Source organism: Cnephaeus nilssonii (assembly GCF_951640355.1).
Source record: "Cnephaeus nilssonii genome assembly, chromosome: 4".
Classification (NCBI taxonomy): Eukaryota; Metazoa; Chordata; class Mammalia; order Chiroptera; family Vespertilionidae; genus Cnephaeus; species Cnephaeus nilssonii.
The window spans coordinates 21,732,163-21,793,110 of NC_137075.1; the positions used below are offsets into that span (position 1 = coordinate 21,732,163).

At 45.2% G+C, this 60,948-nt stretch overlaps 1 protein-coding gene and 1 pseudogene across 2 annotated transcripts; both read right to left on the reverse strand.

Annotated features, from left to right (window-relative positions):
- Positions 1-28,248: 28,248 nt before the first annotated feature.
- PSMA6 (proteasome 20S subunit alpha 6) lies at positions 28,249-57,634 on the reverse strand. Its single transcript, XM_079767531.1, has 7 exons — positions 57,464-57,634; positions 36,525-36,619; positions 36,183-36,264; positions 35,406-35,561; positions 32,326-32,504; positions 30,255-30,349; positions 28,249-28,495 (listed from the first exon to the last, which is right to left on the reverse strand). The coding sequence occupies exons 1-7, from the start codon at positions 57,537-57,539 to the stop codon at positions 28,438-28,440; spliced, it is 741 nt and encodes a 246-aa protein (XP_079623657.1). The 5' UTR covers positions 57,540-57,634; the 3' UTR covers positions 28,249-28,437.
- Positions 43,591-43,869, reverse strand: LOC307097534 (selenoprotein K-like; annotated as a pseudogene). The gene has a single exon. The product of its transcript is annotated as a selenoprotein K-like (transcript).
- Positions 57,635-60,948: the final 3,314 nt, after the last annotated feature.

The window sequence follows — 60,948 nt, forward strand, 5'->3', positions numbered from 1 at the left end:
CTCGTCCATCCTTCCCAGCCCCACCCAGAGCCCCTGCAGTGCCCCTTCCTGGAGGAGAAACGGTCTGGAACACGTCAGCAGAGCCTGCGAGTGGAAGGCTGTGGGCTTGCGTCACAGCTTCCAGGCCGGCTGTGACTCAGCCGCTGTCCTTGCAGGCTGAGGCTGTCCGCGTGGAGAGCACTGATTCCCAGCACAGACGCGGCCTCCGGGCCGGGGCCAGCAGCAGAAGTGCTTACTGTGTGTGCCTTCCTCCCACTGCTCCTTTGTCCTCCCCCCACACACACACCACCCCCTTACCTCCTTTGCTGTTGTAAAAATAAAGCATACACTTGGCAACCTGTTTGGGGCCCCTCCCTGCAGCAGTTTCTGTAATAAAACTTTGCTTTCACTAAAAAATAATAATAATAAATAAATAAATAAAATACTGAACTGTTCTAACACTACAGAATTATCCTGTGAGAGTATATAGATATAGATTTGACTAACCTCTGTGCCTTTTTAAAATATCTATGCATAACCATGCATATGTTTACATGTGAATTCCTTTTAAAAAATATAAATGGCAGACTATACACAGTGCTTTGCACCTTGCTTTCCTTTTAAATTAACAATGTAGCTCCAAGCTCTTTCCATATCAGCACACACAGACCTAACTCATTCTGAATGGCCACATGGTATTCCAGTGATGTGTGTGTGTGTGTGTGTGTGTGTGTGTGTGTGTGTGTGTGTGTGTATTTATTCAGTCCCCTATTCATAGACATTTGGTTTTGGGGGGATGGATTTTTTTTGGGGGGGATGGAGGTTGTATCTACAAATAATGCTACTGTGAATATCTTTGAACAAATACCCTTGTGGACATGTGGGGATAGACCTGCAGGGTAAATTTCTAGAACTGGAATTGCAGGGTCAAAGGAAAAGTGTACTTTAATTTTGATAGATATTTCCAACTTGCTCTCGAGAGAGGCTGTGCCAATTCGCCCTCCCATCTACAGTCATGAGGAAGGCTGTTCCCTGCCCCCTCGCTCACCAGCCAAAGGCTTGTTAAACTTAGAAATCTTGCCCATCTGATTGGTGGAAAATGGTGTCTTATTGTATCTTAATTTTCATTTCTCTAATTATGGTTGAGGAATATGTCTCAAATGTTAAGAAGTTATTTGTAGCCCTGGCCGGTTTGGCTCAGTGGATAGAGCATCAGCCTGCAGACTGAAGGGTCCCAGGTTCAATTCCGGTCAAGGGCATGTACCTTGGTTGCGGGCACATCCCCAGTAGGGGGTGTGCAGGAGGCAGCTGATCGATGTTTCTCTCTCATCGATGTTTCTAACTCTATCCCTCTCCCTTCCTCTCGGTAAAAAATCAATAAAATATATTTTTAAAAAAGAAGTTATTTGTATTTCTTTTTATGTGAACTGCCTGTTTATATTTTTTATGAATTATCCTAATGGTTGTCAGTCTTTACCTTATTGATTTATAAGAGTTCTTTATATATGAAGAATATTAGTACTTTTTGCCATGTATGGTGTAATAATTTCCCCTGTTTACTGTTTGTATTTTGTTTGTAGTTTCCTTTTCATGTATATATTATAGATTCTGGGTTTTCTGCCTTACAGCAGATTAGCATTTCAATACACGCATTTTGATGTGCAAGAATTGGTTTTTGTGCCTTATCCTCATTTTACATTGTGGTCTCCATTCCCCTGAGGTGGCAGGCATTTCATTTTGTCAACTCAAAGGTGGGCTGGTCCTCTCATCCCCCCACAGTTCCTGGAATGGTCCTGAGTCCAGGTGGGCTCGCTCCGTACCTGGGAGGAGGGCGGAGCTCATTCGCTCCTCCAGGCCAGCTCCTCTGGCGCCCACAATGGAATGCCGTCTGCTCCCTCCCGGCCCACAAGCCTTGGCAGCTGCTCTGTCCTCGGTGGCCTGCACTCCTGAGCACTCAGGACTCTGCCCACCACCCACAGCGATGCAGAGCCCATCTGCCTCACACCCACACAGCTGCTTCTAATCTAGGCCAATGGTCGGCACATTGCGGCTCGCGAGCCACATGCAGCTCTTTGGCCCCTTGAGTGTGGCTCTCCCACAAAATACCACGTGCGGGCGCGCACGTACAGTGCGATTGAAACTTCGTGGCCCATGCGCAGAAGTCGGTTTTCGGCTCTCAAAAGAAATTTCAATCGTTGCACTGTTGATATTTGGCTCTGTGGACTAATGAGTTTGCCGACCACTGCCCTAGGCCTTCGCTGGGTTCTTTGACTCGCCCCAGGAAACCGGGAAGGGCCCCTTCTCAGGGCCCCGCCAGTCTACATACAGCTTACAACCCGCCCCTTCCCCCCAACTCTGTCCTCTTCCCAAGCCAGGGAGAGCGGGGGAAGCCTCAGGACGCCTCATCAAGCAGCTCCGCAAACCCATGCCTGTGCCCTGCAGGCTGCTCAGGAGGAGGAGTCCTGGAACTCAGAGGTCAGGAAGACTTTCTATACTTTTTCTCTTTCTGTCATCACATCCCTGAAGGCCAGAGATTGTGCGTGTGTGTGTGGGGGGGGGGGCCACCGAGACCAAAGCTCCCCAGGAGGAACGCAGGTGGGTCCCAAAGCTCTCAGCCACGCCCTCGCTGCTCCAGCCTGTTCTCTCTGAGACCCTCATCTGGAACCACGTGAGGTGCTGCGGTTTGTGTGCTTGCTGGTGGCCCTCCCTGGACGTTCTTAGTGAGTGGGGCCTGGCCCATCTTGCTGCCCTCGGTGGCATCTTCCCTGGGGCCTGGCACATCTGGGCACTCAGTTGGGGGGTGGGGGAGGGCGGTGTTGAAGCACCTGCTGGTTTTAACCAGCCAGGCTGTCCTTGACCTTGGTGCTCTCCAAGACGCTGGGGAAGGTGGGGCATCAGTGAGGGGGACCTAGGGTGTCCCCCCGATGGCCTCCCAGGCCTCTGCTTTCTCCTGGAGATGTCCTTGGAGGAAGGTCTTCTCCCGAGAGCACCGTCTGTGCGTGCGGCCTCCAGCCCTGTGGGGCTTGTGCTTCTTCAGGCCCGGGGGCTGGACAGTGTGCCACGGCCTCAGACCGCGGCTCCCAGGAAGGGCAGCTACAGGGAGGTGCCAGGCACCCATCTTCATTAGAACACAGCTGATTCCATCCCCCACAGCGTTTCCATCCCATCCCACCACATCCCTGCTTCCCTCTTTACTTTGTCTGCAGCCGAATCGAAGCTCCACCTCTAAGCCTTTTGGACGTGAAGAACAAGGTCCTTCTCCGCGTGCCACGTTTCCTGGAAGTGGGGATGGCAGTATCATCCAGGTCCCCGCACCCCGAGAGGGCTCTCCCTGCTCAGGACCCCTCCCTGCCCCTGTTTCTCTTTCCCGCAGGGCCAGCTCTCAGGGCAGCGCGGGAACACTGTTGGCTGCTCTCCAGCCTTTCGCCCCCTCCGGCATCTCTGTGAGCTCAGCCTGCAAGCTAACCTAGTTTTGCTGGGCCCGTTACCCCACATCTGTGCTAGTTTCCCCCAGGGCCTTGCTGCCTCTAGTTTTTCTGTTAATTAATCCTCTCCTCAATAACACCATCCATTAAAAAAAAATAATAATAACACCATCCACCAGCAGGCTTGGGGGGTGGGGTAGGTGTACAGGCCAAACGCATTCGGGGAATGTAGGCATTCGTAGAGATTTGGAGTCAGGAGGAGGGTCCTGCCCACCTCTGACACGGACGTCTGAGCCCCTTTCTTTATCAGTAACGTGACGAAAGGGAACAGCACAGTATTGCCTCATGGGGGTGTGAGGGCTCCACGGGCATCATGTGCGTATTTATAAAACAGGTGGTCTCTATTATTAGGGGCGTGTCCCTCAGCCCAGCCTGCACCCTCTCCAATCTGGTATCGGGCCTAAACTAGCAGTCGGACATCTCTGTCGCAATCCGGGACCGCTGGTTCCTAACCGCTCACCTGCCTGCCTGCTTGATCGCCCCTAACCACTCTGCCTGCCAGCCTGCTTGCCCCCAACTACCCCCCCACCAGCCTTCTTGCCCCCAACTGCCCCCTTGCCGGCCTGATCACCCCCAACTGCCCTCCCCTCCTGGCCTGATTGCCCCTAACTGCCTCTGCCTCAGCCCCGCCACCATGGCTTTGTCTGAAAGGACGTCCAGAAGGTCTCCTGGTCTAATTAGCAGATTACCCTTTTATTAGTATAGATCAGTGGTTGGCAAACTTCGGCTTGCAAGCCACATGCGGCTCTTTGGCCCCTTGAGTTTTTAGCAAAGGCCAGCTTAGGAGTACCCTAATTAAGTTAATAACAATGTACCTACCTATAGAGTTTAAGTTTAAAAAATTTGGCTCTCAAAAGAAATTTCAATCGTTGTACTGTTGATATTTGGCTCTGTTGACTAATGAGTTTGCCGACCTCATTAGTTTCAGGTATAGATTATCTGAAAAGCACTTTTCATTGTAATTGATCCTGCTCCATGTAGCATAAATCTTGAGTCATATATTTTTTTTTTTTTTTTTAGAGAAGATGGGGGTTTTCTCTATCATGTTCTTTGTCTTTTTTTCTGCATTTCCTTTTTTAATGAGAAGGTGGAGACGGTGATGGCAGTGGTAGAGAGGAAAACAGTGTAGGGTGTGGATGGAAGATAAATAGGCTCTCAGTGGCCTCACCTTTCGTAGTAGGTGCCAGCAAATTCGGCTGGGACGGAATGAGATTTGGAAATCTCCTGCCAAGCCTTCACCTCTGCAGACCCGAGCAGGCCCCCGCCCCTGCAGGTGCCGTGTGGACACTCCCCAGGAGCTCGGGTTAGGAAAACAGCCCCACCCAGGGACACCTCAGAGCCCTCTCCGGTTAGTGTGCCACTGTGGTTTGTCACGTCTGAACATCGGCCGCCAGGGAGGCTGCTGGGCCCAGCAGACAGGGCCCACGGAGACGTGTGCTGGGGTCGCGGCAGAGCCAGGGCAAAGGGCAGGTGGTCTCCCGAGAGGGGCCGGCAAGTCTGAAGCCAGCCTGGAAGGCCCTCGAGTGGTGGCGGGGATCGGTTTCCCTGTAGGGAGGCCACAAGCCTGGAGAGGAAACAGGTCAGAAGGGAGCCACCGCACATATTGTCCCATCCGTGGGGGAAGGCTGAGTATGTAGGAGTAGCCATACAGAGGGAGGCTGAGCAGAAGGAGGGGAAATTGCATTACGTAGTGATGTGAAATGGTATCCAAGATGTATTAAGTGAAAAAAGCAAGATGCAGACAGTGTAAAAAAGAAGCTACCATTGGTGTTTTTATTTATATGTATTTGCTTGAATATGCATAAAATGTCTCTGGAAGAATTTATAAAATAATAATAATGATGATGATGATGATGAAAACAAACAAACAAAACCTTTCAGGGAGCTGGGGAAGATGAGACAGGTTTGGTGAGGATGGTTGCCCAGCAATGTACTTAATACCACAGCTGGTCACTTGAAAATGATTTAAATCAGCCGTTTTCAGCCTTTTCGTCTCATGGCACACATAAACTAATTACTAACATTCTGCTAAATAATATCATTTTTGCCAATACGACACATTTTTATTTATTCCCACCAGACAGCTGTTGCCGTTTTTTATTTGGCAATCGAAGGGAAACGAGGTCAGTGCCCTGACTAAATAGTCAGGTATTGCATGTTTTAAAAATTCTTGAGGCACACCAGTTGAAAATCGCTGATTTAAATGGTTACATTTTATATCATGTGTATTTAACCACAACAAAAAACCAAAAACACGTCATTAGTTGCCTCTGGGGAGAATTGGGTGTTCAAAATAAAAGAGGAAGGGAGACTTTCACTGTACATCCTTTTGTGCCCATTGAAACCTTTTTAAAAAGTAAGAAACCTCAAAGGTAAAGGAAGCTGCAACTGGGAAGGCCCAAGGACAGACTAGGCCAGTGGTCGGCAAACTCATTAGTCAACAGAGCCAAGTATCAACAGATTGAAATTTCTTTGGAGAGCCAAATTTTTTAAACTTAAACTTCTTCTAACGCCACTTCTTCAAAATAGACTCGCCCAGGCCGTGGTATTTTGTGGAAGAGCCACACTCAAGGGGCCAAGGAGCCGCATGTGGCTCGCGAGCCGCGGTTTGCCGACCACGGGACTAAGGCTTGCTGGATGGGTGGCCGATAAGCAGTGCCATGTGGTGGCGGCTCATTTACAAGGATGTGAAGGGCAAGGAGACAGGGCATGGAGCCACCCCCTGGGGCCAATGACTCCCAACTGCCTCCTAGAGATCCCGAGGCCCTGCAGGCTGTGACCTTCCCTCCAGGGCACAGCCAGCTGGTGACCTTGCAGGGAGGAGGGCAGGGGAATTAATACAGACTCCTACCTCTTCCCGCCCTCTGATCTCTCTTGGGCTTCCCATTGGCCAACACGGAAAGGCAGCCCGAGGGCAAGGGCTTCAGTCCAGCAGATCTAGCAGGGTGGGCCTCCTCCAGACACAGGCAGGGTGGGAAAGGGTGGGGAGAGGCTCTGGAGAGAGAGGGATGATCTCTGAGACACTGGCCGCTTGCAAACCTCTAACCTTTTGCACTCGGGTGTCGAGTGTGATGGTTATTGAATGTATCAATAATTTGAAATATAAAAAAATCCATATAAATAAGTTTGTATGAAAAGAAACTCCAGTTTTTTATTCTACTGCCGCGCTTTGTAAAATCTGGGGCATTTAAAAAATTAAATTCCGAGTAGAATAAAGGAATCGAGAAAAAAGCAAGCGAGTGCAAAGGGCTAAGTGTCAGCACTGAGCTGGGCCTGCTGTGTCCATTGCATGAAGCCCTCACCACCCCTGCCGGCGGGGTGGAATCACAGGCCCTCACTGGGAGGGGGTCGGGGGAGGGACAAAGAGACCCGTGTGGAGAGGCGCTGGGGATGAGGCTGGGAGGGCAGTTTGGGCTACATGGGAGAGGCTCTGACAGGAGCTGCAACCTGGGCTTTCAGGGGGACTGAGCTCACCGAGGAATGAGGAGAGGTTAGAGAAAGGATGGTGCCAGGGTCACCCCTTGGGGGGTCCAAGTGTAGCATCGTTGGGAGGGGCAGGGGAGGAAGGCAGGAAGCCGGAGCGGTGGTAAAGAGGACGGACAGGATCTGGTGGACGCCTGAGTGGAAGGGGCTGGGGATAAGCCCCCACGTTGGAAGCACCAGGGAAGTCGGGCTGTGGGGAGAAGCCTTCTCTCTCGGAGTTGAGCGTATGCCACCAGACTCCCAAGGGTGAGGGGGTGTTGAGATTCATTCTAAGGTCAGGACCCCTGTCTGAGGCTGGGCATCGACCCAGGGCCTGGAATGGGGGGCACCAAGGCCACAGTATGATTGTGCCCCCTGATTCTATCTGCAGGGTGAGGTTCTGTCCCCTCGGAGTGGCTGAGGGGAGACGTGGGTCCCTCCTCAAAGTCCTCGAGACTCCAGTCAAGCAGGCAGACCCTGGTCAGAACGTTCATGGACACATGTGTGTGCACCTGTCCCTCAGGTATTTCCAGAATCCACAGTGGGTAACTCAGCCACCTGAGCCCGTCCTGCTGTGCTGAATTGTGAGAGGCTGAGGCAGCACTAGGAAGGTCCTAGATCATCTCGCCCTCGCCCTCCTCCCTCCTGCCTTGAAGGTCAAAGTTCAAACTGAACTGGACATTAGGGAGAAGACGCTCCATAAAGGAGGGGGCCGCCCTCCCATGGTGGAAAGAGGCCGAGGGGCCACGGACCAGGAGCTGCTGATTCTTGTCGGCAAGGCCAGCCCTGGACAGATATCTCTTTCAGCAGCAATGTAGACCGAGTGGCCAGCAGCGCCCCCGGGATGACAGGGGTGATTTACGAAGCCTGTGAGCTCTGCTCCGCACCATCTCGGTGAGAGAAGGGCAGGGAGAGTCCCCCGCCGGAAGCAGCCTCAAGGAGCTCTGAAATCAAGATAGCCATTTTCATATGAACTTCCCAAGTGATCAAATGACCCTCTCTGCCTGTTCCTCACAGAGAGGACAGGGCCAGCTCACAGGCTCAAAGATGTGTTGGCATTTCATTCATTCAATACATATTCATGGAGCACCTGTTATTCACCATGCACTGTGTGGGGGAAATAATAGTGAGCAAAACAGAAAAGGCCTCGGTCCTATGGAGCTTACATTCTAGTAGTAGAAGATACGTGATAAACAAATAAGGCCCAGCCAGCAGGGCTCGGTGGTTGAGCGTCGACCTATGAACCAGGAGGTCACAGTTCGATTCCTGGTCAGGGCACAGGCCTGGGTTGTGAGCTCCGGAGTGGCTTAGGTGGGGCGTGCAGGAAGCAGCCGGTCGATGAGTCTCTCTCATCATTGATGTTTCTATCTCTCTCTCCCTCTCCATCCCTCTCTGAAATCAATAAAAATATATATTTTTTAAACCCACAAAACCAAAACACAAAAGTGTAGGATTACTTATTTATTTATTGCAGCAGAAAACCAACAGCCTGGGGAGGAGGAAAGGAGATAAAAAAAATAATTTAATTTAATAAAAATAAAATTTATGAGAGCAGAAAGTTACATTTCCAAAGTACCAAACCTGCAACTGGCTCACTGAGCAGAGCCTAGGGATCCAGGAGCAGAGAGAGTGCTGCTGCTGGGCAGGGCTCTCCCTCCCTCCCCCCTCGCACAGCACGTCTCTCATTTATCCTGGAAAGCAGCATTCTGCTTACAATCACCAGAGTAAGAGATGCAGGTCCCTGGGAGGGAGTCTGATGAAAGGGTATCTAGGCCCTAGCTGGCTGGGCTCAGTGGATTGAGCGTTGGCCTGCAGACTGTAGGGTCCTGGATTTGATTCTGGTTAAGTGCACGATCCCAGCCCAGGCCCGGCACGTGCAGGCGGCAACCAATCGATGTCTCTCTCACATCAATGTTTCTCTCTTCCCCTCTCTTCCACTCTCTCTAAAAGTCAATGGGAAAATATCCTTGGGTGAGGATTAACACAAAGACAAAACAAAAACTTAATACAAGATTATTCAAAGTACGAATGGACTAAAAAGAAATGTTTTAGAGTGAGATATCTTTGTTTTTTATGTCTTTATTTTATGTTGAAAAGCTGCCATTCAAAACCTGATTAATTTGAGATAGAAGAGCCTTTTGTCTTTATCCTTTTCATATATAGTTAATGTAAACCAAACGAGAGTTTTCTTGTGTTCGCTAGAACAACTGTGTAAATCATATAGGATTCCTTTGGTATCTGCTGCCTATGTACTTCGTTATTGTATTCAACTTTCCTGATAACTACCGCACAATTACTTTCACAAATGAAATATTATAACAAAGTTGTTTGGATTTTAAAAGTGACTTACTATATAGCTGGGGATTTGTTTTTAATGAAAAATAAATTTAAAAATGTTAAATGTGAAAAAAGATGTGGTACATATAGACAATGGAATATTATTCAGCAATAAAAAAGAATAAAACATTTTTTTAAAAGAATGAAATCTTGCCATTTGTAGCAACATGGATGGATCTAGAGGCTATTATGCTAAGTGAAATAAGTCAGGTCAGAGAAAGACAAGTACTGTGTGATTTCAGTCACATGTGGAATCTTAAGAAAACAAAACAAATGAATAAACCAAACAAAATAGAAACGGACCCACAGATGTAGAGAACAAGCCGATGATTGCCAAATAGAGGGGGTGGAGAGATGGGAATGAAAAGGAAAATAAAATTTAAAAAAGAGCAGTGAGCCCCAGAAAGGGAGGTCCCCAGCTTACAAATCCCTCAGAAAGGAGGAGGTCAGCCTGGGTGGTTGGCGCCCCGGCTGTGTGAGAAAGAAAACCCAGTTGGTACCAAGATGGACCTCACGGCGCCCCCAGCTGCCCCTGAAGTGGGACGGGTGCGCTCCTGTCCCCTTCTGCATAGTCCCCGAGGGGACCAGCTTCGGGCCATCGTCCCTCCAAGGAGGGGAGGGTCCTTGGGCCATGTGAGCAGATGTGCATGTGGGGCCTTTGGGAATTAGGGGTCATTGCCAGGGAGTGACAGTTTGTTGCTGGAGGTTTAGGCCTCAGAGTAATCCCGGTTCTGCCCATCTTCCTGCGTTCCAGCAGAGCCTGGACTCCCTCCTCAGGCGAGGGAGCCCGGGACCAGCGGCCAGTGGGCAGGAGCGGCATGGGGGCCAGCGGAGGCCTGGAGACATGCATGGGCCAGGGAGGCCCTGGAAGTCCTGGGCAGCAGGTTCCTCAAAAGCAAAACCACTTGAAACATCACTGGGGTCAGCTAAGGCCTCTGACAGCCCAGGAGGCTTCTGTTGTGGAAATCCCCCACTGGCCAGCGAGGGCGGCTGCCAGTGGGAGCTGCATCTCCCCCTCCCCCACCCCTGCAGGGGGGCCTGGAAGGGCTGAGGCAAGGGGTGAGGAGGTAACTTTGGGGAGACGGCCACTCCAAGGCCGGGCTCCGGCCTCCCCACCTTGGCTTTGTTCCCCTCTTCTGTTCTCAGCTCCTGCTTTTCCCTGAGTGGAGGAGGCTGGGAGGCTCGACTGCCCAGAGGCGCTGCCGATGAGCCGCAGGAGCAGGGGCTTGGCGAGCACCGTGTCGCCACTGTGGGAGGGCGGGCCTCATTACCCTCAGCTGGCCGCGGGCGGCCCGGGAGTTTCCCAGCTCGCCTCCTCCTTTGTGGTAAACACTGTGGGGACAGAGGGCAGGGCGGAGCCAGGCCTTGAAGGGGAGCCAGGCTGGGCAGCCCAGCCAATCTCTGGCTCCAACTAGGAACTTGACTTAGAATCCTTGGATGTGGGGCAGGTCCGGCCCCTTGCGTCCAGGGTCCAGGGCCCAGGGTCCAAGGTCCTACCAAGGGGGAAGTGGCCCAAGGCTTGTCCAGCTGGGATGGGGCAGAACCAGAATGAGATGGAATGCTCGGGGAAGACCCAGAGAAGCAGCCTGCTGGAGAATGTCTGTGTATGCCTTTCCTTTTCCTACAAAACTTGGGGACTTTCCTGAGGTCAGAGCTGCTGTGCACAGCCGTGCAGGTGCGGACTGAGGTGTGAGTGGGGGCTAGCCTGGCTCGTGTTGGGCTGTGTCCATCTAGACGATGGGTCACCTTTTCCCAAGCCACACGAAGGCCCTGCTCAGGCCGACGACGGGTGCCCACCGGGTGGGGTCAGAGGGCATTGCTGCTGAGAAATGAGGCCTGTGCATTGGAGCGGCGGCTGGCCGGGGCTCTTCCCCAGCGGATGGGACGACGCTCTCAGGCTGCACATCTGACCTGGCACATCTGGGTTTCAGGCTCGCAGCCCTCAGGCGACCGGTTTGCAGAGTCGTAGCCCGAGGCCCGGACTCCTTCCCTCCTCCCCAGGCTGCTGGCTTCCCCGTCCTTTCCCGCCTGGGGACTAACTTCTGCCACACCAATCAGATGTCATCCCGAGCGGCTTGAGTCGCACGGAATCAGGATGCAGCAGGGGCCGGTGGACGCTGAGGGCAGGCGTCGGAAGGTCCCTGCATTTGGTCTGGGAAACAGAGACTGCGGAGGTCAATGTTCCTCCTGTCAGATGAGGACCAGTGATGCCATGTCATACGTATCCTTACAGATCGCACAAGGCTGTTTAGACTTACAGAAACCGATCTCAAACCCTGTTCGCTCAGTCAGTACACATCTCTTCAACACTCCGCGGCGCTCACCAGCACCGTCTCTGAATCCTCAGCAGGGAAGCAGGCGCAGTCCCCACGCACGTCCTCGTGGGCAGACGGAGCAAAGCCCACGAACACAAGCGGAACCATGGGGAGCAGCCAGAATAGAGTGATGGACCCACTCCAAGCCTGGAGGTGAGACTGAGCTGGTCTGGCTTCACTTCTGGAGTAAGAAAAACTCGCCCAAACCACTGTCGGTGGAGGAACAATCCTTGAACTCGGTCCAGACCACAGGACCAAATGGAGAACTACTTCCCTGCACACCTCCTCGGAGGGCGGCTGCTCACCGAGGTGTGAGGGACGTGACCACGGATGTGAGGGCCCGGCCACCTCTGAGGAGGGAGCGTCCTCTGACAGGTGTCAGGAAGGGAGGGCTCATGGAAAGGGTGAGGGCGTTGAGATCCGTCCTGAAAGATGAATCCAAATGTTTGCAGGCTGGCCAGCGGAGGTCTGCCCAGCTCAGAGGTGCAGAGGAGGGGCGTGCTCTGCAATGGGGTGCAGCGGGCACCCCGAGGAGAGAAGCCTTCCGTGGCACCTCCCGCTCTGCCTCCTCCGTGGCGCCCAGGCCGCCACGGGATTTCCCCGTGCTGTCAGCCTGGCGGGTGTCCCACGGGGCCAGGTCCAGGCAGGGCTGAGGAAGGACGGCCTGGAGTGGGCCCGGGAGGACAGGCTGCCGCTTCCCCCAGGCCGGGCCGTGCCTTCCTCGGCGAAGAACACAGGACGCGGAGAGTGCTGCTCCTGCTGACCGCCGGCCGTCCACACAGACGTCCGGGAGTCGGGCAGCTGGCGGGGGAAGAGGAAACAGCTCTTTGTAGAGTTGCCTCCCCGTCTGGGTCTGATCTGAGCTTGCAGGGCAATGGTTCTCAAAAACGTGAGGGCAGCCCTGGCCGGTGTGGCTCAGTGGATAGAGCGTCGGCCTGCAGACTGAATGGTCCGGGATTCGATTCCGGTCAAGGGCATGTGCCTTGGTTGCGGGCACATCCCCAGTGGGGGGCGTGCAGGAGGCAGCTGGTTGATGTTTCTCTCTCATTGATGTTTCTGGCTCCCTCTCCCTTCCTCTCTGAAAAAAATCAATAAAATATATTAAACACACACACACACACACACACACACACACAAAACGTGAGGGCACAGGAGCACCTGGGGGCGGTGAGCCTGTTAGCATGGAGACGCCTTGTCCTTTCTCTCCTCTGGGATCAGGACGTGTAGGGTGAAACCCAGGCGACTCGTACAGGCGGCCGGGGGTCCCGAGCTCTGCACATGTGGCCTCTGGGGGACAGGAGCCCCAGGGAGGCAGGGGCTGGGCTCACCCCCGGACTGGAGACCCAGGAATTCCCTTTAGGCCACCTCTGCCCCACCGCTGCCTTAAGGTCTCGCTGGCACCCCACCGCTCCCCCTGTGCTCCAACAGACAAACAAGGGCTACGCTAGAGTCTTGAGAGCCGCCCCCCCCCCCCTCAGTAAAGGTTTTACACCAGAAAAACAGCCTGAACAAATCCAACGTGAGGATTTGTGTAGCCTCAGGTCTGGGAATCCGAGGCCGAAAGGCACTTTGCCCGCATGGGAGTCCTTGACGTCTCAGCACTCACACCTGATGCTGACGTCGTCGGTGGACAAAAAGGAACATCCCAGAAGAAAGGCTTGAAACCACCAGGCAACAGAGAGAGTTCACAGCTGCTAAGAACCCGAGGCATCAGGTCATACCTTCTCTGCCGACTCCCCCAGCTGTTGGGCTACAGACACATCTGCCGGGCGAGCACCCTGACGGGTGAGGAAGGTCAGAAGCAGGCGCAGAGCCCACAGGGGGCCTCGGGGAGGTCACGGACAGTGCCTCCCCCGCTCCCTCTCTCCAGGCCCAGAGGCCAGCCGAGCAGGGGTCCGAGCAGGGACGCTTGTCCGTGGGCAGGGGGAACGCACTGCACAAGCTTTCAGTTCTCCATCAAGATGTATACTCACCTGTAGCTTGCTGTCTCCTTGATGCTGAACTGCAGCCCGGGAATGGGGTGGGGGTGCCCATCTGTGGGGCTGCCCCAAGGCCCTCACTGAACAGCATGAGGCGTGTGTTAGGACTGACCAAACTGCACCAGTATTTCAACATCCTTTGCGGGAGTGTTACCAAACTGAAGGGATTTGCCACCTGGGGTGCTCTATTAAAAAAAGAAGGTGTTGCCGAGACCGGTTTGGCTCAGTGGATAGAGCATCGGCCTGCGGACTCAAGGGTCCCAGGTTCGATTCCGGTCAAGGGCATGTACCTTGGTTGCGGGCACATCCCCAGTGGGGGGTGTGCAAGAGGCAGCTGATCGGTGTTTCTCTCTCATCGATGTTTCTAACTCTCTATCCCTCTCTCTTCCTCTCTGTAAAAAATCAATAAAATATATTTTTTTAAAAAAGAAGGTGCTCAGTGGTTGAGCGTCTACCTATGAACCTATGGTTCCGGGTCAGGGCACATGCTGAGGGGGAATGTGCAGGAGGCAGCCGATCAATGATTCTCTCATCACCGATGTTTCTCTCCCTCTCCCTTCCTCTCTGAAATCAATAAAAATATAGTTAAAAACAAACAAACAAAAAAACCCGAGAGGTGGTTGTCGGCGCAAGTAAAGGAGACAGGGGATTCCTATCCAAAGCTCTGCCTCCCAGAAGGGAGTCTGAGCTATTGCTTAGCTATTCGGTCAGTTACACATGGGTTGCAGTTGGCTACACTTGCTGGGTTGGGCTCCTGTCAAGCTCATTCTGTTTACAGCTGTTTTGCAAAATACTGTGCTACATGTAATATTTAGCAGGAATAGCATTTAGTAAGAATGGCCCAGACCTTGAGACCCTGGTCCTATCTAACAGGAGGAGATTTTGCCCTCATAATCCCCACCCCACCCCCGCCCTTTCCAGCCCGGTCCCAGCTCTGGCCCGTGGCCTTTCACCCCGCAAGAGCTGCCATGGGTGAGGGGAGGCAGGTCCCCAGGTTCAGCCCAGAGCCCTCACCCCCTCCTGGCTTCTGGCTGATGAAATCAGAGCTGGCCAGCTGAACAGACTTAGTCGAATGATACCATCCAACATGAGGCAAATTCTGCTCTGAAATCACAAGGCAAAGTTACCTTAGCTGGCTTCCCATTAGGACTGAGACCCTCATTTGGAGGGCTCAGTGTGGAAACGGGAAACCTTCGCCTGCTCTGTTATTCGTACCTGTCACTGCTGGTTCCCACCAGGCATTCCCAGGCCATTCCAGAAAGCTGAGCTGGATTCAAACACCTGTGTCTTCGAGGGGCCTCAGAGAGTCTCTGGGCTCCCTTTTATAGGTGCAAGGACGCTATGAGACCTGGAGTTTGGAGGCGAGTGAGAATATGGGTGGACGGTGCCAGGTTTCACAAGGCAAGAGCCGCGTGTTGGGGTCACAGCAGCCCTTTAAACCCGGAAAGACTCCATGGCCACTGAACTCCAAACAGAACTGGCTTTGAATCACCACCTCCCACCTGTGTGACCTTGGACACGTCACTAACCTCTCTGAGCCTCAGAACCCATCTGTCAACTGGCATGAAAACAATTACCTTATAGGATTGCTTTGAGCGTCAACGGAGGCACTGTTCACTGTTCATTTTTAAGTACCAATCGGAGGGCCTGGTACCTAGTGGGTGGTCCTGCGTGTCCCTGCCACCTCTCCTTCCTTAGGAGCGAGAGCACCTGGGATTCCATTCCTTTACTGAGCAATCATGGCCCCATCATGGAGGCAGCAGCAGCAAGAAATGAGGAGAGCTGGGGGCGAGTAGCATTCTCATCAGACCCTCAGCCCAGGGACCACAGGCCATGGTGAGGAGAGCTGCAGGGAGCACACAGCTGAGAGGGTCTGGGCATCAATCCATTCTGCCAGGTAACTGTTTATGCAGCCCCCCCCCCCCCCGCCCAACCCCCATTCTCCTCTGGAAATGGCAGTCCTTGGGCCGGCAGACGGGTCACCCCTACCTCCTGCCCCAGGCCACTGGAGGGACAGGGAGGAGCCCAGCAGGGCGCAGCCACCTGGGTGCTGCTGTTGATCTCTCTCTGGTCACAGGCTCCTTATCCCAGGTCTCAGGTCACTGTGACAGGGGGCATGTGCCAGGCTTGGGCCCTCAACAGCCAAACAGCCAGGACGTATTTGCTGTCCTCTGTTGTGTCCCTGCATTTGTCACTACTCAGCTCCGTGGGGCTTAAAGGTGTTTGTCCTCTAAGGCGGGCGGCTGGAGGGGGCACTGCCTGCCCTCTCTCTCTCCCCGTCTCCAGGACACAGACTGCTGTTGCCTGGGCAGCCCCAGGAGCACATTTGCATTATTTCATGGCAACAGGCAAATTTCCTGGAGGGGTTTTTTTGGAAGAGCTGGGAGCCACCCAGAGGGAAAGGCAAGGAAACAGGAGAGCGGGAGGCCAGGAGGAAACAGGCCTGGGCAGCGGCAGCAGATGCAGGCAGCGGGAGCTCGGCCTTGGCCTGAGGCTCTGGCCTGAGGGTTACCTGCGGCCCTGAATCCCTCCTCCACCCTTCCCAGCTGCAGAGGGGGAGGCCAGGCCCCCAGCAGGCCCCGCATGGCCTCCACCACCCCTGGTGTCCTGCGGGAAAACTTGCCCAACCCAGGCCTGTGTCACTGGCAGGTGATGAGCTAAGGAGGAGCCAGCCAGGCTGTAGAGCAAGACGGAAAATCCCCACGGCGCTCCTGCACCCGAGGCTGCACCCGGGGTGGGCGCGCGGGTCCTCTGCTCCATTCAGGCCCTGACTGCACTGGGGAAGGGCCGGCCTGGGCTTGTGGGCAGACACTGGGGAGGCCACAGCAACGGAACAACTTCAAGGGGCGGCGAATGATAGCCTGGCCTTTGACCTTTCTCTTTGTTTTTGCAACTTGGGAACTGGCCTGACTATGGGCTTAGTGGGTGTGTTGGGTGGGGATGGGAGGCCATTAGGAAATGAGAGCAGACAGACCTGCTCTGCATTTGATGAAGGTCCAACAATGCTTCCAAATAGGCTGAGAATATAAAGAAAGGGTGTGTGTGTGTGGCGGGGGGGGGGGGGGGGGGGCATATTGGTTTAAAAATTAAGCAGCATTCCTCAAGCATACCAGGGATTTTAAGTCACTTTTTAAGCTCAGGTGCAGACATTCTAAGGTCCAACCAATGCTGAGCTGGGCCTGGGCCCTCGAGGAGGGGTGCCCGCCGGGCCCTGCTGTGTGCGGGCCGGTCACGGTCAGAGCCCCCAGCAGGCCGACATGCGCGATGCAGTGCAAGGCGATGGGCACGCTCCTAACCAGTTCTTCCCAGTTTCTCCCAGGAAGCCAGGCCAGCACGGTTGCTCCAAGGCCCTGGAAATGCAGGGGTTTTCCAGTCAGCCGGCCTCCAGAACAGAGGCCCGGGGGGTTCCCGGTGCCGGGGAGGTGAGAGGGCCCAGGTGTCAGGAGGAGTGTCCTCTGGACACTTGGCTGGGAGCCCAGCCGCTGGGTGCCAAGGCCAGGAAGGTGTCCCCACCCCTGTGGGGCCTCGCCAGAGGGCGGAAGGAAGGAAGTCATGCAAGACAGGATTTCCCCATCCAAGGCCTGCCACCTCCCGCCCCAGTCACCTGATAAGCAAGCTCCTTTATTAGCTGACCTGTCTGTTCTATGGGGCAAAAGCCACTGGGAGGTTGCAAAATTCCCCCCATACAAATAGACTTCAAGAGGCCACTCTTTCAACAAGGGCCTGAAGGGAAGGTGGAAGAGCCCCGGGCATGAGAGGGGTTGTCTCACTTCAGGGACCCCTGGCTTGGCCCAGAGGCACCCGGAGGAGCTTGGCAGCACAGAAGTTTCCCATCTCTCCTGTCTCTCTTCTGCCTCCCAGGGCCCCTCCACCTCCACCCCTCCCTCCCTGCTCACCTTGACTCACACACTCCCTGGGAGAGGCGCCCTGGGAGGCGAGGGTGGGGGGGGGGGGAGCCCCTGGGAAGGCAGGGCCAGGGCCTCCCGTTCTGTGCTGGGGTCCAGCTGAACCAGGACCACCAGCCTCTTGAGGTCTCTGCAGGTCCTGGGAGCAGAGGGGAGGGGGGACCGATCTGAGCCCAGGAGACTGTTTTGGTTCATGGGAGGGCTGGAAGCCGCTTGCTTCCTGATGCCATGGTGTGTGTGCTCCTCCAGGAATTGCCCTAAAGGCCAGGGACCCCCACTGGGAAAAGCTGAGGCCTGTGTGTGTCATGTGTCATGAGGAAGTGAGTGACAGAAGGCCCAGGAAGGAACCTTTTCACCAGAAAAAAAGTGGGAAGTTGGCTCCCTGGCTTGTGCCGCTTACACAGGGCCACAGGGACTCGGCCCTGCGTGTGCATGTGTGTGTGTGTGTGCGTGTGTGTGTGTGTGTGTGTGTGTGTGTGTGTGTCGGGGGGGTGCTTTTTAACTGCAGGCTGGCTTCTGCCTTGCTGACCCCACTGCTTTGGTGAAAATATTCTCAGGAAATCATATTTTGGGAGGTCAAGATGCTTCAGAAACTTGAAAGCATTCAAGAGCCATTCTAGAACGCTACACCGACAGAGAGTGGATACTGTTCTTTTCAGCAGTTAAACGCATTGTGTCGTTTAATTCTCATAGCATCCCTTTGAGATGGATCTTATGATTAAACCATTCTACACAGAGAAAACGGAGGCTGTAAGAACCCAGTGAGCCTCTGCGGGAGAGCCGACGTCCTTAGCAGAGTCCAGCAGATGGAAGGCTGGGCAGGCAAGCGCCCCTCCCCCCACCTCCCTAGTCAGGGCCTCTGTCCCTGGGGTCTCCCGGAGGCCCCGTGTGAGCGGGAGCAAAGGCAGGGCTGGGGCTGTGGTGCTGGGTGTGCAGGCGTCAGGAGCCGTTGGCCGTGCCCTTTTCAGAGGGATCCCCCCCACACCCGGTTTGGCTGTGTGGTCTGATGTCCAGGTACCTGGACAGGGTTCATGTGACCATTTATCCCCCTCCACGGAGAGCCCCTCCCTCCAAAGCTCCTCCCACTTTGAAAAAGGGAGGCCTGGGACTGGGGTTTTCAGAACTGTGAAATCAGCTGTGAGCACCTGCAGCCCGCCCTGCTTTAGCAGAAACTGCATAATACCCTGTTTTACAACGATGTTTTGTTTTTTAGGAACACAGAGGGGGGGAAAGAAAAAACCCAGACGGGATCTTCACACAGCTGTGGCCGGGCAGGAGTGCGCCATGTGTATTCCGGGTTGGCGTTGCAGAGGCATCTTCTCACCAACGGGCAGGCTGCTGCTGGTCCCTGGGGCGTCTCCAATGGAGCCATCAGGAAGGAGGCCTGCAGGTTGGTTTTGCACCAGATGCCTTCATGCCAGTCTGCTCCTACGAAGGGGCGCGCCCCCACCCTGCTGGACACAGACAGGATGTGAAGATGCCACAGACACCTCGGTGACCGTGCACTTGGAGGAGACACTCTGCAGGAGCTGCCAGGGCCAACTGTTCAGTCCCTGGAGGGAACTAGCCCGTGTGGCCTTGTTCCTCACTGTCTCACGGCCAAGGGCTGCACCTACAGGAGGGGCTCAAAGGTATTTGCTGATCCATCACAAGAACTAGGAGACCGTCTCCTACAGTGAGAGGACCTCGTGCAATAGCGTGGCCCCTGCACCTCCCTCCCTGGGTCCCTCTTGAAGCGCATCTTCTCAGGTGGCCGCGGGACACAGACACAGAGCAGCCGAGGCCTCTTCCAGGTCCCCCTGCCACGGTGAATCTCGGCAGCCATTCTATTAGGATCCGTGAGCTACTTGGTTGGAGAAGGTGCTTTTGTCCTGGGTTGTGTCCACCACCACTTAAGAAATGCCAGCATGGCCACCTTCACAGAAGCGGTTTTTGCCTTCCCTCCTGGTGAGACCGTATGAAGCTCCCTGAAACCTGTACCCGGCAGGCCCCTGGAGGCTGCCCAGGTAAGGTGGCCACAGCTGACTGACGCAGGCAGACGTGGTCCTGACGGTAGTTATCAACTCGGCAGCTAGATGCAGCTGATAACCAAGTTGCTACTCTCGGCCTCTCTCCCTGGAAAACCCCGGCTGGGCCAGGCACTTGGAGGCTGTTAGCTGGGGCTCCCCCCAATTCATCCCTATTCTGCCCAGGGAAACCAGGTCTTTCCTGTTCTGCTTCTTCTCATCGTCATTCCAGTCCCCAGTGGAGGTTCAATCCCTGCTACTCTTGGTAAAACCTACTCCGTGGGGTTAACTCCGCGGTTCACGTCCCCTCCTGCAATAAGGTCAGACGTTGCTTTCTGTGCGAAGGATGCCTCTAATCAGACAGTCTTCTTGTGGTAACTGCTCAGAAAGGTCACCCATCTCTTCAGCAAGTTTCGGCATCTTGTGCAAAACCAACCTCCAGGCCTCCTTCCTGATGGCTCCATTGGAGAGACCCCCGGGACCGTCTGGGACCACTGCATGTTCCCTTCTCCTAATGGATGGTTCCCTGGATTCCTTTCCCAGCCCTCTGCCTCTGGGAGAGCCCCTCACGGGGAGGCGTCTGCAGAAAGCCCTGGGGATCTGCCTTGAGCCCTTGCAAGGGGAACCCCAAGAAGAGGTTGCTACAAGCTGGGCTGCTGGGCAAGGTTAATTACTGTTAGACATTTGCATTTTTTTGTCCCCTTGACTGGCTTTAGGAGTCAAGGATGAGGTCAGCAGAGCACAGATGACATGAACTTAATGCACAGGGGTCACTTGCTGAAAACTTGCTCGACTCCTCAGCACAACGGGCCGCCTCCCACTGACCAAAAGAGGAGTAGAGGTGGGATGAGCTACACTTGTCTATGGTCATGCCACCTGCAGTTAGTTACTTCTTACACGGGTTCCTAACCGGCAGCCAACACCAGACCTGACGGGGACTGCACTCAAAGCCCACGTGCCCGCGGCAGCACCCTGGGAGCCTCTCATTTGACAGCCCACGTCTGGGGCCAGGCTTGCATACTTCAAAAAAGTTCCCTCGTGGTTCTGGTGTGAAACCCTGGCTACGAACTGCTAGTCTAGCCCGTTTCAGTTTAAAAGTCTACACTGCTCACCTTCGTGAGATGTGGGCACAGAAAGCGGTATTGCAGAGGATTTCAAACCACACTGAACTCAGTGATTTCCTTGTTGCGTAGAGGGGTCAGGAGGCAAAGGTGCTTTTTGTTACGCAGGGAGTTCTTTTTGAGTCAGAAGCAAGCACCAGGACCTGATGGTGTGCTTTCATGTGAAACTAAGGGGAGGCAGGGTCCTAGGGCGAAAGGTGAGGCTGCTCAAACCTGAAGTCAGGGCGAGATTGCACGCCAGGGAACGTTGGCCGGATGATGGCTTTGGCCCAGGAATTGTGAAGGCACTTAATGCATGTGCGGAGTTTGGGCTTTTCTAGGGAAAACAAATGCCTCACACAGGGGTTGAACAAGGGGCCTCGGCCAGAAGGTGACCAGCTGAGCAAGCCTCCTCTCCAGGTAATGCTACAGAGGGAAGTGGGAACACCCCAAAACTGGGTAAGAATATCCAAACCTTCACGTTGTTTTTTTTTTTTTTTTTAAATATTGTTATTGATTTCAGAGAGATAGGGACAGGGAGAGATAGAAACATCAATGATGAGAGAGAATCTTTGTTTAGCTGCCTCTTGCATGCCCCCTACTGGGGATTGAGCCCGCAACCTGGGCATGTGCCCTTGACTGGAATTGAACCCGGTCGGCGCTCTATCCACTGAACCAAACCGGCTACTTCACTTCGGTATTTTATTGGGAAAATCTGGGCCTATTTGTTCATAAAAAGACTGAAATTTTAATCAGATTTTTTAAAATATATGCTTTTCATTATAGGTTTTTAGAATTCAGAGTTTAATTTTGGTCTGATTCTGTAAGTCAATACCTGATGTGTTAAAAAAATGTGGAAAATACATTAAAATATAAGAAATGAGAAAAATTATTAATAACCAGTGTGAACATTTTGGCTTATCTCTTGAGAATTTCCTCATGCATTTGAAAAATAAACTTTTAGTGAACTAATATTGATACACTATTAGGAACTAAAGCCAACAGTTTGTAATAAGGGTTCACCATTTGTGTTGTACATTTCTATGGGTTTTGAGAAATGCACAGTGTCATGCTCCTCTCCCCTGTTCCACACTCCTGGCAACCACCAGTCAGTTTTACTGTCTCTAGAGTTTTGACTTTTTCCAGAAGGCTTTATAATGGGAATCAAACTGTATGTAACTTTTCCAGATTGGCTTCTTTCACTTACAATATACATTTTTCTCTATTGTTTAGAAGTTTTATAGTTTCGTATTTTACATTATGATCTCTTTTGAGTTACTTTTTCTGATAGGTGATTTGTTTTTGCATGTGAACATCTAGTTTCAAAGATGAACCATTTCAAAGACTGTTCTTTCTCCATTGAATTGATGTTGCTCCTGTTTTTCTTTTTCTTTTATTTTTTTTATCCTCACCCGAGGATATTCTCTCCATTGATTTTTAGAGAGAGTGGAAGGGAGAGAGACAGAGAAAAACACCGATGTGAGAGAGACACATCAATTGATTGCTTCCCACACGCCCCTGACCAGTGTCCTGCAACCTTCCTATAAACACTTATTAGTTCAAAGTTGATTATATATAGGTGGGTCTACTTCTAGGATCTCTATTCTTTTCTATTAATCTATTCTTTCATTAATACGACACTGTCTTGCCCAGCCGGTGTGGTTCAGGGATTGAGTGTTGACCTATGAACCAGGTGGTCACGGTTCGATTCCCAGTCAGGACACATGCCTGGGTTGCAGGCTTGATCCCAATAGGGAGCATGCAGGAGGCAACCCATCAAAGATTCTTTCTCATCATTGATGTTTCTCTCTCTCTCTCTCTCTCTCTCTCTTTCTCTCTCTCTCCTTTCCTTTCTGAACACAATCCTCTCTAATAAAATGGTAATATGCAAATTAACCATCACTCCACTACATAAGCCATGCCCACCAGCCAAGCCACGCCCACCAGCCAATCAGGGCGAGTATGCAAATTAACCCCAATCCAAGATGGCTACAGCCACAGAGAGCAAGGTTTCCCAGGTAACAGAGGAAGCCAAGCTTTCCATAGCCGTTGCAGGCCTAAGCCTCCACTCAAGCTACAAAGTTTCAATTATAGAAGGTAAACAAATTCAAACAAATGGCGCAGAATGGAGCTTGAGAGAGCAGGCCAGGGTTGCCGGCGGCAACAGGAGAAGCAAAGCTTTCCGCACACCCTGGCCGGGCTCACCCGCTTAAGGCTACAAAGTTTCAATTGTAGAAGGTGAATTAACTGCCACAGAAATGGCTGCCGCCCCAGAAATGGCTGCTGCCCAGGCTACAAAGTTTCAATTGTAGAAGGAAAATAAATTCCAGATACCAGGGCCTCCCCTTGGGTTGCCAGGGGGCGTGGCCGGCCTGCAAACCACCACAGGCCCCTCGCTCAGGCCACCCCACACCCCAAGGGAACCCCCACCCTTATCTGTGACACCCTTCGGGGCAAACCAGCTGGCCCCCACCGGTGCACCAGGCCTCTATCCTATCTAATAAAAGAGTAATATACAGATTGATCATCACTGCAACACACAATATAGCTGCCCCCATGTGGTCAAAGATCCTGCCCCCATGTGGACACAAGATGGACACTACAAGATGGCCAGCAGGAGAGGGCAGTTGGGAGGCACCCGGCCTGCAAGGGAGGGCAGTTGTGAGGGACCAGGCCTGCAAGGGAGGGCAGTTGAGAGGGACCAGGCTTGCAAGGGAGGGCAGTTGGAGGTGATCAACCCTGCAGGAGAGGGCAGTTAGGGGTGACCAGGCTGGCAGAGGAGGGAAGTTGGGGGCAAACAGGCTGGCAGGGGAGCAGTTAAGCATCAACCAGGCTGGCAGCGGAGTGGTTAGGGGGTGATCAGGCTGGCAGGCAGAAGCGGTTAGGGGCAATCAGGAAGGCAGGCAGGCAAGCAGTTGGGAGCCAGCAGTCCTGGATTGTGAAAGGGATGTCCGACTGCCCATTTAGGCCCGATCCTGGTGGGATCGGGCCTAAACGGGCAGTCGGACATCCCTCCAGGAGTCCCAGATTGGAGAGGGTACAGGCTGGGCTGAGGGACAACCCCCCGCCGTGCACGAATTTCGTGCACCGGGCTTCTAGTAAAATTATATTTTAAAAAATACCATACTGGCTTGACTAATGTAGTTTGTAGCATGGTCTTAAAGTTAGGTAGTAACTTTGTTCTTCAGTAGTGTGTTGGCTGTTCTGGGTCTTTTGCCTTTCCATATAAACTTTAGAAACAGTTTTTTCAATGGCTGCAAAATTACTTGCTGGAATTTTAATTGAGAGTGTGCAAAATTTATAGATTTTGAAAAATTGACATCTTGACAATATTGACTCTTCCTATCCATAAACATGGGCTATCTATTTATTTGGATCTTTGGTTTCTTCCATCCGAGTTTAATAGTTTTCCTCTTTAGCTTTAGTACACATTTTGGTTCTAATGTAAGTGATGTGTTTTTAATTTTAAATTGCAATCGTTCATTGATGTTATGTAGAAAAGCAATTGACTTTTGAGTATTAACCTGTGTCCTGCACCTTCCTACAAACACTTACTAGTTCAGGGGTTATTTTCTCCATGCATTGTTTACATTGTTGAAATTATAGACTTTGTAAACAATCTTATTTTTTTTTCTGAATTATGTCGTAAGCATTTTAAAATGTCATTTTAAATTATTTTAAAACATTTTTAATGGCAGCAAAATATTTTGAGCTATAATCAGTTAACACATTAATTAACACATCCGCCTTTAACTTATTCATGCACATTCCTTATTCAAAAGAGAATATAAAGAAAAAAAATAAAACGTGCTCATAATTCTGCCTTATACAACCAAAATAATTTCCACTAGAAATAACCACTGTTCACATTACATTGTTTTCTTCTACTGTTTCCTGCCAGTGGTGCTCCTTTCGTGCATAACAGACTTTTTTGAATATCTGATGAAAGCTACGTGGGGGTCTCTCCCAGGAAATTAAGACATGCACTAAATTTTGCAGTTTCAGTTTTCTATGGCCCATTCCAGAAATACCTCATGAGGCTGGGACATTCATCTACCAACTTCAGTTGGCATTTACACGCTGCTCGTGGTGTTAGGCTTGCACACACTGAGCACCTTCCTAACTTTCGGAAGCAAACGCATGGAGCACGAAAGGGGGGATGCTGCAGGCAGGAGTCAGAGCCGTCCAGGCCAAGGGAATGAAATGTGTCCCAAGTGTCCGCTGCATGGATCACACCGTGTATTTTCCATCCTGTTTCTTCCATAATATTACATTGTGAATGTTTTCATTAATTATTCTTCAAAGCTTATTTTAATGACTGTTCAATATTCCACAATATTGGATGCAATGTAACTTACTGCTGTACAAAAAAATTACTGATGTAATTCTGCATCTTCAATTACCTCCCTAGGAAAAATTCTTACAGTTTTTTATTGATTCATATTCCCAAGTTGCCCTCCAGAAAGTGACCGTTTATCCTTCCACCAGCTGAATGAGTAACTTCTAACATATCTCATCATTCCTTCATTCAACAAATATTTATTAAGTACTTGCAAAGTACCAAGTACATTTTATATTATACTTATAATTTAAAAGTTTAATGGAAATATCTTGTAATTTGCATTTTAAATTTGAGATTAATCATTTTTTTCCAAGTCTATTGATTAGAAAATTTTCATGACCTATGTTGTTAGTACATTTTCCTATTGGTGTTCTGATAACTCCTATTAGTTGGGTTTTCTGGAATGTAAAATAAATGGAGGTTGACAGTCATCCTGGAATCATCCCTGATTTCAATGGAAGTGCCTACCACTAATTCACTATTACAATGTTTACTGTTTAGACTTATTTTGAAAATGCAGTAGCCAGTCAGAATATATTTAACCTTAGCATTTCTGACTCTAAGGGAGATCCTGGAGATCCTTCAAGGAGTAATTTGCTTGTGGCACAGATCTGAATCTTGGATTTGGGGGCTAGTGAGGGAGCCGAGTACTTGGTTTGCAGATCACTTACAACCCAAAAGGTACAAAACTCTTTTTTTTTTTTATTAATTTCAACAAGAGGAAGACAGAAACATCAATGATGAGAATCATCGATCAGCTGCCTCCTGCACGCCCCCTACTAGAGATCCAGCCCACAACCCTGGCTGTGCCCCGATTTCCTGGTTCATGGGTCCTCCCTCAACCACTGAGCCACAGCAGCTGGGCCAAAAGTGTTTCTTCATAAAAACGGGAACCAAAAGGGAAGCCAGATGTCTATCCAAATACCTTCACATTCATGAATGTCTGAACATAACGCTCTGAATGTCAATTTTCAAATGTATTCTTTTATTTCTTACTAGTTTATCAGAATGCCCTCTGGGTAAAGGTAGTTAAAGTTGTAAAAATATTTTTCTTAGCATTTGTATAAGACTTCTGCAAACTCTTGTTATTCATCCCAGATTATTTAAATAAACAACACAGATTTCATGTTCGCAGACTTAAATTAACCTTTATTTCTTCTAGTTTTTTAAAGCATAAAATAAACAATTCAACATTCTTAAAGCTATAATTAAATTAATTCATCTAGATTTTGCATTACAATTCTAAAAGCCTTATTTTTCTAACAGAGAATTTTTGTTTGCTGTCACTAGAAGGTATTTTCTTATAGGAATTGAGTTATTTGCTAGTCTCTAATCCATGATTCCAGGAAGATAAACTTGTTACAGGCACCAGAAACACCAGCCAAGGTGTACGTGAACAGCCCTCTGAGTTGAAGGGAGAGGGCTGTCCCCTCCTGTTCTTGTCAGTCTCGTGAGAAAGAATTCAAATGAGTGACCACGGACAGTTGCGTTGTAGTAAAGCGAATTTATTAAAGTAAAACAAGTAAATTCATCAAAGAAGCACGGCATGCAAATCTTATCAAAATACATCTGGCTTATGAAATAGGCCTTCTCAGCTAATCTTCGGAGTGGTGCCTGGTAGAGGTTTGGCTTTTATACTTTTCTGTCTATATGTTTAGAAATTCCTCTGCCAGATATCCTTGCACAGACCAGATATCCTTTTGTTTATGGCTTTTCCAGAATTTGAAAAGCACTTGGCGACTTTACCTTTTTTAAAAAATGTTTTTATTGGTTTTAAAGAGAGAGGGAAAGGGAGATATGAGATGTGAGAGTAGAACATCGATGGGTTGCCTCACACACGCCCATCTGTTGGGATTGAGCTCACAACCTGGGCACGTGCCCTGACCCAGAATCCTCTCGGTACAACGCTCAACCAACAGAGTCACAGCAGCCCCTGGGGCTTGGTGATTTTATCCTGACCAGCCCTGAGGCTGCTGGCTTATCTGTTTAAGGAGATAAAACTGTCCTTTCCCCAAGACAGCTGACTTCTTTTAGTGGGTGATAAAACTCTTCCTTTTTTCCTTCCCCCCTCCTGCCTTAGAGTTCCAGGGTGATTTATGCGATGTATTTTCTGGTTAGGAACAAGAGGCATTAAAATTCCCCCCTTTCCTTCATTGTTTAGTGAGGAGAGGTATTAGCCATTTGTTCTCAAGATTAAGACTGCTGCAAGCTGCACAAACTGTCTGGCCTTGTTTCATTTTCTTGTCTGTTTCCCTATTCCACTTAGGAATTTTCCTAGCTTTTCACTATCCTGTAACAGTCAGTCAGGATTCTAAGGTATAGAATGTCCTGGTCTGTTCATGAAACTTCTACACAGACTCCACTTTCAGAATGACGGCAGCCTCTTTAGAGAGCCTAGTGGATTTGGACGGGTAGTCCCAGAGCAGTGGCCTCTGAACTGGAAGAACCCTGCTTCCCTTTTAGGGTACTTTACACCTCAGGACTTAGCTATGCAGAGGATGTGGTTGGTGAAGTTTCCTGCTTCTGGTGGTCACAAGTTCACATGGCCTCCCCTTGTGTGGGCCTGGTGGCTACAGAAAGAGGGGCAACTGACTCAAGGACTGGCATTTAGACCAACAACCACACTCACTGTGTGAGGGAACACCAACAGCACCAGTCTCATCCAGCGCAAATGAGGACAAGGAATGTATCAGCCTTAGACACGCCAAGATTTCTGGATCATCCAAAAACAATTAGGCCACTAGAGAATCACTCAGGAAATTTTTTAAAAAACTTAATTCTGTACATAAATAAAGATTATTTTGAGTATATAGTTTGCTCTTTTTTCCTTAACATTGTTGATATATCTACTATAGAACACTCCTTAGAGTAGGATTTAAATAATTAATCTTAAGGCAACATATAAAATACACATATTCTACAGCTTTTCTAGCCCTACTATTTCCCAAAGGTAACTCTAATTTCTGCTCTTAAAAATACTGGTTCCTATTGAATATAGATTAAATGTGTATCTCAAAACTACTGAATATCAATAATGCTAATCTTTTACTAGAATTAAAACTTCCAATGGAACCTGGAATCCACGTTCAGAAATATCCCATTTGAATGAATGAGGAATTATGAAATAAAGGCCTTGCTTACAGTTAGAGAAAGTTTTAAAGCCAGAGTTCTAGTTTGCTATTTATTAATTATGCCATTTAGCTATAGTATAAATTTCCAGCAATTAAGTTTCTTAAGCCACAGAAACTTAGATCTGTGTCAACAAAATGAATAAAGCCACAATGTCAAGATGGTGAACATTTAACAGTCTGCATCTACTAATGGATTAATACATAAAACTGGAGGTAAAGAAGACAGGATGCAATTGTTTTCCAAAAGCACTGTTTTTATTTATACAGAGCCCTAACCACTTCAGTGGCAGGAGTGGGAGAGGTTCCTTTTTCAATCCAAAGGCCTCCATAATGTTCATCTGTTGTTACCAAACACACAGGCAAGTGGCGTAATGGTTGGTAAACTGACTACCATGTTTAGTCTCTCTCTGCTAGAGCAACAAGATGAGTGTCAATCTCTGCTTCTGTAAGAATCCTAGAAAGCAAAGGGAAAGAAAAACCAAAATCATTTACTTTTTGAAAATTTTATTATGCAAAATTCCAAACACACATGAAGTAGGCTAGTAATGAACACACGTCAACAATTGTCAATTTACAGCTAATCTTTAAAAAATCTATACACCCACTACTCATTCCTTTAGATTATTTTGAAGGAATTCCCAGATGTCATAGCAACTCCTTGTATACACAAATATGATTACTTGACATCAGATCTAGAATTAGGTCTTTTAGTTGCAGCTATGATAGAAAATATTTAAATATAAAGCTAAACTACACATAAAGCATTCTATTTTAGCTCTTACGTCAAAATGCCTTTATACCTAGTATAACTCAAGTTTGTATTAGCTGCTTAAGGCACTAATAAGAAGGCACTCCATATGGTATGGCTGAACATATGGTATTTTCTAAATGATGTCTGCCCCAAAGAAATCAACTGCTTGGTAACTTTTAACACGACCTATCACTGCTGGACCACTAAAAAGTAAAATTTGTCAAAGTGACATTATTTAGGGCATTTTGGGGCAATATAATAAGCAGCTTATATAGTTGTTGATGTTTATGTTATATAATCTAGTTATTATTTAAGTAAACTTACTATCACAGGATTTATAAATGATACAAGGGCTTTTTGAAAACACAGGATCTTTGGTTTCTTATCTATTTAACTAACTGATGGAAATAAGAATTGTAAGGTTATAGGAAGGTCTCAGAATAGAAAACAAAAACTAATTGCAAGTCCATTAGAGAGATCTGTAAATTGTTCTTGATGAAATTTTACTGATTAAAAAAAAAGAATTGTATTTTACCTTATAAAAAAAAGATCTTTTCCTACAGAAAACAAAAATGTTAATTTTTCTTAAATCTTTCATGTTTGTATCACTTACCTGCAGGCAACAAAAAGAACAAAGTAGAAAAAGGCATACTACCAAAAAACTCTTTAAGGCTTGGTCTACCCCTAACCATAACCATGTGTACTTACAATTGTGACCTAAAAGCAGATATACATAATAGTTAATACGCCTTCCCTTCCAGCAGTTCCTCGCATCTGTGGACTTAACTGAAGTATTTTCCACTATTCAAAAAAGCAACCAAGTTCATGGTAAGTAATGACCTCAAAGGGTTGCTGGGAGGATTAAGTGAGCTTACATGTATTAAGCATCCAGTACAGATTTGACTCATGGAAGCTGTAAGGTTGATTTGTGGTAATTAGTCACTTAGTTCACTTAGTAAGAACAGACAGACATCCAGCATCTGTAATTCAATGAGCTGTATTCAAAATTTGGGGCTTCCAAAGATCTCTAGATAGGGTTTGATGTATATTAGTATTTCATATTTGCTCTTCACATATATAACCACTAAATAATTGAGGCTCTACCTGAAAAACTTGAAAATTACTTTGATAGTTGAATTTCTATTGACCTTAAACTAAAAAAAGAAAAACACTTATATTTACTTCTTACTTTATAAAGGAGGTTATTTTATATCACCTATGGTATTAGATAAAAAATCACTTTGAAACAAGAAGAAAAGCTGTTATATCTGTCTTAAAGAGACATCAGTAAGTTTAAAAACAGATCTCTCAGGTGCTGAAGGGAAAATACTATAACTGTAGTACAAGAAAATGTTTTCTTTCCCCACGCTATAGGACAAATGGACCCCACATGTCTAACTTTCTAGGCTGGAATTTATCACTTGGCAAACTTCTAAAGTACCTGGTCAACAAAATAACTCACCTGAATTTAGGATTTTCAACTGTAACTACTCCAACTTCTATTTCTGAAGGTTTGAAATCAATTGATAGAACAGTAGACAGGCAGGTAATTGCAGTCTGAAAAAAGCATCAACATTAAAATATGGTATTTTTCAGACTCCAAGATTTTCTCATTCCAAGCTTATTCAAATCATTAATTAACCACATGCTATTCATTTTTGCTCCATGTTTCAGTGATGTACTTCCATAGCCACTAACAGATTGCTTAACTCTAATATGTCGCCTGCCAATGAAAAGAAACTTGTTTACATCAGTCCAGCCATAAATCAAAGGGGTCCATAAGCAAAATAGAAACATTTACACAAAACTGTCTATTTGGTTAATGACCACTACATGCCAGGCCCTATGCTTAGCATTTGGGGTGAGATGAGGAGAGGATGAATGATATAGTCCTGGCTGGTGTGGCTCAGTTGGGTGGCATCATCCTGTGCACTGAAAGGTTATTGGTTTGATTCCCAGCGAGGGCACATGCTAGGGTTGTGGGTTCAATTCCTGCTAGGGGGTGTGCAGGAGGCAGCCAATCAATGTTTCTCTCTCTCCCCCCCTCTCCCTTCCTCTCTCTCTAAAAATCAATAAAAACAATTTTTTAAAAAGATGAATGATATAGTCTTCTTTCAAGGAATTTATAGTAATAACAATTTAAGAATGTTTTAAGTGGCTCTGTATCTGATGTGATTAATTACTTATGTAATTATGAACTGCAATAAGAAAAAACCTTTAATAAACATTTAAACAGGGCATAGTATCTCCCAGATGAAAACAAGCTTTATATCACCTGTTAGTATAAATAATACTGCCAACCAAACATACAAGTACTAGAGGCACGGTGCATGAATTTGTGCACCAGTGGGGTCCCTCGGCCTGGCCTGTGGGATCAGGCCGAAACCAGCTCTCCGACATCCCCTGAGGGGTCCCAGATTGTGAGAGGGCACAGGCCAGGCCAAAGGACCCCACCGGTGCACAACTGGGGCCGGGGAGGGACACGGGAGGTTGGCCAGCCAGGAAGGGACCACAGGAGGGCTCCAGGACATGTTTGGCCTATCTCGCTCAGTCTCGCTCAGTCCCGATAGGCTGGACCCCAGCAGCAAGCTAATCTACTGGTCGGAGCCTCTGACCCTGGTTTTCAGTGCACATCATAGCGACTGGTCGACCGGTCGACTGTCTGCCCTCTGGTGGTCAGTGCGCGTCATAGCGAGCAGTTAAGAGGCCTTAGCATATCATTAGCATATTACGCTTTGATTAGTTGAACGGATGACTGGACAACCGGACACTTAGCATTGTAGGCTTTTATTATATAGGATTAGATGGTAATTTTCCTTTTGTCATTTGTCAGAATCATATTATTAGTCTTTAGAAAGGGCTGTATCACAGACCCTCATTCCAGTATCTACTAAATTTTTTGTTTTTAACTTCTTGGCAATAAATAAGAGGCTTCTTTAGTCTAGTGTTATTAATATTTGTAGAAGAATTTTAGCTTGTCAAAAAAAAGAACCTTATCTTGTCCTAACAAGGTAAAGTTCCCAATCATAATACATAATCCCCTCAAGAACCCTGCATAAAGCTAGCTCTATTTTTGCATCCCAGATATAATTACTTTACCAAGTCATCCTGTGAGCATGTTCTTTTACTAGGAAGAGAATTTGATGTGTGGCTATTTATTTTTCCATTAGCACACCATAAGAGCAACATTACTGACTCCATTTTTTCGCTTTTGCTACCAAGAAGTGTAAGCCTACTTTGAGTCATAACCATGCAGGCTTTTAGGTCTAGTCTTTGATTCCTATTCTTAGTTATATTTTTCCATCTTAGATGTATTTTGTTGAAAGCAATTTCAAATACATTATGGAATGAGATAAGAAATTAAGTGAAAAGCAGTCCTCGTTGTTCCCATGTCAGCTATTTTACTATTCAGCTAACAAACTTGGATCTTGTGATATAACCCAGGAATAAAGTTTATAGAATGTCAAGTATGCAGTGATCTTGACTATTCTATAGAGCATTAAAAAAACCTTAGCTTCTTTTAGCTAACTTACTTCCACTGTCTGTTCAAATGTCCAATCAAATTTCTTCTTCACTTTTTTTTCAAGAAAGCTGGTTGACTCAGTTTGTTTAACGCCTGCTGCAGTGGCTTTAAACCCACAGTAGTAACCTGCAGGATCACACTTGTACACCTGAGGGCCTTGTTCTTCATCTATACCAATTAAAATCATACCTAAAAAGAAAGGAAGACCCTCATTAAATATCTTATACCTTTATACAGCAAAAATGCTTGTGTTGTCATATAGCTCTTGTTAATCATTACTCTGGCCAACTATTTTAGAATATGTGTTTTGCTCTAAAAAAAAAAAAACCTGATAAAACAGTCTAGCCAGTGTGGCTCAATGGTTGAGCATCGACCCATGAACCAAGAGTTCGCCGGTTTGATTCCTGGTCAGGGCACATGCCCAGGTTGCTAGCTTGATCCCCAGTGGGGGTGTGCAGGAGGCAGCTGATGGATGATTCTCTTTTCATTATTAATGTTTCTATCTCTTTCTCCCTCTCCCTTCCTCTCTCTCTAAAATAAATATATATTTAAAAACAAAGAAGGAAAAAACAAACAAAACAACCAACCAACCAACCAACAAAAAACCCCGATAAACAAAATATAGGTTAACACTGAAAAAGGTTTTAATACAGATTTTTAGAAAGTTCAAATTATCACAAATGTAATCCACAAAAAATTTTCTGAATCCTTGCTATTACTCAAAGCATGTTTCTTTGAATCCTAATTCCTCAAGATGTTACTTGGTCAAATAAATTTGGAAAATACACTTATTATATAATTCTTTTGGAGAAAATAATATACAATAGCATAGGTGTTCTAAAGTGTTCTGTGTAGGTTGACCTATTTTTAGCTCAGTAGTCCTTAAATTTACTTAACCAAGAAATACTTCTCTCTTTTCTTAAATTTAAGAACTAGTGATGAAAGTTCCAAGGTCCTAAAAGTATATGTAACACAACTTGGGAATGCTGGAGCAAAGTGAAATACACATAGGGGCTAATGCTCATGTCTACACTGCCCATCTTTGTTGTTGTTGGTATACATTCCCCTAGAAGCCAGTATAATTAAAATTCTAAATTCTGTACATAAATTTATTACAAACCTAATGTTATTAGATTGACATATGACGTGACAACTAAAATAGCCACTACCATCAAACTTCTTTCTACTCAGCAGAGCAGGTAACAAAGTATGTATTTAAAGAATGGCTTAACTCCTGCTTTCTTACATTCTAGATATGAACCTCTTTTAAAGTGTCTTCTTCTAAAATTCAGTATGAGCTGACTACTTTATTCAAATTTATAGATTTTTACAGAGTCTCCTAATGAGGAATTTTCAACCTTATTTTATTGACAAACACTATCACGGTGATCCGATATCTGCTTTATTCAAATGTTATGTTACCCTGTAATTTTCTTTACATTTCATACTTGATATAGACCAAGTACAACAGCAACATGAAAGAGATATCCACTTACTGCCTGGGGGAAGCAAGAAACACTTCTCTATTCCAGGGTCTTGCAAGCTGAACAGGGTTTAATAGGTTATAAGGACATGCAAGGCAATCAAAGCAAGACATGAAAGGTCAGGGTAGACCAAAGAAATGAAAAATGATCGGTGTGACTGGGTCTTCAGATGAGGGAGGAAAGCAGTACAAGAAAGAGGCAACTTGGGAGTAAACTGTAAGAGGCCTTGCATATCATATTAAGGAGTTTGGGATTGACACACTAGCCAATAGTAATCAGTTTTTCCAAGGGAGCAACAACCAAATTTGACTTTAGAATGATTAACTCATGCAGCAATATGAAAGACAGATTCGGAAAGAGTGAGAAGGGAGAGAAGAAACAAGTAAATTTAGTGGCAAAGGCAAGAGATAATGAAAAAGTAACCGGAAATGGAGAAGAAACAGATATTCTGAGGAAAAGCCTGATGAATAATCAGATGAGCAGGGAAGGTGGGGTGGGGATACAAAAGAAAAGGATGAAAGTAGGAAAATAGCCCTGACCGGTTTGGCTCAGTGGATAGAGTATCGGCCTGTGGACTGAAGGGTCCTGGGTTCGATTCCGGTCAATGGCATGTACCTTGGTTGCGGGCACATCCCCAGTGGGGGGTGTGCAGGAGGCAGCTGATTGATGTTTCTCTCTCATCGATGTTTCTAACTCTCTCTCTCCCTTCCTCTCTGTAAAAAATCAATAAAATATATTTTTTTAAAAAAGAAAATAGGAAAATAGTAATGATTTCAAATTTGAAGTATCTGTGGGACATGGAGGAAGGGACTGGGCTAGAGCTAATGTGACAGAGGGTGAGACCATATAGACAGAACAAAGAGGGAGAGGACCACAGAGAAAAACCTGGTGAGCAACATTACTAAGAGACCAACAGAAGAGGATGAGCTAAGGAAAGTGAGGTACAGGAAAGAGTATCACCAAAGAAATGAAGGGAGAATTTGTGAAAGGTTAAAAAATAGAATTAGATGCTAAAGAGAAATCATTACATTGACTGCTTTAATTCTCATAAATGAATGACACTATGCCAAAAGCAAACCTGTGTTGAATTTTTCAGAGTAATTTACTACATTAAGTCTAAAATCAGTAAACCATATCCCTCTCCCAATAAAATTTTCCTTGTTTTTTTTTTAAAAGAAATTTATTCTAAAAATATGAATCAGGCATGTGTGTGTGAGCCTGATTCTTTAGAGTGGTCAAGAAAACAACTACATTGCTAACGTGCCTAATTTAGGTATTTTCTTTGAACAAGTAATCTAGAATTGCCGTAGAACCCCCATTACAAAAGCCTAATATAACAACAGTTTAATCTTTCAAATCACACACACTAAACAAAAATATTTTGATAAAAAGTCTAATAGCATCTAAAGTTTCAAGATAATACTGTAAATACTGTTGTGAAACCTATCCTTCATTGCTGACTAATTATAAATTATAAAGATTTCCTCACAATTTCCAAACCACATGTTCAGAACCTAGGTGTTACTGAAATAATTTTCTTTATGCATCTTCTCTAAGAAAAATTCTAAATTCATCAATTACTTAAGGTACTTCTTAGCATACTTACAACAACCAAGGGGCCTCATTTCAGCATTCTGTGTGTAGACCTGAGAAATATCAGCAATTCTTTTACACAGCATGTCCACAGGAATCTCATAGCCATACTTGTATTTCCAATTAGCTGCCTCATAGCGTGCCCTCTGTACCTGGGACCTGCTGTCAGCTAAGAGCATAAAAAAGGTTTAGTTCTTTAGAAGCAAAGAATGACCCTCCAAGCCAGACAATATTCCATATATATAATGGATATATATATATCTCCATTACGACTTAAGGAAAGCAGAAGTAGTCCACTATGGTGTTTTATTCCACCAATGAATAGTCAATGATAAGTATATAACAAAAAGAAAAAAATTTTAAGATGAAGTTCCATACACAGTACTGTCATTTTATTCTGAGCCCTTTAAAGGGCAGTACTGTGTATAGAACTGCCAAAATAGTTTCTATAACTAATAACTCCCTAATACCAAATCTTAAGGAGAGAATGTTTCTCTTGATCTTTTTTGGTAAGCTTGAATTTTCCCTTATTTCAGAAAATAGAAACCCAAAGTAATTTTTTATAATTCTCACCTACTTCTATCCAATGTCATTATTACCAGGTTTGAAATTTACTGACTTACATCCCCTTACACTATTAACTACATCTGAAATAAATCATCTGTGAGAGGGGCCCAGTTTCCCTAACAGTAGTATGGATATCTAATTTTATTATACTTTTAAAATTAGTACAAAACTAAAAAATAATTAGAAGAAAATAACAAATCTAAGTAGACATTGAGCCAATTACCTGTCATTCCTGTCATCACACAGCCAATGTTTTCCGTTATCTTGAATAAGTGAGTCACTGTGCTGGAATCCAATAATTTGTCCTAATAAACAAAAGAAATCAAGATAATTTTTTAAAAATCTCTGTGTAGTGATAAAAATACTGTGAAATTAAATAATACACTATATAATAAATGTTTTTTGTTTGCTTTATAGTTAAAACCAATTAGTAAATACTAGGAAAGTAGAGTCAAAGCAAGAATAATGTTAACAGTTATAGGTAATAATATCCCTCTGTACAAACTTGTGAAAAATTCTGGCATTATATTCTGAAATAATCGGCTATCAGGGCAGTATTACTTACAGGTACTTTCTTCTGTGTGACAATTACTGCACAGTCTTTCCCTCTGACAGCTACTGATGTAAGGCCACCCTGGTTAATAGCCTTAAAAGCATATTCTGGAAGACAGAATAGTTTTTTAAAAGGCAGAATAAATTATCATAGATTTATGCAATGGATAATAGCAATAATTAAAAAGAATGAGACAGCTATAAGAGCTAATATGGAATGCTGGCTAAGACATGAAAAGTCAAAATAATGGTAATAATAAATCATAATTAAACCAACTCCATTTCTTTCCATTTTAATTTTACTGAAATCTTTTTTATCAGGCTCAAGTACCAAATTTCAAATAAAGATTTAGTTAATTTATTATATCTTTGTCAATTATGTTTTATCATTGGAAAAAAATATATTTTATTCCTCACCCCAGGGTATTTTTTCCATTGCTTTTCAGAGAGTGAAGGGAGGGAGGGGGAGAGAGACAAAGGAGATAGAAACATCGATTTGAGAGAGACATATCAATTGGTTGCCTACTGCAACAACCTGACGGGGGCCAGGGATCGAACCTGCAATCCAGGTATGTGCCCTTGACTGGGAATCAAACCCACGACCAGGAATCAAACCCATGACCTATCAGTGCGTGGGCCAACACTCTCACCACTGAAAAACACCATCCAGGGCCATGTTTTTATCATTTTAACCTTTTGCACTCGGATGTCAAGTGTGACTCGACACGGTTAGCATTAAATCCCGAGTAGAAGAAAAAAGCAAGCGAGTGCAAAGGGTTAAAAGTTGGTTTTTGTGGCCATTATTTCTAAGTCTGGTTTATCCTAGGTCAAATTTAGTTGCTCTAGATTTAATATTTTTGTTAACTTTTGGTCAATAACTAATTTGACCATATGCAATTTTAATTGCTCTTAGATTATTTTGTATTTTTTTCCCCTCCTAGCTGAATTTTTCGGGATCACGTTTTTTGCATTTTTATAGGATTCTTTAGTTTGTCTATAACAAACTTCAGCTTATACGCTTTTAGTTGCTATCAAACCATTACCCAGTTAAAATGCTGAATCAATACTTATATAATAAAACCCTAATATGCAAATCGACCAAACGGGGGAACGACCGGTCGCTATGACATGCACTGACCACCAGGGGCAGACGCTCAATGCAGGAGCTGCCCCCTGGTGGTCAGTGTGGTCCCACAGGGGGAGCTCTGCTCAGCCAGAAGCTGGGCTCACAGCTGGCGAGCGCAGTGGCCGGAGCCTCTCCTGCCTCCGCTGCAGGTGGCAGTAAAGAGCGAGGGGTCCCGGACTACGAGAGGGTGCAGGCCAGGCTGAGAGGGAACCCCCCCCCCCGCCCGCCAGTGCACAACTTTCGTGCACCAGGCCTCTAGCAGTAGCATGAAAACAAAGGACTTTGGCACCATGTAGTTTCGTTGATAATGACTGCCTTTGGAAAGTAGAATTACAGATGAGACTATCCCATTCTATGTTATATATTTCCATACATTTAAATTTAATCTAAACATGTATTTTGTAATTAGGAACACAGCAACAGAAATTAATATATGCTCATTGTAGGAAATATGAAAAGACAAGGTAATATAAAAGAAAATATTACTCATAACTCCAATCAGTATCTTTATTTTTTTTTAAATATGTTTTTACTGATTTCAGAGAGGAAGGGAGATGGAGAGATAGAAACATCAATGATGAGAGGGAATCATTGATTGGCTGCCTTTTGCACACCCCCAACTGGGGATTGAGCCTGCAACCCAAGCATGTGCCCGGATTGGGAATTGAACTGTGACCTCCTGGTTCATGGGTTGATGCTCAACCACTGAGCCACACCGGCTGGGCATAATAGATGCTTTTAAAATTCTGTAAGTATTACTCTGGGAACTGGGTCTGAGGCCTGGCCTCATCTGTTCATAAAGCCATTGGTGATGAGGACCAGCTAAGAAAGATACTACCTATATTATAACTCCTACCAAAGAATTTCCTTTGATAGGAGCTATAATAAAAATCCTTTATCAAATATTTCTAAATGGCTATATATTGAAGAGAGAACAAAAGAATAGAGTAACAAGACTCTAGAAAAATCACTTCAAGGAAATCCTCAAATCTAGCTTAGGTTGGCTAATTATAATATTTTTACCATCCCATTACATTGCAAATAACTTCTAAAATATGTTTCAAAATGCTCTTCAGTTCTACTTCTCATCATCCCTACACAAATATTCTAGACAAAACAATCTGCTCAAAGAGACAAGAAAGTGGCCCAAGTAGGCAGATTCTAGGGGGGAGGTGGGGTGTCAATGTTTGGAAGAAAGGAATGGCATGGGATGAATTTCCAGTTTCATGGCCTATAGCCTGCATCCAGGCCCCAGTCAGGGCTAAACACTCATAGAAAACTCGGACCTTTTGGCCTAGAGTATTAGAGAGCAGTATGAGGGTAAAGACAGATGCTGGAAAGTCAGGGAGAAAAAGAAGAGAACCAGAGAGGGAGAGCCCCAACTTCTATATATAAGCATTGCCTAAATCTCTAGCTGATTCCATAACCACACATGTACAAGACAGACTCCAGGCAGCCTAGCTAAGGATAAAAAAGTGAGATTTTGAGCTGCCACCCAAATTAACTGCCTCCAAGAACAAATCCACACCCTTTGGAGGATAACAGAATCTAGTCTTCCCAACCTATCATTCACAAATGTTCAGGACAATTAAGAATTATTCCAACATACCAAAAAAGAAAACAAACCAAACACACACACACACACACACACACACACACACACACACACACACACACACTATAAGACAACCCAAATCAGGAAAATGTGATCCATTTGCAAGAGACCAATCCTGAGATAACCCAGATGATGTATTAGCAGGAAAAGTTATTAAAACTATGCTCAATGACATAATGGAAAAAAATTCTCAAAATGAAATAAGATAGAAAATCTCAGTGGAGGAAGCACACAAAAAAAACACACCATCACAAAAAACAAATAGAAACTGTAGAACTGAGACAAATAATTGCAATGAAATAATTAACCAAATGGACTTACCTGCAGAATAAAGATAATCAAGAGTGAATGGATATGGAAATTAATCAATAAGATTAAAAAAGACAATAAGTCTGTGGGCCAATATTGGAAGGTATAATGTATTTTCTCTGACTGGCTTACTTTGCTTGGCATAATACTGTCCAGGTCCATCCATGCTGTTGCAAATGGGGAGATTCTCATTTACAAAGGGAACATCCCAGAAAGATCTGGCCCTGGACCCAATGATTCTGCTTGTGTTTCCTGGCTTTATTATTCTGCAGTAGATCCCATCAAGGACATGAATAGTGGCTTGATGGTGCCCTTGGTTATCTGCAGAAAGGGATCTTGGAGCCCCATGGATTATGAAATGACATGGACCAAGAATCTGCCTTGTTATTCTTGATTTTTAATGAGAACCAGTCTTGGTATCTGGATAAGAACGTGACAATCCATGGGCCCCAGGAGCCAGATCGTGTTAACTTACAGGATGAAACTTTCTTGGAGAGCAATAAAATGCAGGCCATTAATGGAAAACTCTATGCCAACCTCAAGTGTCTTACCATGTACAAAGGAGAATGAGTGGCTTGGTACATGCTAGCCAAGGGCCAAGATATTGACCTGCACGCTGTGTACTTCTATGCAGAGAGCTTCCTCTATCAGAATGAAGAGAGTTACCAAGCAGATGTGGTAGATCTCTTCCTGGGTACCTTTGAAGTTGTGGAAATGGTGGCCAGCAACCCTGGGACATGGCTGATTCACTGCCATGTTACTGTCTTGTACCAAAGAAAACACTTAAGCATTATCATCACCACCACCACCACCACCACCACTGAGATTGGGGAAGCAATCTCCAGAGACTTTAGAGAAGGCAATGTGAGGATGCTGGGCATGCAGATCCCTGTAAAGGATATCAAGATGCTGGCTTCTGTCTTAATTGCCATGGGTGTCATTCTCCTGCTCATTGCTTTGGCTCTTGGTGGTTTGGTCTGGTACCAACACAAAAACAAAAGAACAACACGGAGCAACAGGTCGATCCTGGATGACAGCTTTAAGCTTCTGTCCCTCAAGAATTAACAGCTGAATCTTGGCACTGCACATCTGTAATGCTCTCTCAGCAGGCTATGGACTAGCAGCTGACCCCACTGTAAAGGGGGCATGGTTGGTAGACAGGCACAAGAGGGAATCAAACCTGTCTGGGTATTTTTCCCCCACTTATTTATTTACATAGAAATACTATACTTCCTCTTTTTCTTTAAGTTTCTTTGCTCCACTTGGGAACCTGGGGCTAGGTGAGTCCCCTAGTATTATATCCAATGAATTTCATTGGCTAGATTTTATCACTCACTGAAACCTGGAAGATCCTGAAAACTGATCCCTCTCACAAAGTACATACCAAGAATAAAACACATTGAATAGGTTTTTACTTCTTTCTAGGACCGAGCCTAATTCACCATGAACCAAGGTAAGTGAGCTGTGAATATAACCTACATCTAAACTAAGGACTAAGCATGGGCATGATGGGAGCATATCTCAACATGATAAAGGCCATATATGACAAACCTACAGCCAACATCATACTCAATGGGCAAAAACTTAAAGCATTTCCCCTAAGAACAGGAACAAGACAGGAATGTCTGCTTTCACCACTCTTATTCAACACTAGAGGCCCAGTGCAGTCCAGGACCCCTTGGGGGATGTCCACCTGCCGGCTTAGGCCTGCTTCCCAGGGGATCGGGCCTAAGCTGGCAGTCAAGACATCCCTTTGGCAGCCCGGGGGATGTCCGACTGATGGCTTAGGCCCGCTTCCCGTGGGGAGCGGGCCTAAGCCGCAATAGGACATCCTTAGCACTACTGCAAAGGTGGGAGAGGCTCCGGCCACCGCTGCTGCGCTTGCAGTTGTCAGTCCGACTTGTGGCTGAGCAGAGTTCCCGCTGTGGGTGCGCACTGACCACCAGGGGGCAACTCCTGTGTTGAGCACCTGCCCCCTGGGGGTCAGTGCGTGTCATAGCAACCAGTCGTTTTGCTGTTGGGGTAAACTTGCATATTACCCTTTTATTAGATAGGATAGTACTGGAAGTCCTAGCCATAGTGATCAGACAAAAATAAATAAAAGGCATCTAAGCTGGAAAGAGTGAGTGAGATTTAGAGATCCAAACTGTATTTTAATTCTCCTTGGAAGGAAACTATTTTGGAAAAGTGGGTAGATAGTGGTTGCCACTGTACATTAAAGTACTTGTTACAATACTGTATAATAAAAAGGTATAATGTACATGTAATTCAAGTCCTATGTGGGAAAAAAAATCTGAAAAAATAATGGCTAAAAATGGTTCATTTATGGCAAAAGACATAAAGTTTCAGATTGAAGATCCAGCAAACTCTAAATGGATAAATATAAAGAAAACCGCATGTAGGCTCCAATATTCAAACTAGAGGCCCAGTACACAAAATCCGTGCACGAGGGGGAGGAGGATCCCTCAGCCCAGCCTGCATCCTCTCCAATCCAGGACCCCTCGGGAGATGTCCAACTGCCTCTCGCAATCTGGGACTGCTAGCTCTTAACCACTTACCTGCCTGCCTGCTCGCCCCTAACCACCTCTGTGTGCCTGCCAGATTGCCCCTAACTGCTCCCCTACTGGCCTGCTCGCCCCACACCTGGGACCCAGGATTCCCTCCTCCGGCCAGTCGCAGGCACCTGGGACCTGGGCTTCCCTCCCTCTGGCTGGCTGCAGGCACCCAGGACCCGGGGCGGCTGCAATCGCAGGGGACTGTGGGCGGGTGGCTTTGCCTGGGCCGCAGGTGCTGGCGACCAGGACCGTGGGGCCGGTGGCTTGTCCCTCTCCCGGGCCGCAGGTGCAGCTGCTGGCGCCCAGGACTGCAAGGTGGGCAGCTTGTCCTTCTCCTGGGCTGCAGCCTGGCTGGTCCCCATTCCTCTCTCGTGAGCTCATTTGTGCCTGGCTGGTCCCCATTCCTTTCTCTCGTGTTGAGTGTCTGAGTCGTTACGTTACGGCGTGAGGGTGTGACAACCATTTGCATATTAGCTCTTTATTATATAGGATTATATAGGATTCCTGAAAACTAAAAATAGGGAACTTGAAAACACAGAAAAAAGAACAGATTATACAATGATTTGAATTCCACAGGCTTCACTAAAGATAGTGGAACATCATTAAAGTATGGAAAGAAAAAAATTTCCATGCAATATTGGAATAGCAGGTGTGCCAGAAGAGGCAGAAAGGGAGAAAGAGATAGAGAACGTGTTTGAAGAAATAATGGCAGAAAAATTCCCTAACCTGGTAAAGGAAAAAATCACACAAGTTCAGGAGGCACAGAGAACCCCAAGCAAGAAGAACCCAAACAGACCCACGCCCAGACACATCATAATTAAAATGCCAAAAATTAAAGACAAAGAGAGAATCTTAAAGGCAGCAAGAGAAAAGCAAACTATTACCTACAAAGGAGCTCCCATAAAGCTGACACCTGTTCTCACTTGAAACTCTACAGGCCAGAAGCGAATGGCATGAAGTACTCAAGGTAATGGAAAGCAAGGATCTGAAACCAAGATTACTATCCAGCAAGGCTATCATTCAAAATAGACGGTCAAATAAAGAACTTCCCAGACATACACAAAAAAAGGCTAAAAGAGTACAACACCACCAAGTCAGCATTACAAGAAATGCTTAAGGGACTGATGTAATGAGAAGAAGAAATAGAGAGAGAAACCTAGGCATACAAAATTAAAATGGCAATAAATAAGTACCTATCAATAATAACCCTAAATGTAAATGGATTAAATGCTCCAATCAAAAGGCATAGGGTAGCTGAATGGATACAAACACAAGACCCAACTATATGCTGTCTACAAGAGACCCACCTCAGAACAAAAGACACACACCGGATGAGAGTGAAGGGATGGAAAAACCATCAGTTCTGACTACTATATCCAATAAAAATATCCTTCTACTGCCTGATGGTTTGTTCCTTCTGCCATGAAATGTGCATGTCCAGTTGTCTGCTTCTTAGAGCAGACATTTATCCTCCTCATCCATCAGCCATTGGAGGAGGGTTGGGACCATGCAGATGATTGATTTGACCCATTCTTCTAGGGGAGGGGGCTTCTTGGGGATCCACTTCCATCATCATATCTGGAATCAGATGAGTTTCCATAGTCTCTTCTCTTTTTCACATCTTGCTGAAGTAGTTTCATAAAACAAAACCACACACTCAACTATTCCCCAGAAGAATTCTGTTATCAACGATTATCTCCAGGGGAAAATAACTTTGGCTGTCAAACACTTGTCAATTCAAGATGTAAAACATCTTGCTCCTTGTTACCCGCCTCTGGAGTAACTGAGCCTCTCAGAGAATATTTTATGGTCTTAGAGAGGATTTATGAATTTGACCCCAAAAGTAATGGAAGTAAAGACAAAAATAAATGAATAGGACTAATCAAACTAAAAAGCTTCTGCATAGCAAAAGAAACTGACAATAAAACAAAAAGGCAACCAGATGAATAGAAGGTGATATTTGCAAACAGAAGCTCTGACAAGGGGTTAGTATCCAAAACATATAAAGACCAAACAAACAAACCAATTAAAAAATGGGCAGAGGACCTGAAGAGACACTTTCCACAAGAAGACGTACAGATGGCCAACAGATATATGAAAAGATGCTCAACTTCACTATTAAGGAACTCATTCATTGCCGGTGGAATGTAAATTGATACAGCCACCATGGGAAACAGCATGGCAGTTCCTAAAAAAATTAATAGTTACCAAATGACCCAGCAATCCCTCTTCTGGGTATCTATCCGAAAAACTTGAAAAACATTTATTCACAAAGATACATACACCCCTATGTTCTCTGCAACATTACTCACAGTGGCCAAGTGTGATCATCACTCTTATTCAGCATATTACTGAAAGTCCTAGCCACACCAATCAGACAAAAAGAAGAAATAAAAGGCATCCAAATGGGAAAACTCTGATTATTCACAGTTGACGTGATATTGTACATAAAAAACCCTAAAGACTCAGCCAAAAAAACTACTAGATTGAATAAATGAACTTAGCATTGTAGCAAGATACAAAATGAACACCCAAATATCGATGGCTTTTTTACACACCAATAATGAATTCTCAGAAAGAGAAACTAAACAAACAATCCCACTTACCATTGTAACAAAAAAAATTATGATACTTAGTTAGAATAAACTTAACCAAGGAGGCAAAAGACCTGTACTGGGAAAACTACAGGATATTGGGAAAATAGACAGAAGAAGATATAACAAGTGGAAGAATATAACATATTCTTGGATTGGTAGAATCAACATTATTAAAATGTCCATACTACCCAAGGCAATCTACAGATTCAATGCAATCCCCATTAAAATACCAATGGCATATTTCACAGAGCTAGAACAAATACTCCAAAAATTTATATGGAACCAAAAGAGACCCCAAATGGCTGCAGCAATTTTGAGAAAGAAAAACAAAGTTGGAGGAATCACAATGTCAGATTTCAAGTTATACTACAAAGCCACCATAATAAAAACAACCTGGTACTGGCACAAGAATAAGCACATAGATCAACAGAACAGAACAGAGAACCCAGAAATCAACCCAAGCCATTACGCTCAATTAATATTTGACAAAGGAGGCAAGAGCACACAATGGAATCAAGACAGTCTCTTCAATAAATGGTGTTGGTAAAATTGGACAGATATATGCAAATAAAGAGAAACTTACACCATACACAAGAATAAACTCAAAATGGATAAAAGACTTAAATGTAAGTCATGAAACCACAAAAATCCTAGAAGAAACCATAGGCAGCAAAATCTCAGACATCTCTCATAGCAATATGTTTACTGATACATCTCCTAAGGCAAAGAAAACGAAGGAGAAAATAAACAAATGGGAGTACATCGAAATAAAAAGCTTCTGCAAAGCAAAATAAACCATCAACAAAACAAAAAGAGCCCACTAGGAGAACATATTTGGCAATGATATCTACACTAATAAAAGGGTAAAATGCTAATTAGACCAGATAGACCGGACGTCCTTCTGGACAAAGCTGCAGCGGCTGCGAGGGCCGAGGAGGGCGGGCAGCCACAGTGGCCAGCAGTGGCGGCAGCAGCGGGGTGATGGGGGCGGCACTTTCCCCTGATCGACCCAGCTGCCTCTTGCAGAGGGAGGCCAGAGGCAGCAGTAGCGGCGGGGTGATGGGAGCGGCGCCTTCTCCTGATCAGTCCGGTTGCCTCCCGCAGAGGGAGGCCATACTGCAGCTTAGGACTAAACTGTCAGTAGGACATCCCCTGAGGGCTCCTGGACTGTGAGAGGGGGCAGGCCAGGCTGAGGTACCCAATCCCTCGCAGTGCACGAATTTTCATGCACCAGGACTCTAGTATCTGATAAAGAGTTAATATCCAAAATATACCAGGAACTCGTACAATGTAACAAAAGGAAAATAAACAATCCAATTAAAAAATGGGCAAAGGACCTAAATAGACACTTCTCCAAAGAGGACACACAGATGGCCAAGAGACATATGAAAAAATGCTCTAAGTCACTGAACATCAGAGAGATGCAAATTAAAATGACAATGAGGTATCACCTCACACCTGTCAGAATGGCTACCACCAACAAATCAACAAATGACAAGTGCTGGCGATGATGTGGAGAAAAGGGAACCCTAGGACACTACTGGTGGGAATGCAAACTGGTGCAACCATTATGGAAACAGTATGGCGTTTCCTCAAAAAACTAAATATGGATCTGCCATTTGACCCTGTGATCCCACTTCTAGAAATATATCCTAAGAAACGTGAAACACCAATCAGAAAGAATGTTTGCACCCCTATGTTCATAGCAGCACAATTTACAATAACTAAGATCTGGAAACAGCCCAAGTGCCCATCAGTAGACGAGAGGATAAAAAAGCTATGGTACATTTATACCATGGAATACTATGCAGCAGTAAAAAAGACTCTCTTACCCTTTGAGACAGCATGGAGGGACCTGGAGAGTATCATAATAAGTGAAATAAGTCAGTCAGAGAAAGACAAGTATCACATGATCGCACTCACATGTGCAATCTAAGTAACAAAATAAACTGATGAATAGAGTGGATCCAGAGACATGGAAGCATGGAACAGAGTGTGGAATCTTAGAGGGAAGGCAGGGGAGGGTGGGTGGGTGGGAGGTAATCAACCAAAAACCTTGTATGCATATATGCATAACCCATGGACACAGACAATAGGGTGCTGAAGGCCTGGGGTGGGGGTGGGGTTAGGTGGAGGAGGGCTGGGGACGGACTGGAGGGGAAAAAAGGGGACATATGTAATACTTTCAACAATAAAGAATAAAAATAATAACAAGAGAACTAATCTACATATATATAAAACCCTAATATGCAAATAGACCGAACAGCAGAACAACCAAACAACTGGTTGCTATGATATGTGCTGACTACCAGGGGATGTGCACAGAACATGGCAGGCATTGGCAACAAGCGGCAGAGCGTGGAACATGGCGGGTGTTGGCTGCAGCAGGATGGTGGAACAGGTGAGCAGGGGTGTCAGTCCAAGGCGGGGCACCAGTCGCTATCATCAGGGCGAGCCTCTGGTGGTTACTGAAAATTCTTTGCTCCTGTGTGCCGCGGTCCTGCCCGGCGTTCGCACCTGCTGCCAGCACCGGCCCTGCTTGTACCCACTGCCAGCACCGGAGCCGCTGCTCGTACCCTCTGCCAGTGCCCAATGCCGGTCCTGATCGCTCAGCGCCATCAGCAGGGGCGAGCAGCAGCTGCCAACCCAATTGCCCCTGAGGGCTACTATACTCCACGTCCCCCTGGTCCTGAGGGGTGATAGGGCAGCAGTCGCCGCTCACACTCATTGCTGGTGCTGGCCCCAATTGCTCTGCACCATCAGTAGGTGTGAGCAGCAGTTGCCAGAGCGGGGCTGCAGGGGGGCCGTGGCGGGAGGGGCTGGGCAGGGGCATAGAGGATGGGCTGAGACCCGCCCCTGTGCCCACCTCAGCCTCGCAGCCCACAGTTCCTTTCAAGGTGCACGTATTCGTGCAGTAGGCCCCTAGTTAAAAATGAGTAAATAAATAAACAAAAACAAAACAAACCCCCAAATATATGCTGTCTACCAGAGACACACTTTAGTAAGTGGATAAAAAAAAGTATACCATATAAACAGTAAGCACCAGTAAGTTGGAGGGACTGTATTAATATCAGACAAAGTAGACTTCAAGACAGAGTATTATCAAGATAAAGAGGAGCATTTAAAAATGGTATAAGAATCCTATATAATAAAAGCGTAATATGAAAATTGTCCCCTCGACCGGGAGTTCGACCAGGGGGCGGGGCCAGCCGGGGAACAGGAGGGAGTACCCGGCTGGCAGCCACTAGGGACCCTACCAGTGCACAAATTTTGTGCACTGGGCCTCTAGTCAATTAATAAAACACAACAATCATAAATGCATATGTACCTTATAAGAGTACTTTAAAATACATGAAAGGAAAATTGACATATCAGTACATTTACCAATACAGCTCATGTTAGGCCATAAAACAAGTCTTGATAAATTTTAAAGTACTGAAAACCCTAAGTAATTTGAAAATTTAAAAACACATTTCTAAATAGTCCATGGGTCAAAGAAGTAATCAGAAGGGAGATTTTAAAATATTCTGAATTGAATGTTAATTTGCAGAATGCAGATAAAACAGTGTTAAGGGATTTTATTGCTATGGGGGCCAGGCCCTACGGTGGCCTCCCCACCTCAATCCTTGACTCCTGGTGTTCACATTTTTGTGTAATCCCCTCCCCTTGTGTATGGGCAGGACCTATATAACTTGCTTTTGACAAACTGAATATAATGAAAGAATGGGATGTCTCACTCCTGATTACATGATGAGAATCTGTTTTGCTAGCAGACTCACTTTAGAGATTCTTCTTATTGGCTCGGTAAGGTGTATGGCAAGGAATCCCCTGTGAACAGCCAGCAAATAGCTGGGGTCCAGTCCCTAAGGAAATGAATTCTGCCAACAACCTCAGTGAGGCTTGGAAGCAGATTCTTCTCCAGTTGAGCCTTGAGATGAGAACAGAGCTCGGACAACACTATGATTGCAGCCTTGTAAGAATCCTAAGCAGAGGGCCCAGCTAAACCATGCCGGGACTACTCCTGATCTAAAGAAACTGTGAGATAACAAGTGTGTGTTTTTATAAGCTGCAAAGTTTGTGGTAATTTTTATGCAGCATAGAAAATAATACAATAGTCTTAATTGTTTATATTAGGAAAGGTTTAAAATCAAAGACTTAAGTTTCCACGGTAAGAAACTAGAAAAGGGCAAAATGGTATAAATCCAGATTAGAAAAAAAGAAACAATAAAGATCAGAAATCAAAGAAATAGACAAAAAAGAACATCAGAAAAAGAATCAAATAATAAAATGGTAAACTTTAATCATGTCAACAACTGCATTAAATGTTAATGGACAAAATACTCCAATAAAAAGTAGAAATTGCCAGAATGGATAAACTACACAAACCAACAAAATTATAAATACTTTGGTATGCTAAAAAATGGTCCCTAAGTGATATCCATGTCTAATCCCTAGAACCTGTGAATATTACCTTTTATGGCTCAAAAAAAAAAAATGGATCTTTGCAGATGTGATTAACTCAAGGACCTTGAGAGGGGAAGGTTATCCTGGTGGGTCCTAAATGCAATCATATCATATGTATAAGAGAACCAGAGGGAGATTTTACACACATAGAACGAAAAGGTGATGTGAAGAGGGAGCAGAATAAGATTTGACAATGATGCTGGTCTATGAGACTGACGTGATGAAGCTATAAGCCAAAGAATGCTGGCAGCCTCTAGAAGTGGAAGAAGTGAAGAATACCTTCTCCCTAAAAGCCTCGAGAGAGCACAGCCCTGCATGACACTTTAATTTTGATCCAGTGATACTAATTTTGGACTTCTGGTTTCCAGAACTGTGAGAAAATAAATTTGTTGTTTAAGCCACCAAGTTTGTGGTAATTTGTTACAACAGCCAGAGGAAACTAATATAAATCTCTAGCTAGAATAATCAAGGTAGTGAGAACACAAATCATCAGTATCATAACTAAAAGAGGGATTATCACTATAGATATTATAGAGATAAGGAACAATCACTTCTATACAGATGATTCTTATATCTAGGTCACTATCCTTAACCTTTTGCACTCGGATGTCGAGATTAAAATTACTCTTTGAATGTATCAATAATTTGAAATATAAAAAAATCCAAATAAATAAGTTTGTATGAAAAGAAACTCCAGTTTTTTATTCTACTGCCACGCTTTGTAAAATCTGGGATATTTAAAAAATTAAATCCCGAGTAGAATAAAGGAATCGAGAAAAAAGCAAGCGAGTGCAAAGGGTTAATATTGCCTAATTGTCTATTGCTTGCTTTTATTACCCAATTGTTCAGAACACAATTTTGGCCTAAAAAACATTCCATCTATGGCCACAGAGAGCTATTAGTTTGTAATACTTACAAACTCTCCTCTTACATTACCCTTTATGTTTATAGATCCTGATCCTTCCCACACTCATGTCTTTGTTTCTTTATGTCCAGCCTGGATTGCCTTCTCGCTCTTATGTCCACCTAGCCAAAGCTTGCCCTTCCCCTTTAAGCCCCTGCCATTTCCCATGGACACTTTCTCTGGATTCCGATAGCATTTCCTATTTCACCACTAAGTTTAGCATTTGAAAATGTGTATTTCTGCCTTCCACATCCAGACTGGAGAGTCAAAGAAAATAGGAACCAAGAAACTTTATAATTAAATTTGCCAACCAGAAGATACTAAGTCAAAAGCTGGCCATGGACCCAATCCCACTTACTGAAGTTGGCTTGGAATGCATGGTTTTCTAGAAAGATTCAAATTAACTAAAAGTCAGATAAAAGTAAAATTAGGATTTAGTTTTTCTTAGAAAAAAAAATCTGTTAACACCGCCCCTCATTCCCACATAGCAAAATCATCTAGGGCTGGCACGTATTTTGCAGTTTTCCAATTCCCACCACTCCTTGTCATATCTCACCTAGCATGTTGCACTCATGTGTATTATTTATCTGGTCTGCTTATATACAAAATACAAAAGCCACAAAAGATAAAGCAACCCTCCACCACAGAATAAAATCTTGTCCCACAAAAAAAATTTACATATTTAAAAAAATGTTCCTCAATAGAGAATGCACTTGTGAATTTGCCAGGATTCATTAAAGTAGTCCTCTTCCTCCCTCCCTCTATATATAGACTAGTGCTACCAAAATAACCTTCTGTGATGATGACAATGTTCTATATTTGCATTGTCCAATCTAACAGCCATTAGCTACATGTAGCTATTGAGTACCTGAAATGTGGCTAATGAACTGAGGAACTGAATTTCGAAGTTCTTAAAGAATATCATTCCTACTTCTCTGAACTTCCCTTCTCAGTCCCTTTCACTGCTTCCACCTCTTCAGTCAGCTCCTTAAATTGGTATTTCCCAGGATTCTGTCATTTCTCCCTATCCCTGGGTGATTTTATCTTATCACTATTGTCATCTTTACCTCTGAACCCATACTTGCCAATGCCTACTTCACCCACAGGCATGTACCACAATAAACTCCTCTCTCTGAAAATCTGCTACTTTTCTTATAGTCCTTATGTCAATGGTATTATTAACCACTCAGTTTTCCAAGCTACAAACCTGGGTACCATCCTTGATTCTTCACCCCTTCTCTCTCAAGTGTCCACTTTTATATCTACTCAGTCTCCTCTTTATCCTTTCTCTCTCAATACCTCATTAAGGTTTATATGGATTAGTTAACAAGTTTCTAGTTGGTCTTCCTGCCATCAGCCCCTTTCTACTGTAATTCTAATTCTACACTCAACCCTCCTGCATTCTGACTTAGTAATCCTGTCACTCTTAATGACTTTTGCTAGCTATGTCCAAAACTCATGGGACAAAGTCCAAACCCTAGCATGGTACCCAAATCTCTTTAAAATTTTGCTACAATCTATTTTTCCAGTTGTCAACTGTCTATGCTCCAGTCACACTGACCTATGCACTGTTGCCCCAAAAGTTCCTTATCTAATTTCCATCTAAACCAAGTCACCTTCTCTGAGGAACCTTTCCTGGCTCTCCCTGGAAGTGTCACTTCCTTCAGTGCCTTACTTTGTACTGTTATTTTAGTACTCACCATGTTATAAATTTCAATAAAATTTTGTATACTTGAATTCCCATTATAATAATACTAGAGGCCCAGTGCATGATTAAATCATGCACGTGTAGAGTCCCCTAGGCCTAACCTGCCATCCAGGCCATATCCACTGCCCTGCAAAGCCTAGCACGCTCCGTGGACACTGCTAGCAGCCTGCTCCCCGCTTTTGATGGCAGGGGGTCCGCTGGTGCCGGAGCGGACACACAGCTCCCCGCTTTCGATCGCGGGGGAGCTGGCTGTCTGTCCGCTGGTGCCAGAGCGGACAGCCAGCCAGCTCCCCGGCTTTGGCTTTCGATCGTGGGGGAGCTGGCTGTCTGTCTGCTGGTGCGAAAGGCCTGGTGCCGGAGCGGACAGCCAGCCAGCTCCCCCGCTTTCGCTCCCCGCTTTTGATGGTCCGCAGCAGGACGTGGGCTCGCTGCCCCACAGGCCCCTTCTGTGCCGCAGCACAGCCATGGCGCAGACGCTGAGCTCGCACCACTGCTGGCGACGCGAGCTCAGCGTCCTGCCGGCCCAATTGGCCACCCCGAGTCCCGCCCCCTGCGCCTCCCGCTGGCCCAATCGTGGGCGTAGCGGAGTGATGGTAATTTACATATTACCCTTTTATTATGTAGGATTACCAAAAATATATATTGTGTAATAAATTCCAGAAAAATAGAAACTGACAAGTAAAGGACCTAGAGATAACTTAATAACCAAAGAATATCTTCTAAGGAAACAAATAATACTGCCCACCCCCACCCCCCCCCCCCATAGCAGTGGTGAGAAGGAAGGCCATTTAAGAAAAAAACAGAATGGTTTACGGGCAGCATTGAAAAGGCATATTTATTTTTTAAAGCCAGAATTCAAATGCTGGAAATAGTAATTATACACTTTATTTACATCACTAAAGATTTTATTTTATTTGGATAAAATGTCAAAAACTTGCAAAGCTAGCAAACACTATTACGGTAATCTTAGTAATCTGTTGTTGAATGCCCAAGACTATGCAGGAAAATGATAACTGATAGCCCATTTCCCATTTTTAAAAATATATTTTATTGATTTTTAGAGAGGAGAGAGAGAGAGAGAAACATCCAATGGCTGCCTCCTACATGCCCCCTACAGGGGGTTGAACCAGCAACCTGGACATGTGCCCTGACCATGAATAGAACCATGACTTCCTGGTTCATGGGCCAATGCTCAACCACTGAGCCACACCGGCTGAGTCCATTTCCCATTTTTAAAATGGGATAAATTATAACGGATTATACTCAACTGTTGAGTCCCCAATTTTTTAGATTGTAACTTAAATAATAGTAAAGTATGTACCTATATGTAAATATTTGGTTGAACCACATGAAAGTCATTTTATAGGTAAAAAAATGATCAAAATTGACCTAACAGCAAACCATAAGATTAGAATGCTTCCTTGATCACAAACAAAATGGTTAGTAAATAATTGTTTTGTATAGAGACTCTTTTCCACAGTAATCTCTTACTTTGTTTCCTTCCCTACAAATTTCCCCAACACTTTCCCAACATTTCTGGGACTCGTTTGTGTAATACTGGGGGAAAACAGGAACTAATTATAAAAGACATTGTGACAAAGTGTTCAGGGCAAGCACACAATTCCAGACAAGGCTCACAGTATGATGTTACCAATAGTGGAGACACACATCCCCTTTAGGCATGCTCATCAGCATCTACAGGTGATTTTGAAGTTCTGCCAATTATAGGAATGCACCTCAAGACTTTTCTCACTCATAATTTTGTTTAAAGTGTTGACTGAGTTTTGAGAAACAAATAATACCACCCCCTCCCCCATTTTTCACGGGTTGGTGAAAAATGAATTGAAAGATCCATACATTCTATGAAATTTGGTTATTAAAAGAAGAATTGTTCTGAGGCAAGAAGGTAGGTTGGTACTCTGCAGGATATATTCATGTTCAATTTCAATGCCTTAAGACTAGAAACTTTTTGTTAAGGTTTTTGGAAGTTGTTCTTTCTCTAACCTTGTAACCTAAATGGGAAGTGTGTTTCATTTCAAGTGCCCCCAAGTATTACACTTTCAAACAGTGACCTACAAGCAGATGGAGTCACTAAAAATCTTGGCAGTGGTGGAAAGGGGAATATGAAGCTTCAAAACATAGCAGTGTTTGATCTCGTTACTTTTTTGTATGTAGTTATAATAGGTATGTATTTATGTATACATATAATAGGTATGTGTTTATGTATGCATACATACAGATGTATGCATGTGTACACACCGACATTAAACTTCAAATCAGATTCAAGGAAGGCATAAGAAGTCTGGGTTGAGAAACATTATTTTAAAACAAGAGTATTTTTTTTAACAGCAAAGGAGGCAAACAAACAATTAGTACTTCTCAGTCCATTTATTTGTAAACTCCTGATTCCATTTTTATCAGTCACTTATTTCTTCCTGACAGCATCCTTCACAGAAACAATTATTGAGCACTTACTATGTGACAGACACTGTTATAAGTATTTTACATCTATTAACTCATTAAATCTTACAGCCCCATAAGATAGGTGGAATTATTATTTCTATTTTACATATGAAGCAAGTTCTCAAAGTTGGTGTGGAGCAAGGACTTGAACCTAGGAATCCTGGTTTCAAATACAGATTAGAAAACTGTCCACTTTTAGTCTGTCTCTACCAATCCATTTCTTTCCTGTCCTTTATCAATATGCTCATTTCTTAGAAGCATCCAGACAGTGCTCACATCCACCTGGCAGGCAAATTCAAGTGACTGCTCCTCTCCTCTCTTGCCAGACCTATCCAGCAAAAGATCAGCAAGCAGAAGGGGGCTTTGAAAATAGCCAGGCTTATCTGTTCCACCTAGGCCTTAGTTGCCCCACTGATAACTTGGGGAATTCCTAAAATTAGATTTCAAAGGTAGGTGCTCTGTACATAGCTCTATAGTTTTTCTACACACATGCACATACCTTCAATACATATGTCAAGAGAAAAGTTTCAATAGTTACATAGGGTACAAATGACAATCAAAAATCTTTCTTGCACCAGCTGGTTTGGCTCACTGGATAGTGCATTGGCCTGTGGACTGAAGGGTCCAGGGTTGGATTCTGGTCCAGGGCACATGCCTGGGTTGCGGACTCGATCCCCAGTACGGGGTGTGTAGGAGGCAGCAGATCAATGATTCTCTCTCATCATTGATGTTTCTCTCTCTCTCTCCCTCTCCCTTCCTCTCTGAAATCAATTAAAAAAGAATCTTTCTCACTGCCCTGGCCAGTGTGGCTCAGATGGTTAGTGTCATCCCGTACACCAAAAGGTGGCAGGTTCAATCCCATCAAAGCACGTGCAGAAGGCAACCAATTGATGTTTCTCACATCGATATTCTTCTTTCTCTCCCCTTTCCCCACCCCCCGCCCCATTCCTCTCTCTAAAATCAATTTTTAAAAAATCTTTCTTCCTACTCCCTGGAAGCAAACCAGTTTATTTATAATTATAAACAAACTGTCAACAGTTTGTTTATAATTATGGTTAGCATTGTAACTTTAAATTTATACTTCTATTTTTTGATTTATCAACTTTAGACTACATTTATCTCTTGAGTCCCAACTATGAAAGATGAGAAGCATACTCATTTTTTAAAAATTATTTTTTTAATTGATTTTACAGAGGAAGGGAAAGGAAGAAAGATAGAAACATCAATGATGAGAGAGAGTCACTAATTGGCTGCCTCAGGCACACACCCCCCACTGGGGATCGAGCCCGCAACCTGGGCATATGCCCTGACCAGGAATCGAACAGTGAGCTCCTGGTTCATAGGTCGATGCCCAACCACTGGGCCATGCCATACTCACTTTTCCATTAATCTTTCCTTCCCTTGTCATTTTCCCACTTTTGTTATATTATTTTTCCACTATCAACGTTAAAGTTTGCATTCTAAAATTTTTATATACTTTATCTTAGGCAGGTTCTAAAGTTTATAAACTAATGAACAGCACTTATGATATTAAGATAATGTACATATATTTCACTAGAGAACTAAGCATGCATGGACTATAAAAAGGGATATATTCCAGGTCTACAGAGCAACTAATCTAATACATCAAAAAAGAAAAACAGGAATCTAATAACCCTTACTGAGCACTTAATACTGTACAATTACTCTACATACATCACCTTATTTAATCCTCAAAACAACCACAAGGAATTATCAGCCCAATTTTGCAAAGAGAAACTAGGCTAAAGTTATATCATTTGGTTGGCTAATACAGAGCAGAGCAGGTATCTGAACCCAGGTTATGGCTCCAGGGCCTGAACTCTTCACCACAATACTGCTTGCTCATACTAACTATTCTTTCACTTTCCTTTTCCTAGCAATGTCTAATTAGTGCCCTGAATAGCAATGGGAGTGTGTTATTTTACAAGGCAGAGTTTAAAATCATTCTACTAGATATTATTGATCATATTTCTGTCTAGATATTGGTCATTATTGATCAAAATATTGATCATATTTTTCAATTGGGGATGAGTTAAAAGGGTTACTGAATTACCCAATATGATGTTGTTTTCTTGCTACCATTATATTAAGTATGTAGCCATATAGTGGACTGGTTTCATTCCAAATTAACTTTATTTCTAAAATGTACAGGTGAAGAGAACCTCATCTATAGGCCAACTCTATCCTTATGATTTCCAAACACAGATTGTATTACTGTCCTTGCCAAGGCATGAGGTGCTAAACTCACTCAAAAATAAAACCATTCTGGGCCACATGCAAATCAGGATCTCTTGATATTAAATTCTCTATGGCAAGAGATTAAGGATCCGAATTAGAATCATACCCTAAACTCTTGACACCACTTAGAGCCAAGAAAATATACTGTAATACTGAATAACTGGTAACTAGTATAGTGTTTATTCCCACTAGAGTTGCTCCTCAGTAAAGAGCTAGTTCACCAGACCTCATCTACAATTCAGAACCAGCTTTTAAACTACAGTAGTCAAACAGATATGGCTTAAAAGGGGCTGTTTCACCAGCAGCTCTACAACTGACAATCACTCATTCTATCTACCAGTTTTCCAAAGATGTCCTGAACTCTGCAGATACCAGTAATTTGGTATTTTTTTCTTTTTCTCCGTTTGTTTACGTTATCTGGCATTCCCTTTAAGTTGTGAGCTTCAATATAAGAGAGGCTGTGACATCTTTGTATCCCTTAGGACCAGCCGTATCTGGCACACAGAAGGCCCTGAATGCCTGTGTGGAAACAACTACCTCCGGACAAGGAAGTGCATGCTGCAAACAAAGGAAAACGGAGGGGAAACGTTTTCACTGGGAGGTCAAGGAACTAATGACCCTTTCGACAAGTACAGACATCGAGTCCACCTACGCCAAAATGTCACAAGTTAATAGGCCTCAGGAAGTCAGGAGTCAGACATTTAGGTCCTGCCTTCCTGAACTCTTCATTGTGTCCAGGCAGTGCGGCCGCTCGCCCTCAACAGCAAGAGGCCTTCAGCCTTCGGGCCCCTGCTCCCTGCCTCCAGTCTGGGTGAGACCACCACGGGACGCCAACCCAGGCTAGGCCCTTCTCCCGTCCCAGCTCCGGCCATGCTTCAGCGCCGGACTCAACTCCAGGCCGCACCATGACAGAGCAAAGCGAGAGGGTCAGAGGCGGACCTGGTTCACTCACCTACTTGGTAGAGCCGGCCCTCGGGTGAGAAAATGGTAATGTGGCGGTCAAAACCGGCGCTGGAACCACGGGACATGGTGAAGCAGCCACTACTTCCGAACGGCCTCTGGGCTCGGTAGCTCCCAAACCAGGCGTACAAGCCCCTCCGGAAGCCGCAGCGACTGCTTCCGGTGCATCGGCCAGATCCATCCGCTCTGGCGCGCCGAACTCGCGACTCCGGCGTCAGTTCGCGCGCGGAGGGAGCCCCGCGCCCCGCCCCCGGTGGGGGTGGGGAAAGGGACGTAGGGGCCGGGGTGCGCCTGCGTCAGGGTCGTGTCTGCGCGGCTTCAGGGGGCCGGGTGAAACTCGGTTGTTGCGGTGGAGAGCTGTCATCTGGAAAATGAATTGACTACAGCAAGAACGAAGAAACTTCCTGGGGTCCAGAGTAGTGATTTGCCGTTCAGTGAGACCTAAATGCCTAAATGGATCGTGGATTCCACAATCTCTCATCTCTCGTTAGTTTGGGGCCCTGTAAAACCAGCCTGCGTCTAGATTGCTGGCGTCCTTTCTAACCTATTCTTAAATAAATAAATAAATAAATAAATAAATAAATAAATAAATAAATAATAAATAAATGAATAGCCGAAACCGGTTTGGCTCAGTGGATAGAGCTTCAGCCTGCAGACTGAAGGGTCCCAGGTTCCATTAGGGTCAAGGGCACATCCCCAGTAGGGGGTGTGCAGGAGGGAGCTGATCGATGTTTCTCTCTCATGGATGTTTCTAACTCTCTATCCCTCTCCTTTCCTCTCTGTGAAAAATCAATAAAATATATTTATAAATAAATAAATAAATAAATAAATAAATTTCAGAGAGGAAGGGAGAGAAAAACATCAATGATGAGAGAGAATCATTAATCGGCTGTCTCCTGCACGCCCCACACTGGGGATGAAACCACAACCCTTTCTAGCCTATTCTTTACCCACCCACTTTCCTGCCTGCTGTGGGGAGAAATGGATTGCAGCCGTTAATTTTAGTTAGGTTCTGGTAGCCACTGGCAATAGAAAAAGTTTCTTCTGAATATAAAATGAAAAACATGATGTTAGGCTTGTGTGCCACCCCCCCCCCCCCCCCCCCCAGTTTGTGCACCAGGAAGGCCAGATACCCCAAGGTTTCTGCCACTTCAATGCCTGCCGTAAGTACATTCTTGAGGGATTCTTACCTCTTTAATGCATTTCCTCTTAAATTCACTTTCCATTTAAATGAAAAATTTGTAAGAACTTCTTAAGCAGTTTCTTGAGGAACCTCCAGTTTCTCACATTTTTTTAAAAATAAACTTCTATTTTATTAACCTGAAAAAAAATTCAAAACTGAAACATGATTGAGAAAATATTTAAGTGCATCTCTGGCACACAGGGTACTTTCCAGCTCTGCCTAATTCCCAAGTGTCCTGATAAAAGTCCCTTGCTTTAGTTCAGGTCCCTTCACTCAGGACCAACTCCTCCTGACCTTTTTAAAAAAAAAAAAATATATATATATATATATATATATATATATATATATATATATATATATATTGATTTTAGAGAGGAAGGGAGAGAGAGAGAAACATCAATGATGAGAGAGAATCATTGATCAGCTGCTTCCTGCATGCCCTTTACTGGGGACTGAGCCCGCAACCCAGGCATATGCCCTTAACCAGAATCGAACCCAGGACCCTTCAGTCGCAGGCTGACGCTCTATCCACTGAGCCAAACTGGCTAGGGCTCCTCCTGACCTTTTGAGTATTTTTTCTCTCAGACTCTGAGTGAGCTTCGTGTACTGTAATTCTATAGTTTTCCTGTCGGTACATGGGAGGACGCTCAACCAACTGAGCCATATTGGCTAGGGAAGTTTGGGGATATTTTAAACTACACACACTGCAGGCTATAAGAATTATTTCTCACATTAAACAAATCCTGATTCCTTCTTGAGGTTGTATTTAAGCTGGGCCCTGAAAGACACATAGGATGATTTTGGATGCTACATACACTTTAATACTGGAAGGAATCAACCTCATTTTCAATACAAACATAAACTGAAAGCTAGAATTAGATGTGTTTTGCTCTCCAGTATATCTCAATGCCAAACAGTGCCTAGCATGAAATACTCAGATCATTCACTGAGTATGCATTCTCACTATTTGGGTTTTCTATTATGTTTGTTTTTTTATTCGAAGAGATTTGTGAATAAATGAGAAATCCAGATCTCAAAAACTTTAAAAGGTCAGAGATTTTATATTAGAATTTGAGATTTTTCCCACATAGGCAAATGAATTCCTCTGGGAAATCTTTCAGAAAGCCAAAACCCCTTGCTGATTCCATTGCTAAGGGAAATCCCCTGGCAGCAGATTTCACTGGGTGCCAAGCAGCAGCTAAACTACTCAACCAGGTGGACTTCCCCTTGGGTTGAGCTTTCACCAAAGTCTGAGTACAAATACTCCTGCAGCTTTAACACAAGCCTATGGGGGCAGGCTTGCTGTGTTGGTGTGGAAAGTTTGATCTTCCTCTCTGTGGGGCCACCAAGTTAGACTTTTTGAAATGACTTGATGGTTTTTTGAAAAATTTCAGAGATGACTTGACATCTCGTGAATCTTGGAAAATCTCCTGGTGGCTTCCGTTTGGCAAGGCTCACAATCTCCCCTGGGCGTGGAGGTAGGTGGAAGGTAGGGGTTACCCAGAAGGCAAAGGTAAAGAGTGGCAGGGTAAGTTCCCAGGGACTGCAGACATGCCGAATGCCATGGCATTTAAAGACAAATAAGAATTTAGCCCTTAGCTTAGGATGCTCTGCTGGCAGTTTCAGAGCCAGGGAATGAAAAAAGAAAGCTTAGCCGAAACCGGTTTGGCTCAGTGGATAGAGCGTCGGTCTGCGGACTGGAAGGTCCCGGGTTCGATTCCGGTCAAGGGCATGTACATTGGTTGCGGGCACATCCCTGGTAGGGGGTGTGCAGGAGGCAGCTGGTGGATGTTTCTCTCTCATCGATGTTTCTAGCTCTCTATCCCTCTCCCTTCCTCTCTGTGAAAAATCAATAAAATATATTTAAAAAAAAAAAAGAAAAAGAAAGAAAAAAGAAAGCTTATCTGTGTTTCTACACTGAGTGGCCAGATTATTATAATCTCTGGATGCATAATAATCTGGCCACTCAGTGTATGTATGTGTGTGTGAATTCGTGCATCGGTGGGGTCTGGCCAGCCTGGCCAGGGGGAGGGGACATGGGCGGTTGGCCGGCCTGCCTGCTGGTCGAATTCCTGGTCGAGGGGACAATTTGCATATTAGCCTTTTATTATATAGGATATACACTGAGTGGCCAGATTATTATGCGTTCAGAGATCATAATAATCTGGCCACTCAGTGTATATGCTATTAGCAGGTGTTGAAACACATTGCCCTGTAAGTTGGCCATAAACACTGGTAATAATAGAGTATCTTAGGAAAGTTGGGATTCCCCGATGTTAAGGGGCCCCTAAGGT

Coding starts and splice junctions, on each gene's coding strand:
- PSMA6 (XM_079767531.1), bottom strand. CDS start 57,539: ATGTCCCGTGGTTCCAGCGCCGGTTTTGACCGCCACATTACCATTTTC. Junction 36,265..36,524: donor TCACACAGAAGAAAGTACCT/GTAAGTAATACT, acceptor TTTGTTTATTAG/GACAAATTATTGGATTCCAG. Junction 30,350..32,325: donor CATTTGAACAGACAGTGGAA/GTAAGTTAGCTA, acceptor TGCTTTTTTCAG/ACTGCAATTACCTGCCTGTC.